Here is a 64,080-nt window from a genome sequence, read left to right as displayed (position 1 = left end):
AACCTGATACTAAGAGAACGAACGTAACTTAACCTAATAGATTAATCTACGTAACACACTACCCTAACCTAATACTAAGAAAACAAACCTAGCCTTACCTAGACTTTCTTGGGTAAAAAGTACAAAAATGGTACACAGAAGAAAAATCTCAACCCGGTTTCCTGCAGGCTGAAGTTGTCGACTAAAGTGAAGCATTTTTAAGTCCCGGATAAGGATGGTGGCGAGGGATAGAGAACTCATGTAATCTCTCCAGCGACCTAAAACAGCTGTCTCTCCATCTTGAATATTGAGATACGGAGGGTTTGGTTAGTCTTTTCAGTTAGTTGTTTTCCTGGGAGGGGCACTAACCCTCCTCCAACCCACGTGGTGACACGTAGGGAATACGTATTGGTTGGTTACAAGGTCTAAAGAATGGGTTGGTTATAAGGTTACCAACCAGCGTATGAAAATGATTTGCTGGCTTACAGAAAATTATTTGCAATGTCACTAAATGTAGAGTCATCCTGGAGTAGAATAGCACTACACTGAGTGAGTGGATGATGACAACCCCCACTGAATGACTGTGGGAGAATATGTAAGAAATGGAATCTAAAAGTGGATGTAGGGGAGAGCAAAGTTGTGGTATTCCAGAGGAATGAAGTCACTGAATGTACAGTGATGCTGGATGAGGAGAAAATGGAATGTGAGTGCATTTAAGTCCTTGGGTAGTGTGATGAGGAAAGATGGAGGTTTAGAGGATGAAGTGCTTGACAGTGTACAACAAGGAAGTTAGGTTGCTGGCTTTTTGAAAGCAGTGACAAGAAACAGGGAACTGAGCATAGAAGTAAAAGAAGCTGCTACATGACAGTATTGTTACCAACTCTAACGTATGGAAGTGAAGCATCAACCTTGTTGGAAGGACACATGTCAAGAATGAGAACAGTGGAAATGAGTTATTTGAGAGGAGCATCTGGAGTCACAGGGAGAGAGACTGACAAATGAGGAAGTGAAGGAGTGTTGTGATGTGGATATGGTTGTGATAAGAAAGCATTGGGAGAAATGCACTGGGTTGGTTTGGCCATGTGGAGAGGAAGAAATGTGAGAGACTGACAAGGAGAATGAATGTGAGTGAGGTGTAGGGGGGGGGGAAGGAGACACAGAGGGAGACAGAGGATGAGGTGGTGGGATGGAGTGAAGAGGCATATGAGAGAAGGAGCGTGAGTTAGCAGGGAGGGCAGCGAAATGGTAGGGGATACAAAGACGTGGAGGCGATTTGTTTGTGGTCACCCCAAACGGGACTAATGCTTCTGGATATATAATGATAGATGAAGGCTTTATTGATCGAATTCAATGCTAGTCACGAAAAAGTGCTATGGAATAGATGTAGAGCTCTAGCACTGCCTTTGAAACTGGAGCCATATAACCGCTATTTACTCTAACTTGGCCTAAAACTGCCATCTCTCCATCTTCACTCTTCAGCAGCAACAAAAGATTATTGCTCGAATTTGGTGCTAGTCACGAAGAAGTGCAAAGGAAAAGATGAAGAGCCGTGGCCTTGTCTTTTTCTGCCACTGAGTCAGCCATTTTCACCATTGGAAAGGCCGAACCAAACTTAATAAATTAATCACCGTCCAAGCCGGGATACGATTCTGAGCCAGGGGTGAAATTCTCGACCATACTTACGATCGATTCTTTGTCGTAACTTGGGTTTGTTTTTACAGGAAGAACGAGAGACACGGGGGGGGGGGGGCTGGTAGTATGGTGTTGTGATTGAGGTGGTATATAATGTGAAGTGAGTATGTAGGTGTTTTTTCATTGCAAGTGTTAGAATATCTGGAGGTGGGATATTGTTATAGAAGGGTTGATAATGTTTGTATGGTGATTGTTTTATGTGCCTAGGTGTGTTGTGTGTGTCATATATCAGCAGAGGAGTTGTGTACTGGAACAGGCTAATGCAGAGAATTGTGTGCCCCTCATATGAAGGTAGTCTCTCACTGGGAGGGCTTTAATATCAGAAGGTAAGTGACCTAAGGAAGTGGATTTGGTGCAGTCAGTGGTGATGCGTAGGGCGTTGTTCTGTACGATTTGCAAAGGTGTTGTGGGTGTTAGATAGGATGGGAGCATATGCTGGCGAGGGGGGGGGGAAAGAAGTATAGATCATCACTGATATAAATACTGTCTTTTGGAGTAAAGAGAGTGTTTCTTTTTGTTGCCCAAAGCCTGGGCCTGTAGTTGGCCTGAGTGCATTGAGTCTGGGGGTGCACCGCCTCTTGTCTAGTACATGGTCCTTGAAGGTGAGTCTGATGTTGTGTGTCTCTAAGAATGTTAGACTCATACACGTAGCCACTGGGGGGGCAGGGGGGGAATAACCCCCCCCCCTGGGAAAATTTGGGGGAAATGCTGAAAGGGATTTTTGGCATAGTTCTTGTATGACAATACAGTTTTCCTAATTTTGCCACTAGTATATTAAACAACTATCAAATTCCAAAAATATTTACGTGGGAACAATAGCGTCCTTTGAAATTGAAAGCTAGACTAAATATTATAACATCCTTAAGAAAAAATTACCAGTTATAACTTAAGAGGTTCCCCTGTCACCTTATATTATGTGGTTAATATTAGAACTCTAATGATGTTTTGCACCTGAATCCTGATGAGGTGTAAAAATGGCCTTCCTGTCCCCTCAGCCACATCCTCTCACCCTGCAGCCATATCCTCTCACCCTGTAGCCAGTTGCAAACAAACACTGCACAATTATTGTTACAAACAGCTGAAACAATCAGAATTTTTGAAGGCTGCACGAAACCATTACAATCACCTCAGACTACATTTTAGAAGGTAAGCAGATATAAATATGTGTGCCAGGGGCCTCGTTTGGGTGTGGGACAGAGGGACGTGTCCCTCCCCCCCCCCACACACTTTTGGGAGCTTAGGGGATAGAGTATCTTTTGTCCCTCCAATTAGTTGAGAATTTTCAGGATGAATAGCTTTACGCCGTTTTTCTTTTTTTTCCTTAATGGGAAAATCATTTCTATACAGCGCAGTACAGTACTGGTGATGTGAAAATCATTCCCTGCTGAGCGGGGAAGCTCGAGTGGTCACTGAGTCAAGGATTAAGAGAGGAGTCAAGGATTAAGAGAGGTTAATCCCACCAGATGTATTTACTTAGGTCAGTCTTGACGTATGCAACACCCCTGATGTTGGAGCCAATGAGAATCAAACTAGAAGAATAAGTAGTGGAAAACAGAATTTCTCTTGGCTACCACCAAAACAGTAGAACAAAACAGAATACCAGACTGGGGGAGGCTGCGGCAACTAATTTTAATTTACACATAATGTGCTAAGTGGAGAGAGAGAGAGAGAGAGAGAGAGAGAGAGAGAGAGAGAGAGAGAGAGAGAATCGCAAAGGAAAATAGAAAAATAGCGATAGTATCACGAATGTGGGAAAGTGTGTGTTCGGAACACTCACGCCAGATCTCGAGTTTTCATTGACCTATCCATTCCGCCATTTTTATTCCAGCAGCCAATCAAAATACAGGGTTTATTTCCGAACAAAAACAGATTTTTTGGACGCCATTGCCTCTCGTATTGTACGTGCTATGCCGATGTGTGATGTACTGTATTTCATCAAAATATCGTAGGTTATTACGCAAAATAGCAATACTTCCTTATATGTACAGAAAGGTAAAGACAGCAGATAAATGATGCGTTAAGAGTGTAGTGTGACTGCTTTTTTCAGTACTAAAAGTAAAAAGAAATTTGTGGTACCGAAAACAAAAAAACATTGTTTTGAGGTAGAACGCACAAAACTAAGCATGCATATATTGGTAATAATACCATCTACGAGAGTGACCATGATGACCAATGATACTAGTGACAAGGAGATGTCTTTGCTGTGAAAAATCCAGTGTATTCTGATTTATTGTTGGTGTTTCCTTTTGCTCTCTAATGAAATAGGAGACCTATCTATCTGTATGTCTATTGCCAGACGCCTTAATCCCATACGGGGTGACCACAAACAAATCGCCTCCAAGTCACCCTGTCTGCCGCCATTTCACTGGCTTTCCCCCAATTCACACACCCCTCTCTCATATACCTCTCCACTCCATCCCTCCATCTCAACCTTGGCCTTCCCCTCCCTCTCTCCCCCTCCACCTCACTCACATACACTCTCCTCGTCAGTCTCTCACTCTCCATCCTCTCCACATGGCCAAACCACCTCAGTGAGTTTCTCCTAACGCTTCCTATCACATCAACATCCACACCACAAACCTCCTTCACTTCCTCATTTGTCAGTCTGTCTCTCCATGTGACTCCACAGGCTCCTCTCAAATAACTCATTTCCACTGCTCTCACTCTTGACTTCTGTCCCTCCAACAATGTCCAAGCTGCACTTCCATACGTTAGAGTTGGTATCACAATACTCTCATGTAATAACTTTTTCACTTCCATGCTCACTTCCCTGTTTCTTATCACCGCCTTCAAGGAAGCAGCAACCTTCCTTGCTGTACCCTTTCAAACACTTCATCCTCCAAACTTCCATCATTACTCATCACACTACCCAAGTACTTAAACGTACTCACATTTTCCATTTCCTCATCGTCCAAGCTCACTGTACATTCACTGACTTCGCCTCTCTCGAAAACCATAATTTTACTCTTCCCTACATTCACCTTTAGTTTTCGTTTCTTACATATTCTCCCAAACTCATCCACCAAGCCTGGCAGCTTCCCTTCGTCTTCGCTTAACAACAGAATATCTTATGCAAACAGCAGAACAGGGAGTTTCCAAACACTACCCTCTCTCATTAGGGCCAATCGAACATCCACTGCCCTACCTTGTATCTCTTTTATAACCCCATCCATATACAGATTAAACAACCATGGAGACATGATATCCCTGTTTCAACCCAACCCCCAAAGAGAAAAACTCACTCAGTTCACTCTCCACACGCACTGCAGCCTTAGCACCCTCATACATACTCTTCACGGCATTCAACAACTTCCCATCTACTCCATATATTCTTAATACTTTCCACAATCCTTGTCTATCCACCCTGTCATATGCTTTCTCCAAATCCATGAAGGCCGCATACAACTTCCTTCCCTTCTCTAGAAACTTTTCCACTTAAGATCTAAGGATGAATTTCTGATCTACACAACCTCTTCACTTCCTAAAGCCTCCCTGTTCTTTTCCAACTCCAACTCAGTACATAATGTTACCAGAGGAGACCTCTGGTAACATTATGTACTGAGTTTTTTTACATACTCTCCTCTGAAAGGATTATTAGCTAATTACTTAAAGTTACTCCAAGAAAGCTGTGAATATATGGGGAAAAGATAGTTTTTCTTTAAGACATTGGAGCAAATGCGCCAGTAGTGATGTAAATTTCTTTCTGATGACATAAAGCATCAAATCTAAGAAAAATTGTGGTGACAGATATTTTGGGGAAATATTCCAATTCTTTACCCCCACTGGCAAAAATTCTGGATACGCCACTGATATTGCTGTACTGTGTGTGGCACACGAACATTATTAAATACTGTGATGTTGGGGGGAGTACCTGTGTTCATGCTTACAGCTGGTGGCGAGCGTGCTGGTGGATTTGGCTGGGGTGATTTTCAACCTGTTGTCCTTAACCCAAGTCTGCAGTGTGTTGAGGTAGTCCTGTTGCAGTGTACAGGCTGTGTCTGCAGTGTGTAGAGGTAGTCCTGTTGCAGTGTACAGGCTGTGTCTGCAGTGTGCTGAGGTAGTCCTGTTGCAGTGTACAGGCTGTGTCTGCAGTGTATTGAGGTAGTCCTGTTGCAGTGTACAGGCTGTGTCTGCAGTGTGTTGAGGTAGTCCTGTTGCAGTGTACAGGCTGTGTCTGCAGTGTGTTGAGGTGGTCCTGTTGCAGTGTACAGGCTGTGTCTGCAGTGTGTTGAGGTAGTCCTGTTGCAGTGTACAGGCTGTGTCTGCAGTGTGTTGAGGTAGTCCTGTTGCAGTGTACAGGCTGTGTCTGCAGTGTGTTGAGGTAGTCCTGTTGCAGTGTACAGGCTGTGTCTGCAGTGTGTTGAGGTAGTCCTGTTGCAGTGTACAGGCTGTGTCTGCAGTGTGTTGAGGTAGTCCTGTTGCAGTGTACAGGCTGTGTCTGCAGTGTGTTGAGGTAGTCCTGTTGCAGTGTACAGGCTGTGTCTGCAGTGTGTTGAGGTAGTCCTGTTGCAGCGTACAGGCTGTGTCTGCAGTGTGTTGAGGTAGTCCTGTTGCAGTATACAGGCTGTGTCTGCAGTGTGTTGAGGTAGTCCTGTTGCAGTGTACAGGCTGTGTCTGCAGTGTGTTGAGGTACTCCTGTTGCAGTGTACAGGCTGTGGCTACAGGGTGGTTTGTGCTTGTTGTGGTGATGTCATCTGCATATGAGACAATATATGTGGGTGGTTGGGGTGGGGGAATATTATATATGTATAGGTTGAAAAGTGTGGGTGGGAGATCTGAGCGCTGTGCAACTCTGATGGGGAAATTTCGTGTTGGTGATGGGTTGGCCGAGAATGTAACATGTGCTTGTCTACCAGGCAAGTAAAAGGCAAGCCAGCGCTTGGTGTTCTCCATGTTTGCGTTGTGTATTTAGATGATTAGTTTGCGTTGGGGGACGGCATCAAAGGCTTTACTAATATTTGTTGTGAGTAGTGTGCGCTGTGCGGGTAGAACGATAGCGTTGGGGGACAGCATCAAAGGCTTTACTAATATTTGTTGTGAGTAGTGTGCGCTGTGCGGGTAGAACGATAAGGTGTACCGTGCAACTTATTAGGTAAAAAAAATCCGTGTTACTTGTGTTGTGGCCAGTTTGTAATACATATAACGTACCACAGAACGATGAACAATAAAAAGAAAGAAAGCCGTTTTAATAAATAAAAATGCTGATATTATCCAAAAATAGAGAAAACGTAGAAACCTACAGTCGCTTCATCCGGAACTATGCGATACGACTTGGGTGGTGGTGGTGGTGGTGGGATATTCGCCCCGGCCCAGAGGCCGAGGCACGGGCAAACTGGAGCCCGTTAGGGGTCATGCCAAAAATGGCATAGACAGACTAACGAGGAGGCGGGTATCGGGTTACCACCCGTATCAAAGTGGGGAGAGGGACCCCCGCAATCAGAGCGGGGGCGTCCCGCAGGTCCTCCCCGGACCAAACAAAAGTGCGGGCCAAGCAGGATCGGAAGGCATGCGTCACCGGACACCGCAGGACATAATGTAGGAGAGGCTCCTCCTCCAACTCCAGACAAAAGTTGCATGGGTCCGGCCGGGCTAGAGCTGTCTGCCTGTAGCACAGGAAGCCCAGACGCAACCGACGAATGTGGACCAGGACAGCATTGGGAACATCAGGCAGTGGTGGCAGAGGCTCACAGCGGGTAGCCGCCGCGTACCAAGTAGCAGAACGAGAGCCTTCTGCCACACAAACCTGATGCTCCTCCCGGGCCCACCGCATGACAGTGGACCTGAGCGGCTGAAGGATCTGATGCGTCCCGCTCGGGAGGACAAATGACACCTCCCGGAGCGAGCACGCCAGCCGCGCCGCCTGATCCGCATGCTCATTACCTTCGAGTCCTACATGGCCTGGTACCCAGTGGAGGGTCACCGACCCCCCGGCACTGACAACTCTGGCCGCACATACATGAATTGAGGATAGGAGGAGGGGGTTGTCCCCCAGGGATCCGGAATGGACAGCCTGAATCGCTGAAAGTGAGTCAGAATGTACCACCACGTGGATGGAGGCATGCTGGCTTGCATGCCGCAGTGCCCCCAATATTGCCACAAGCTCCGTCTGAAAGACAGACACACCCTGTGTGACGCGCCATGATACCACCACAACCCCGCATACGAAGGCTGCCCCTGCAGCCCCGTCGGCAGAGACCGAGCCATCGGTATAGTAGTCTGCGGATGCTGGGCGCCGCAGAGCCTCAATCCGCGCCAAGGCCTCCTGCCGAAGGAGAGCAGGGACAGCATTACGACTTGGGAGATGAAAGCAAATATATTTCAGGAAAAATTCGCAAATAGACTGTGTTCTGGATATGTATGCAAATATTTAAACAAAGCTTAAAGGTTTTTGTAAAACTTTGATTCATCTGACGTAGTAATATTTAGTACATTATAAAGGACTGGAGTACTGGGCAGGTGTACGGTATATATTGTGCTACTTTTTGTTAGTACATAAACAAATGCTGTACTGCTGAGCTGTGAAGGCCAGTTTAAGGACTGGATTAGAAGTCATTTTGGGAATGTTGCAGTATCTCTTGCCTAGCGATTTATCTTTCACACTGCACCTCATTATCCTTTTGTTATTGATGCAACTATATCAGGTCTATAAATAGCATACAAGATACATAAATGTATTCAGCCAATTAAATCGCGAAGAAAGACGTGCAAGGAAGCCTGCTATAGAACCAAAATATTAGGTATAGTAGTAAAGTGGTTAATGAAGGCTATATCTAACCCCTCCAGTTTAAAAAGTCTCATTTAAGGTGAATATAATCGTCTGGAGATGACCGAAATTATATATAAAGAACGTCACTGGATTATATGATTTTTTTAAAGAAAATGGGAGTAGGTGTTTATGACAGAAAACCAAATATCTTAAGGGGTAACTAAGCTAACGATGGACTTTGTTTTCTCCTTAGTGGCAAGGTCGTGTTACCGTTTCATTAGCAATTTATTTTGCATAACTAAACTCATCATTCATTAACATATACTTATCGCCTTATTATCGACACAATCTACATCAGATACATACAGGATGAAAGATTACTGGTGTGTAGAGCGCAGAATAAATCGCTGAGAAAGATGCGTTACGAAATCTGTGAGACCACCTAGAATTTGACAAGAAATCCGAAATCTCTGGTCAACGATGTCAATGAAAGTCACATATGAATGAGTACAATATACAGAATATGAGAGAGAGAGAGAGAGAGAGAGAGAGAGAGAGAGAGAGAGAGAGAGAGAGAGAGAGAGAGAGAGAGAGAGAGAGGGGGGGGTGGAAATGTGAGTTGATACCTGCTTATACTAAGAAAACGAACCTAATTGATTGAAATATTTATTGTTCTAAAGGTTACTTAACCTTACAGACTAACATAAATGACCACCAAACTAAACTTACCTCATACTAAGAAAACAAACCTAACCTAACCTAACCTAACAGATTAACCGAACTGACTAACATACTGCCTGCTGAGATACATGAGAATGGGAGTGCGTTAGTGGACATTGTGCTGGGAGGGGGTTGGTGATAGCCAATACCCTCTTCAGGCATAAAATGATCCACAGGTATACATGGCGAGTGATGAGAAGCGTGGGTGGTGAACTGAATGAAAGGAAGGGAATGATTGATTATGTGTGTGTGGATGAAAGGCGAAGATGTGTAATGGATGCAAGAGCTTATAGAGGTTGGGGGAGTGGACTTTCTGACCACTACTTGGTGGTGGCCAGAATTAGGATTCAAGTAAGATGGAGGAATAGAAGAAGGGAAAGACGAGAGGAAGGAGTAGTTGCAAGGAGAGTGGAAAGATTACAAGAGGATGAGAAAAAGACAGAGTATAAGAGAGAAGTGGAGGAACGATTGGGCAAATATGAATTGGAGCAGATGGGAGACGTGGAAGGTGTGTGTAGGATATTTACAGAAGAAATATGTGCAGCATGTGATGTGGTGTGTGGAAGGAAGAAAAGATGGAGGGGGGGATGCAAGGAACAGCGTGGTGGACTGAAGAGGTGAGACAGGCTGTGGCACAAAAGAAGAAAGCATACGATGAATGGATGAGAAATAGGGGCGTGGAAGAAATTGAGAGGTGGAAGAGAGAGTTATATGTAGAAAGAAAGAGAGAGGTGAAAAGATTAGTAAGAGAGAGTAAGAAGAGAGTGGATGAGGAATTTGGAAGGAATTTGAGTGTAAAGTGGAGGGACTGTAAGAAAATGTTCTGGAAAGAGGTGAAAAGAGTAAGCCAGGGTGGAAGTGATGTTAGCAGGGGAGTGAAAGATAAAAATGGTAGATTTCTAGTGGAGAATGGAGAAAAAGTGAGCTGATGGAGAGAACACTTTAAGGAATTGTTGAACATAGGGCATGGAAGTAATGCGAGTATAAGTGGCTGGGGAATGGCTGGGAGAAGGAGGGAGGTGAGAAGACAGGAAGAAATCAGTAGGATAGAAGTTGTGGAAGCAATGAAGAGTGTTAATTCGGGGAAAGTCCCAGGAATTGATGGAGTGTGTGGTGAAATGCTGAAGCATGGGGGAGAGATAGTAGTAGAATGGATGCAGAAGATGTGCAGATTGGCCTGGGAGGAAGGAAGAGTCCCAGAGGATTGGAAGTCAGGTATAATTATTCCCTTATACAAAGGAAAAGGGGAAAAAGAAGTGTGTGCTAATCATAGGGGCATTTGTCTTCTTAGTATAATAGGAAACGTGTATGGTAGGATACTTATTGACAGAGTTAAAGAACAGAGAAATTAGTTGGAAAAGAACAAGGAGGCTTTAGGAAGGGAAGAGGTTGTGTGGATCAGATATTCATTCTTAGATCTTTAGTGGAAAAGTTTCTAGAGAAGGGAAAGAAGTTGTATGCGGCTTTCATGGATATGGAGAAAACATATGAGAGGGTGGATAGACAAAGATTGTGGAAAGTGTTAAGAATATATGGAGTAGATGGGAAGTTGTTGAATGCTGTGAAGAGTATGTACGATGGTGAGAAGGCTGCAGTGCGTGTGGATGGTGAACTAAGTGAATTTTTCTCTTTGAAAGCTGGGTTGAAACAGGGATGTGTCATGTCTCCATGGTTGTTCAATCTGTACATGGATGGGGTAATAAAAGAGGTACAAGGTAGGGTAGTGGATGTTGGAGTGGCCCTGGTGAGAGAGGATAGTGTTTTGAAACTCCCTGTACTGTTGTTTGCAGATGATACTGTGTTGTTGAGTGAAGACGAAGGGGAGCTGCAAGGCTTGGTGGATGAGTTTGGGAGAGTGTGTAAGAAACGGAATCTAAAGGTGAATGTAGGGATGAGTAAAGTGATGGTCTTTGAGAGAAGTGAAGTCAGTGAATGTACAGCGAGGTTGGATGGTGAGGAATTGGAAAATGTGAGTACGTTTAAGTACTTGGGTAGTGTGACGAGTAAGGATGGAGGTTTGGAGGGCGAAGTGCTTGAAAGGGTACAGCAGGGAAGAAAGGTTGTTGGTTCTTTGAAAGCAGTTATAAGAAACAGGGAAGTGAGCATGGAAGTGAAAAAGTTACTACATGACAGTATTGTGATACCAACTCTAACGTATGGAAGTGAAGCTTGGACGTTGTTGGAAGGACACAAGTCAAGAGTGAGAGCAGTGGAAATGAGTTATTTAAGAGGAGCCTGTGGAGTCACATGGAGAGACAGGCTGACGAATGAGGATATAAAGGAGCGTTGTGGTGTGGATGTGGATGTGATAGGCAGCGTTATGAGGAACACACTGAGGTGGTTTGGTCATGTGGAGAGGATGGAGGGTGAAAGACTGACGAAGAGAGTGTATGTGAGTGAGGTGGAGGGGGGAAGAGGGAGGGGGAGGCCGAGGATGAGATGGAGGGATGGGGTGGAGAGGTATATTAGAGAGGGGGGTGTGAGTTGGGAGCAGGGCAGCGAAATGGCGGGGGACAGGGCGACTTGGAGGCGATTTGTTTGTGGCCACCCCAAACGGGATTGAGGCGTCTGGCAATAGATAGATAGACTAACATACTAACCTAACCTGATACTAAGAGAACGAACGGAACTTAACCTAATAGATTAATCTGCGTAACACACTAACCTAACCTGATACTAAGAGAACGAACGTAACTTAACCTAATAGATTAATCTACGTAACACACTAACCTAACCTGATACTAAGACAACGAACGTAACTTAACCTAATAAATTAATCTACGTAACACACTAACCTAATCCGGAAGCGAAGCTTGGACCTTGCTGGAAGGACGCAACAATGAGAGGACCATGTGGAGGTACCATACAAGACTGACAAATGAGGAAGTGAAGGAGTGTTGTTGTGTGGATGAGGATGTGACAGAAAGCGTTAGGAGAAATACAATGTGTTAATTTGGCCATCTGGAGAGGAAGGAGCGCGAGAGACTGAAAAGGAAAGTGTATATGAGTGAAGTGGAGAAAGGGAAGAGGTAAGGGAAGACCAAAGAGGCGGTGGAGGAATGGAGTGGAGAGGTATATGAGAGAGGGGGCGTGAGTTGGTAGCGAGGACAGCGAAATGGCAGGGGATAGGGAGACGTGGAGGCGATTTGTTTGTGGACACCTCTGACGGATGAAGGCGTCTGGATATGGATAAATATAGATAAGAGAAGGGTTTATTGATCGAATCCAATGCTAGTCACGAGGAAGTGCTATGGAATACGTGTAGACCCCTCGAACTGCCTTTGAGAGTGGAGCCAGATAACCGCTATTTACTCTAACTTGGCCTAAAAGTGCCATCTCTCCATCTTGAAAATTGAGCAGCTAGAAAAGATTATTACTCGAATTTGGTGCTACAAGAAGAAGTGCGAAGGAAAAGATGAAGAGCCGTGGCCTTGTCTTTTTCTGCCACTGAGTCAGCCATTTTCACCATTGGAAAGGCAGTACCAAACTTAATAAATTAATCACCGTCCAAGCCGGGATACGATTCCGAGCCAGGGGTGAAATTCTCGACCATACTTACGATCGATTCTTTGTCGTAACTTGGGTTTGTTTTTACAGGAAGAACGAGAGACACTGGGGGGCGGGGGGCCTGGTAGTATGGTTTTGAGATTGAGTTGGTATATTATTGTGAAGTGAGAGTGTATGTGAGTGGGCTGGACGGGGGGAGAGGGAAGGGGAGGCTAAGGATGAGATGGAGGGATGGAGTGGAGAGGTATATGAGAGAGGGGGGTATGAGCTGGAAGGAGGGCAGTGAAATGGCGGGGGCAGAGCGACATGGAGGCGATTTGTGTGTGGCCTCCCTTACGAGATTAAAGCGTCTGGGATTAGATACATAGATAGATAGAGTATGGAGGTGTTTTTTCATTGTCGGTGTTAGAATATCTGGAGGTGGGATATTGTTATAGAAGGTTTGATAATGTTTGTATGGTGATTGTTTTATGTGCCTAGGTGTGTTGCGTGTGTCATATAACAGTATAGATGCTGTGTCTTGGAACAGGCTAATATGTACCGTGTAGAATTATGTGCCCCTTATATGAAGGTAGTCTCTCACTGGGAGGGCTTTAATATCAGATGGAAAGTGACCTAATGAAGTCGATTTGGTGTAGTCAGTGATGATGCGTAGGGCGTTGTTCTGTACGACTTGCAAAGGTGTTGTTGGTGTTAGATAGGATGGAAGCCTATGCTGAGGAGGGGGGGGGGGAAGGAGTATTGATCATCACTGATATTAATATTGTTTTTTAGAAAAAGGAGAATGCTTCTTTTTGTCGCCCAAAGTCTGGCAGTGTAGTTGGGCTGAGTGCATTGAGTCTGGGGGTGCACCGCCTCTTGTCTAGTACATGGTCCTTGAAGGTGAGTCCGATGTTATTTCTCTCCAAGAATGTTAGTGAACGGTGTGTGGCACACGTACATTGTTAAATAATATGATGTTGGGGGAAGTACCTGTGTTCATGCTTACAGCTGGTGGCGAGTGTGCTGGTGGATTTGGCTGGGGTGATTTTCAACCTGTTGTCCTTAACCCAAGTCTGCAGTGTGTTGGGGTAGTCCTGTTGCAGTGTACAGGCTGTCTGCATTATGTTGAGGTAGTCCTGTTGCAGTGTACAGGCTGTGTCTGCAGTGTGTTGAGTTAGTCCTGGTACAGGCTGTGTCTACAGGGTGGTTTGTGCTTGTTGTGGTGATGTCATCTTCATATGAGACAATATATGTGGGTGGTTGGGGTGGGGGAATATTATATATGTATAGGTTGAAGAGTGTGGGTGGGAGATCTGAGCGCTGTGCAACTCTGATGGGGAAATTTCGTGTTGGTGATGGGTTGGCCGAGAATGTAACATGTGTTTGTCTACCAAGCAAGTAAAAGGCAAGTCAGCGCTTGGTGTTCTCCATGTTTGTGTTGTGTTTTTGGTGATTAGTTTGCGTTGGGGGACGGCATCAAAGGCATTACTATTATTTATTGTTGTGAGTAATGTGTGCTGTGCGGGTAGAATGATAAGGTTTAACGTGGAAACTTAGTAGCTAAAGAAAACGTGTTACTAGTATTGTTGACCAGCTTAAAGCATAGGTTCGAACACACAACGAGTGATTAAAAAATAAAAAAACAACAGCTACTTTAATGCACATAAATATTCTGATATTATCCAAAAAATTAACCACTTTAAATAGGAACATATATGTAATGCTGTGTTTTTAAGGCGACTTCTCGTAGTTAAAACACTAGCTACTGAAGCGGGGTCCTCTTTCTAGACCGGAAGTAAAGCACTAACAAAGGAACAGGACATAAAAACCAGGCAGTATACCTTAACACATCTATTACCTAGATCCTACCCGTAACAATACACATAGAATGATATTTAAGATACAGGGACACAGAGATACAGAGTTAACACTTGGCTTCACAGAGTAATCGTACATACTACAATAATCACACAGGGAGATTGTGAGTGTTCTTTAATAGGGTTCTTATTTCACTTGGAGGTAATATATAAATGGGATTGTTCACTTTAAGAATACACAAGGTTGGGAGTCTGGTTTGGGGATATTACTATAAAAGAGGTAGGGTGCGGATAGCGACACTCGACACTGTCACCTTGTCACGGGGACAAGTACACTTAGCTTTTGACTCGCCCGCGCCCTTACCTCGAGATTCACAGAAAACTCCCTGGTTCCTTAGTATGGGGAGGGACTAAGATAATTCACAAAGTTCACTTTCTGCCCTGGTAGCACTTAGTTCTGATGGGCCACTGTTTACTATGGTTTCTTGCGGAGTCACTGTCACTGTTTTCTCTGTTTCCTGGGTATAGTCACTGTTAGTTACACTTTAGAGTACAGGGAGGCTCTCCCGTCTGGGGGCCTCAACCTGAGAGGTGGCCCTCGTCTTAGGGCCGCGCCGGTGGGGTGCAGGGAGGCCCTTTGGTCTGGGGGCCTCGACCTGATAGGTGGCCCTCAGGACTGGGGCCGAACAGCCAGAGCAATCGGGCCTGCTTCTTCTGACTCCGGGGAGTGAGGGAGCCCGAATCGCCTTTGTCGTGGGTTGTGGAGTCGAGCCTGGGCGTCCTGGGGCTGCGGGCACCAAGAGGGAGAGGCGCCGTCAGGACTGGACTGCGGCAGCGTCTCCTACGGGGCTCCGGCAAGAACAAGGAACTCCCGGGTGTGGGTGGTAAGCCCGATATCGGGCCTTGCCACCACTCTAGTGTCTCCTCCAGGGCTATATCCCTGGATGGTGACGAAGGGCTCCCCGAAGGGAAAGAGGCTGGAGGAGGACTCACGTTGCCCATGGTCTCTCGGGTGTGTCTGGAGGCCGGAGCCGGGGGTCTCTTTCCCCTATCACACACTTTGGCTGTAGCTGTGAACTTGCCCGGCATACGGGGGACACCTATAGGGTGATCGGGGTCACCCTTTCGCCCCGGCTTGGGACCGCCGGCATGGTGTTGCTCCCGTAGTAGGAGACAAGCCGGAGGGAGGGGCGCAGAGGCCACACTTTCTCCAATACGGATTGAATCTACCTTCAGGGAATTCTCTACCCTGGTACGTGCCCCGGCCGGAGCCGAGTGTCTACCCGTACGAAAGACAACTACCGGGCGAACTAGGTCGCCCGCACGCTGCGGCTTGGGACCGTCCACGGGGTGTTGCTTCCGTAATAGGGAAGTGCTACACGTACGGTAGCAGGGGCTCTTTACCCTGATCCGTATTCTGGCCGTAGCCGAGAGCCGATCACCTCCAACAGGAACATCTGCCGGGCAACCGGGGTCGCCCGCACGCTGCGGCTTGGGACCGTCCACGGGATGTTGCTCCTGAAGGGGAGAACAGCAGGAGAGGGCTGCACTGGGGCAACTCTCTCTCCCTGGTGTGTTAAGACCGGGGCCTGGGGTCGCCTTCCCCTTTACACACTCTATTAGGCCGTAGCCTAGGGTCGTCTTTCCCTTTTTACTTCTTATTAGGCCGTAGCCTTGGGCCTCTTGCCCTTGGGCCTCCTGCGCTAGAGGGTGTAACAAAGCCGTCAATATGGTGTTACCTGGGACTGAATTTATTTCAGTCCCACCCCTATTCTGTCGATCACTGCTCCGCCCGCGCAGTAGTTCACTTCCCCTGATCACCTGGGGTTGAGGCACTTGCGGGGAATAGGGACCTAGGACCGTGATGCCCTGATGACCCTCTGGACTGAGGTCACTAATCCCACCGTTGTGTCCTCCTGGGGTGGTGGTGCGGTGGCGGCCCGGTGGTGGGGTGGGGGGTGGTGAGGTGGGAGGTCCGGCGGCGGGCACGGTGGGCATTTTAATATATAATATAGCGTAATAGCCACGTTCGTTCGTTGAAAGATTCCCTGCACATATAGTGCAGGCCGGGCCATACATCAGCCCGGTCAGTGGTGTATGGGCTGATTGAAAAAAAGACAGTAAGTGGGGAGGACAGGACCTGGGGATTGCCCAGCACACACGTCCTGTCTCCTGACTGGCTTTGTGGTGTGTGTGTGTAATAGCCTTTTTTTTTTTTTTTTTTTCTGGCCTATCAAGCATTGGGGCCGAAGCCCCTGGTTATTAAGGCCATGTATATATATATATATATATATATATATATATATATATATATATATATATATATATATATATATATATATATATATGTATATAAATTTAAACATATATACATATATATACAAACATATATATATATATATATATACATACACACACACACACACACACACACACACACACACACACTTCCATGCATACATACAGACACACTTTCATGCAAACGTACATATATGTATAATAATTTTAATCTTATTCATTTTTTTTTTGGTATTTTTATTTTTTTAATTTTTTCTTGGTTTTATATTTTCTATACCTTATATTATAAAGAAAAACTAATCTAAAGACCCTAAAACTAATCACCAAACAGACAAATCGCTAACCTATACTAAATCCTACAGAGACAAATAGCTAGACCTACACTAATGGTAAAAATACCTCGACTAACAGAACACCATCGACTGCAGATATGTAATTCCTTTCTACATTACATACCTGCACTCATCACCTGGTGACTGTCAGTCGAGGCACAACTTATTATAGGGGACATCAGTATATGAAAGGGAACCAGACGAGTCAGGAACATTTCCATATACGTCACCTGTCGTCCCTAATTAGAATAACTTAAGCAAGATAATATAATGTATTTACATAATTTGTACAAAAAGTGAAGAACCTCGCCCAGCAGACCACCATCGACTGCAAGTGCCCAATACCTTCCTATATTGCACACTTGCACTCATCAGCTGGTGAGTGTCAGGCGAGGAACTTGGCTTAATGTAGGGGACATCTATATTAGAAATAGATCGGTGGGAGGAGGAACTATTTAAAATATGTCAACTGTCAACCCTAATTAATATTACAATATATACATATTTACTGTTCATAAAAACCATAACCACGCTGTAAAAAAGTCACATCACTCTGATCAGTCCGGTCTCTCTCAAGAAAGCCATCAATTTATCAGTCATAACAATGTCCCCATCACCCAGGATGGTGGAAAGGGTGAAGGGGACGTCTACTGCGCCGCAGTAATTTATAAGTGAAGCACGTTCACGAATAAATCGCCGACAGCGCAGGATGATATGACTAATAGATAACACCGCATTACAGATGTCACAGTGCGGTGGGAAGCGTCTTTCCATACATGGTTTTATGTGGGTTAAAATGGTGGCATTAAGCCGTAACCGTGCCAACACTTTTTCTTCTAGGCGACTGGAAAGGTTGGCAGTGTCCCAGTCGCCCAGGTACGGCTTACAAATTGGAATATTTAGTCTGGTCCACTGACCTTGCCACAGAAGATTTATTGATTTCTTTCCGAGAGATAGATTCGACCGTAGATCACGAGGAACGTCCCAAGTCTCCTCGAGCTCTACAGCCGACTTTGCAAGTAAGTCAGCCTGCTCATTGCCGTAGATACGACAATGACCAGGCACCCAGATCAGCGTGAATGACTTGTTGCATGAATGAAACTTATTAACGATGCGGCCCTGGATCTCATGAGAGTCCGTAGTGCAAGATGCAATTGCCTGAAGGGCTGATTTTGAATCTGAAAATATGACAAATGAGTCATGCCTAGAATTGAGAGCATAGTCTATGGCTTTGTCAATAGCAAAAAGTTCTGAAGTAAACACAGATGTATGAGTCGGCAACCGATACCTGAGGGCACATTCAGTCGACCACACACTTGCACCCACACATTCACTCGACTTGGAGCCGTCGGTGTACAATTGATGGGACCCCCAGTGACGAACAATGATGTTACGAAACAAGTGGTGGACCTCCGCCTCCGGCGCCTTGGCCTTTGGTGCTGGGAGCCATGTAACATCGACTGTAAAGCCAGGTGGCTCCCAAGGCGCTATATTTTTAAGCACTAACTTGTCACAGTCACTGGGGTCCACATCAAGCTCCTGAGTCAGTAAGTGGAGGCGAGCGGCAAGTGACCGACGCACCCCCCGCAGAAGGTGGTGGTATTGACGTAGGGGGGTACAGGCCACATTGCCGATATTACTTTTCCTTAACGTCCTTATGCCGTAGGACAAGGCCAGGTGGTCAAGGCGAATACGGAGGGGAGGCACATTCGCCTCCACTTCCATACGAGTCACACGGGTACACCGGACGGCTCCAAGACACATTCGCAAACATTTATTCTGTAACACATCCAATCCTTTCAGAGTGGCATCGGATGCCGAGCCATACACCTGTGTGCCATAGTCTAGCTTCGATCGAATAAGGGACTTATACACCATTAATAAAGATTTTCTGTCGGCACCCCAGGTAGTACCCGCTAGGTACTTGAGGACATTTAACGGTTTATCACAACGAGTAAGCAAAGTATTAACGTGAAGTTTGAAATTCATTCTACGATCAAAATGTATTCCTAAAAATTTTACAGAATTTTGAAAAGGTACCGCCTGATTATCCAAAGTTAAGCACAAATTAGGTACGTTACGATTAGTGAAAACTATAGCGGCACACTTACGTACGGAAAACTTAAATCCCCACTGCAAGGCCCATTGGTGGACGGAGTCAAGGGCTGCTTGAATCCGTCCAGCCGAAAATTGTGCATTACGGGAAGAGTGCCATATTGCACAATCGTCAGCGTAGAGCGAGTATTTAAGATTCCTCGGGATGGGAGCTGATGACAGAATATCATTGATCATAATACTAAATAAAGTAGGACTAAGCACACTTCCCTGTGGCACCCCGTTTTCCTGGATAAATATATCTGATGTTACGTTACAGGGCAATTTGACAGAGAAAGTTCTGTCCCTTAAGAAATTTGAAATAAAAACAGGTAAATTTCCTCTTAAACCATAAGAATAGAGCTTCATTAGTATACCGTGTCGCCAGGTCATGTCATAGGCTTTATGGATGTCCAAGAACACCCCTATCATGAATTCTTTATTGGCAAATGCCTCTTCAACACAATGCTCCAAATTCATTAAATGATCTAGTGAACTTCTGTATTTACGGAAGCCACATTGTTGGTCATTTAACAAATTCTTTGACTCTAAAACAAAAAGAAGCCTATTGTTAACCATACGTTCCATGACCTTACATAGACAAGAAGTCAACACAATAGGACGAAATGAAGTGGGATTCATAAGACGACCAGCCTCTTTGGGTATTGGTATGACGTGCGCAAAGTGCCATGAGTTTGGGAACGTTCGAGACGCCCAAATCTCATTGTACAATGCTAACATCTTAATCAGGTTGTCCTGATTAATATGCTGGATCATACCGTACGTGATGGTGTCTGGTCTAGGGCTGGTGTCTTTACAGGATTTAAGGGCAAGGAGCAGTTCATCTAGCGTAAACTCTTGGTTGTACGGGGAGTTTACGTCTTCTGTGGCAAAGTCTAATATCTGTAGCTCAGTCGTGCGTTTATGATGTTGGAAACGCGGGTCATAATTGGCTGAGCTACTTACGTGAGAAAAACTCCTGGCGAGGATGTTAGCAACGTCCACGGGCTCGTCATAGATGTTATTATTTACTTGCAAGGTGGTGATTGGGAAATATGGGCCTTTATTATTCAATATTCTTATGGTGGGCCAGACTTTACATAATGGTGTTGTACAAGTCACCGTGGACACAAAGGACCGCCAGGAGTCACGTTTGGCCCTTCTTATTATTCTCCTTGCCTCAGCCCGTGCCTGTTTGTATGCAATAAAATTTTCCTCAGTGGGCTGACTATCAAAAATCCTTTATCTCCTATTGCGTTTTCTTAATGCTTGTCGGCAATCCAGCGTCCACCAATGTGCTCTATGCTTCGCATTAACTGTAGAAGTCTTGGGAATAGCAGCCTCAGCTGCGTGTAATATGGATTGGGTTATATTTTCGACCTTAACATCTATGGTCTCCCCAGATATATCTAAATTGGCGATCCTTGAGAAGGATCCCCAATCTGCTTTCTTATACTTAAATTTTGGAGGTGGAGGGTCCGAAATGATGTTGCGTGTATAAGAAAGACAGATGGGTAAATGATCACTTCCCAAGGAGTCGTCGTAAGGGTCCCATGAGAGATCTTGATGTATACCAGGGGAGGCCAAAGATAAGTCAATGGCCGAAAAGTTACCAGTACGATCATCTACACGAGTCGCTCTACCATCGTTCAGAAGACAAAGGTTGGACTATAGTATTAGGTCGGCTACTTGCTCCCCACGAACATCAATCCTTAAGCTACCCCATTGATAGTGATGGGCGTTAAAATCGCCCAACACTAACTTATTTCCAGGCAGATGTTCAAATAGTGAATTTAAAGAATCACTATCAATGGAGCCATGTGGACGACAGTACAGAGAGCAAATAGACAGAGACGTGTTATTAAATTTTACTCTGCACGCAACAGCTTCCAGAGTAGAATTTAGAATCACTTCCGTTTGTGGGTGTGATTTGTGTGTGTAAATGGCAACTCCGTGACCTTCATATCTTCTGTACGAGTGGTAGTGTTTGAACTGTGGAGGATCAGGATGATCCTTCAGGTGCGTCTCCTGTAAACAAACAACGTCTGGCCTGTGTATTGACAGCAAGATTGCTATATCTTGTAACTTATTCCCAATACCTCTACAATTCCACTGTAATAGAGTGAATGCGGCGGTTTAAGATTTCTGCTGGGGGCCAGTGTGCTTCGTCTTTTTTTGTCGCCCGCCAGTAGGCGAGCGACTACCAGGGGACCTATCCCGGTGCTTGTTGATGGAAACCTCCATATTTTCATCAATAACTAGGTTCCCAGCCTCCCCCGAGGAAGAGCTAACCTTTCTCTCCCTCGCTGGAGTAGGAACCGGAAGGACATGAGGACGTGACTGTTTCGTGAGGGTGGTCATGTTATTTTTAGTAGGCTTGTCAGGCTTCGCTTTAGGCCGTACTGATGGAGAGGCAGCAGCAGCCTGAGAGTAAGCTGAAGCTTTAGGGATGTCAGTGAGAGAGTTGGAACGGACAGGAGGTCGAAATGGAGATGTACTGTGAGTGGCAGGAGGGAGAAAGACAGGGTCAGTCTGCATCTCGACAGAGCACATCACAGGACGGGATATTACCGCCGAAGCATAGGACCTATTCGGTGTGGGAGTTGCATGCAACTCCTTCACCTTTTTCCTAGCTTCGTAGTAGGAAATACCCTCAGTTGCCTTCACTGTGCAGACTTCCTTCTCCTCCTTCCACTTGGGACAATCCCTAGAGGAAGTGGAGTGAGTACCCTTGCAGTGAAAGCAACGTACTGTCTCTGATGTGCAACTTTCCGCATCACGACCCTGGCTTGCACACTTGCCTCACGCTGGCTGGGAAGCCCGACAAGTCTTTGTACCATGCCCATACAGCTGGCATTTCAGGCAATGCAAAGCGTTAGGGATGTACGGCCGAACGTGAATAAGTTCATAACCAACTTTGATATCACTAGGAAGAGAAGATTTGGCAAATGTCAAGATGATAGTTGCTGTCTTCGTCCTTATGCCTTCCGAGTAGCGAGTTATGAATTTAGCCTCAATGACATCTTGCTGCGCCAATTCACTTACGATCTCGTCCTCGCTCATCACCATGAGATCCCTGCAAGTGACAACACCCTTGCAAGAATTCATGGAGACTGGAATTTTGGCTTTGACATCTTAACAATGGAATTTGCGCAGTTTCAACAAATCCTTTACCTGTGCCGAGTTTACAGTTTTGACCAGGAGATCTCCATTAGCAAGTTTTTTAACTTGTTCGACTTCTCCCGCACAGTGGTCAATCACCTTCTTGATAAGGAAGGGATTGAGACTGGACAGGGGAGTGGAACCTAGCGCATGAATGATAACGTAGGTCGCATTAGCTACAGGGATGTCAAGTGGAGCTCAAGTCTGGCGTCCGTCAGTCTGGGGGTGGTCAGTCCTGTCATGCCTAATATCGTCAGGACCACCTCCCCCCCTGAAGGGGGGGGGAGGCAGTAGGGGCGTCCTCCATAGGTACCACTTCCCCTTCGCGGGGGAAGTGGGAAGAAAGAGAAAAACGAGCAAGGGACAGAGCACCTGGGGAAGACCCACCTAGTCTGAGATTACCCTCTCAAACCACTCTCGGGAGGACGCGCCTGTGTGTCACTCACACCCCAGAGCGATCAGTGGACGGTACACTCCAGAGGTGAGTAAGCAAAGGCAATCTCAGGAAACAGATATAGACACTCACTATATCTACTAAGGCCAGGGAGGAAAATGAGGTCTAGCTAACCTAACTTTTACTCCCCTATTTACCAAACTATTGCCGGTGAGGCAGCCCTAGATCACTAGAAGAGAGAGCAACGAAAACACGACTGCACTCTCCACAACCATTCATCAAAGTCCCATAATAGCCATTTTTTTTTTTTTTTTTTTTTTTTTTTTTTGCCTATCGACCATTGAGGCCGGAGCCTCTGGTCATTAAGGCAAATATATATATATGTATATATATTGACACATATATACATATATATACAAACATATATATATACATACATACATACATACACACATCCATGCAGATGAACATACACACTTTCATGCACACGTACATATATATATAATAATTTTTATTTTATTATTTTTTTGTAGTTTTATTTTTATTATTTTTATTTATTTTTTATATTTTTAACCTTATTTTACTTATAAAAAAAAAATACCTAATTTAAAGACCCTAAAACTAACCACCTAACAGACAAATCGCTAACCTATACTAAATCCTAAGAGACAAATAACTAGGCCTACACTAATATTCAAAAAGCCTCGACCAAGAGAACACCATCGACTGCAGATATGTAATGCTTTTCTACATTACATACCTGCACTCATCACCTGATGACTGTCAGTCGAGGCACAACCTAATATAGGGGACATCAATATATGAAAGGGAACCAGACGAGTCAGGAACATTTCCATATACGTCACCTGTCGTCCCTAATTAGAATAACTTAAGCAAGATAATATAATGTATTTACATAATTTATACAAAAATTGAAGAACCTCGCCCAGCAGACTACCATCGACTGCAAGTGCCCAATACCTTCCTATATTGCACACTTGCACTCATCAGCTGGTGACTGTCAGGCAAGGAACTTGGCCTAATGTAGGGGACATCTATATTAGAAATAGATCGGTGGGAGGAGGAACTATTTAAAATATGTCAACTGTCAACCCTAATTAATATTACAATATATACATATTTACTTTTCATAAAAACCATAACCACACAGTAAAAAAGTCACATCACTCTGATCAGTCCGGTCTCTCTCAAGAAAGCCATCAATTTATCAGTCATAACAATGTCCCCATCACCCAGGATGGTGGAAAGGGTGAAGGGGACGTCTACTGCGCCGCAGTAATTTATAAGTGAAGCGCGTTCACGAATAAATCGCCGACAGCGCAGGATGATATGACTGATAGATAACACCGCATTACAGATGTCACAGTGCGGTGGGAAGCGTCTTTCCATATATGGTTTTATGTGGGTTACAATGGTGGCATTCAGCCGTAGCCGTGCCAACACTTTTTCTTCTAGGCGACTTGGACGGTTGGCAGTGTCCCAGTCGCCCAGGTACGGCTTACAAGTTGGAATATTTAGTCTGGTCCACTGACCTTGCCACAGAAGATTTATTGATTTCTTTCCGAGAGATAGACTCGACCGTAGATCACGAGGAACGTCCCAAGTCTCCTCGAGCTCTACAGCCGACTTTGCAAGTAAGTCAGCCTGCTCATTGCCATAGATACGACAATGACCAGGCACCCAGATCAGCGTGAATGACTTGTTGCATGAATGCAACTTATTAACGATGCGGCCCTGGATCTCGTGAGAGTCCGTAGTGCAAGATGCAATTGCCTGAAGGGCTGATTTTGAATCTGAAAATATGACAAATGAGTCGTGTCTAGAATTGAGAGCATAGTCTATGGCTTTGTCAATAGCAAAAAGTTCTGAAGTAAACACAGATGTATGAGTCGGCAACCGATACCTGAGGGCACATTCAGTCGACCACACACTTGCACCCACACATTCACTCGACTTGGAGCCGTCGGTGTACAATTGATGGGACCCCAAGTGACGAACAATGATGTTACGAAACAAGTGGTGGACCTCCGCCTCCGGCGCCTTGGCCTTTGGTGCTGGGAGCCATGTAACATCGACTGTAAAGCCGGGTGGCTCCCAAGGCGCTATATTTTTAAGCACCAACTTGTCACAGTCACTGGGGTCCACATCAAGCTCCTCAGTCAGTAAGTGGAGGCGAGTGGCAAGTGGCCGACGCACCCCCCGCAGAAGGTGGTGGTATTGACGCAGGGGGGTACAGGCCACATTGCCGATATTACTTTTTCTTAATGTCCTTATGCCGTAGGACAACGCCAGGTGGTCACGGCGAATACGGAGGGGAGGCACATTCGCCTCCACTTCCATACGAGCTACAAGGGTACACCGGACAGCTCCAAGACACATTCGCAAACATTTATTCTGTAACACATCCAATCCTTTCAGAGTGGCATCGGATGCCGAGCCATACACCTGTGCGCCATAGTCTAGCTTCGATCGAATAAGGGACTTATACACCATTAATAAAGATTTTCTGTCGGCACCCCAGGTAGTACCCGCTAGGTACTTGAGGACATTTAACGGTTTATCACAACGAGTAAGCAAAGTATTAACGTGAAGTTTGAAATTCATTCTACGATCAAAATGTATTCCTAAAAATTTTACAGAATTTTGAAAAGGTACCGCCTGATTATCCAAAGTTAAACACAAATTAGGTACGTTACGATTAGTGAAAACTATAGCGGCACACTTACGTACGGAAAACTTAAATCCCCACTGCAAGGCCCATTGGTGGACGGAGTCAAGGGCTGCTTGAATCCGTCCAGCCGAAAATTGTGCATTACGGGAAGAGTGCCATATTGCACAATCGTCAGCGTAGAGCGAGTATTTAAGATTCCTCGGGATGGGAGCTGATGACAGAATATCATTGATCATAATACTAAATAAAGTAGGACTAAGCACACTTCCCTGTGGCACCCCGTTTTCCTGGATAAATATATCCGATGTTACGTTACGGGGCAATTTGACAGAGAAAGTTCTGTCCCTTAAGAAATTTGAAATAAAAACAGGTAAATTTCCTCTTAAACCATAAGAATAGAGCTTCATTAGTATACCGTGTCGCCAGGTCATGTCATAGGCTTTATGGATGTCCAAGAACACCCCTATCATGAATTCTTTATTGGCAAATGCCTCTTCAACACAATGCTCCAAATTCATTAAATGATCTAGTGAACTTCTGTATTTACGGAAGCCACATTGTTGGTCATTTAACAAATTCTTTGACTCTAAAACAAAAAGAAGCCTATTGTTAACCATACGTTCCATGACCTTACATAGACAAGAAGTCAACACAATAGGACGAAATGAAGTGGGATTCATAAGACGACCAGCCTCTTTGGGTATTGGTATGACGTGCGCAAAGTGCCATGAGTTTGGGAACGTTCGAGATGCCCAAATCTCATTGTACAATGCTAACATCTTAATCAGGTTGTCCTGATTAATATGCTGGATCATACCGTACGTGATGGTGTCTGGTCTAGGGCTGGTGTCTTTACAGGATTTAAGGGCAAGGAGCAGTTCATCTAGCGTAAACTCTTGGTTGTACGGGGAGTTTACGTCTTCTGTGGCAAAGTCTAATATCTGTAGCTCAGTCGTGCGTTTATGATGTTGGAAACGCGGGTCATAATTGGCTGAGCTACTTACGTGAGAAAAACTCCTGGCGAGGATGTTAGCAACGTCCACGGGCTCGTCATAGATGTTATTATTTACTTGCAAGGTCGTGATTGGGAAATATGGGCCTTTATTATTTAATATTCTTATGGTGGGCCAGACTTTACATAATGGTGTTGTACGAGTCACCGTGGACACAAAGGACCGCCAGGAGTCACGTTTGGCCCTTCTTATTATTCTCCTTGCCTCAGCCCGTGCCTGTTTGTATGCAATAAAATTTTCCTCAGTGGGCTGACTATCAAAAATCCTTTATCTCCTATTGCGTTTTCTTAATGCTTGTCGGCAATCCAGCGTCCACCAATGTGCTCTATGCTTCGCATTAACTGTAGAAGTCTTGGGAATAGCAGCCTCAGCTGCGTGTAATATGGATTGGGTTATATTTTCGACCTTAACATCTATGGTCTCCCCAGATATATCTAAATTGGCGATCCTTGAGAAGGATCCCCAATCTGCTTTCTTATACTTAAATTTTGGAGGTGGAGGGTCCGAAATGATGTTGCGTGTATAAGAAAGACAGATGGGTAAATGATCACTTCCCAAGGAGTCGTCGTAAGGGTCCCATGAGAGATCTTGATGTATACCAGGGGAGGCCAAAGATAAATCAATGGCCGAAAAGTTACCAGTACGATCATCTACACGAGTCGCTCTACCATCGTTCAGAAGACAGAGGTTGGACTGTAGTATTAGGTCGGCTACTTGCTCCCCACGACCATCAATCCTTAAGCTACCCCATTGATAGTGATGGGCGTTAAAATCGCCCAACACTAACTTATTTCCAGGCAGATGTTCAAATAGTGAATTTAAAGAATCACTATCAATGGAGCCATGTGGACGACAGTACAGAGAGCAAATAGACAGAGACGTGTTATTAAATTTTACTCTGCACGCAACAGCTTCCAGAGTAGAATTTAGAATCACTTCCGTTTGTGGGTGTGATTTGTGTGTGTAAATGGCAACTCCGTGACCTTCATATCTTCTGTACGAGTGGTAGTGTTTGAACTGTGGAGGATCAGGATGATCCTTCAGGTGCGTCTCCTGTAAACAAACAACGTCTGGCCTGTGTATTGACAGCAAGATTGCTATATCTTGTAACTTATTCCCAATACCTCTACAATTCCACTGTAATAGAGTGAATGCGGCGGTTTAAGATTTCTGCTGGGGGCCAGTGTGCTTCGTCTTTTTTTGTCGCCCGCCAGTAGGCGAGCGACTACCAGGGGACCTATCCCGGTGCTTGTTGATGGAAACCTCCATATTTTCATCAATAACTAGGTTCCCAGCCTCCCCCGAGGAAGAGCTAACCTTTCTCTCCCTCGCTGGAGTAGGAACCGGAAGGACATGAGGACGTGACTGTTTCGTGAGGGTGGTCATGTTATTTTTAGTAGGCTTGTCAGGCTTCGCTTTAGGCCGTACTGATGGAGAGGCAGCAGCAGCCTGAGAGTAAGCTGAAGCTTTAGGGATGTCAGTGAGAGAGTTGGAACGGACAGGAGGTCGAAATGGAGATGTACTGTGAGTGGCAGGAGGGCGAAAGACAGGGTCAGTCTGCATCTCGACAGAGCACATCACAGGACGGGATATTACCGCCGAAGCATAGGACCTATTCGGTGTGGGAGTTGCATGCAACTCCTTCACCTTTTTCCTAGCTTCGTAGTAGGAAATACCCTCAGTTGCCTTCACTGTGCGGACTTCCTTCTCCTCCTTCCACTTGGGACAATCCCTAGAGGAAGTGGAGTGAGTACCCTTGCAGTGAAAGCAACGTACTGTCTCTGATGTGCAACTTTCCGCATCATGACCCTGGCTTGCACACTTGCCTCACGCTGGCTGGGAAGCCCGACAAGTCTTTGTACCATGCCCATACAGCTGGCATTTCAGGCAATGCAAAGCGTTAGGGATGTACGGCCGAACGTGAATAAGTTCATAACCAACTTTGATATCACTAGGAAGAGAAGATTTGGCAAATGTCAAGATGATAGTTGCTGTCTTCGTCCTTATGCCTTCCGAGTAGCGAGTTATGAATTTAGCCTCAATGACATCTTGCTGCGCCAATTCACTTACGATCTCGTCCTCGCTCATCACCATGAGATCCCTGCAAGTGACAACACCCTTGCAAGAATTCATGGAGACTGGAATTTTGGCTTTGACATCTTAACAATGGAATTTGCGCAGTTTCAACAAATCCTTTACCTGTGCCGAGTTTACAGTTTTGACCAGGAGATCTCCATTAGCAAGTTTTTTAACTTGTTCGACTTCTCCCGCACAGTGGTCAATCACCTTCTTTATAAGGAAGGGATTGAGACTGGACAGGGGAGTGGAACCTAGCGCATGAATGATAACATAGGTCGCATTAGCTACAGGGATGTCAAGTGGAGCTCAAGTCTGGCGTCCGTCAGTCTGGGGGTGGTCAGTCCTGTCATGCCTAATATCGTCAGGACCACCTCCCCCCCTGAAGGGGGGGGGAGGCAGTAGGGGCGTCCTCCATAGGTACCACTTCCCCTTCGCGGGGGAAGTGGGAAGAAAGAGAAAAACGAGCAAGGGACAGAGCACCTGGGGAAGACCCACCTAGTCTGAGATTACCCTCTCAAACCACTCTCGGGAGGACGCGCCTGTGTGTCACTCACACCCCAGAGCGATCAGTGGACGGTACACTCCAGAGGTGAGTAAGCAAAGGCAATCTCAGGAAACAGATATAGACACTCACTATATCTACTAAGGCCAGGGAGGAAAATGAGGTCTAGCTAACCTAACTTTTACTCCCCTATTTACCAAACTATTGCCGGTGAGGCAGCCCTAGATCACTAGAAGAGAGAGCAACGAAAACACGACTGCACTCTCCACAACCATTCATCAAAGTCCCATAATAGCCATGAGATGAAAACATTAATATTTCAAGAGAAAATCGCAAATTGACTGTTTTCTGGAAGTGTATACAAATATTTAAACAAAGCATAAAGATTTTTGTAAAACTTATATTCGCCTGACGTAGTAATATTTAATACATTATAATAGACTAGAGTACAGGGCAGTTGTACAGTATATATTGTGCTACTTTTTGTTATTAACTAAACAAATGCTGTATTTCTGAGCTGTGAAGGCGAGTTTAAGGACTGGATTAGAAGTGATTTTGGGAATGTTGCAGTATCTCTTGCAAAGCGATTTATCTTTCACACTGCACCTCATTATCCTTTTGTTATTGATGCAACTACATAAGCATTAAAGGTCTATGAATAACATACAAGAGACTTAAATGTATTCTGTCAAATAAATCGCTAAGAAAGACGTGCAAGGAAGCCTGCTATAGAACCAAAATATTAGGTATAGTAGTAAAGTGGTTAATGAAGGCTATATCTAACCCCTCCAGTTTAAAAAGTCTCATTTAAGGTGAATATAATCGTCTGGAGATGGAAGAAGTTATATATAAAGTACGTCACTAGATTATATGAATTTTTTAAAGAAAATGGGATTACGTGTTTGTAACAGAAAACGAAATATTTTAAGCGGTAACTAAGCTAACGATGGAATTTTTTTTTTTTTTCTTAGTGGCATGGTCGTGTTACCTCTTCATTAGCAAATTATTTAACACAATTTAAAATACCCGCCGCCGGACCACCCACCCCGCCACCCCCCACCCCACCACCACCCCAGGAGGACACAACGGTGGGGTTAGTGACCCAGGTCAAGAGGGTCACCGGGACACTACTGTCCTGAGTCCCTTTTCCCTGCAACTACCCCAACACCAGGTGACCGGAAAAAGCCAACGACCTTGCGGGCGGGACAGCCATCGCCAGAATTGGGGTGGGACTGAACAAGATTCAGTCCCAGGTAACACCGTGTCGACTGCTATTGTTACACCCTCAAGGGCAGGAGGCCCAAGGCTAAGGCCAGAAATGTGCACCAGGGTAAGGAGACCCTTGGCTATGGCCTTAGTGCACACCGGAGAGAGAGTTGCCTCTGTGCATCCCTCTCCCGCTGTTCTATCCTACGGGAGCAACACCTCGCTGACGGCCACTGTACGTGGTGGGGAAGGAGCGGCCACTGTACACCCTTCGATTGCTTCTCTACGGGAAGATCAGCTCCTGGCTACGGCCAAAGCACGTACCAGGGTAGAGAGGCCCTTGGCTACGGCCTCAGTATGTACCGGAGAGAGCGCGGCCCCTGTGCACCCCTCTCCTGCTTTTCCCTACTGCAGTAGCAACACCGCCCCGACGGCCACTGTACGTGGCGGGGAAGGAGCGGCCACTGTATACCCTTCAGTTGCTCCTCGTACAACGGGTAGGCTTATGGCCACAGCCACAGTACATACCAGGGTAAGGCGACCCGAGGCTCCGGCTTCAGTACGTACCGGAGAGGACACGGACTCCGTGAATCCTTCTCCTGCCTCTTCCACTTGTGGGAGCCCTTCGTCACCATCCGGGAGTGTTGCCCCAGAGGTGTCGCCAGAGTGGTGGCAAGTCCCGATACCGGACCTACCTCCTACGCCTGGGAGATCTCTGTTCCTGCCAGACACCAGATGGAGACGGTGCCGCAGCCCAACCCTGTCGGTGCCTCTCCCTATAGGCGACCGCAGTCCCAGGACCCCCAGGCCCGACCAGCAGACTCCAGACAAGGGCAACCCAGGCTCCCTTACCACACGGAGCCAGAGACGACAAGCCCGCCTCCTCCAGCTGTTTGGCCCCAGTCCCGAGGGCCACCTCTCAGGTCGAGGCCCCCAGACAGGAGGGCCTCCCTACACCCCACCAACGAGGCTCCAATATGAGGGCCACCTCTCAGGTCAAGGCCCCCAGACAGGAGGGCCTACCTGCACCTCACCAACGAACAGGACCCGGGCAGTGACTCCCCTGCGGGTAGTGTATTGCCCCTTGCAGGCCGGGTCCCCCTAGGGTTCTCCCCTCACGCCCATACTACGGAGTGAACTCTACCCAGGAAGTACAGGTAAATAGTGATGCCCCTTGTACCGAGAACAAACCAGGGGAATAACAGTGAACAGTGACCAAGTGAAGACCAGTGTAAAGTCAGTGACAGCTACTATTAGTCCATAAGAACTCGATACCCAGCAGAACAGAAAATAACTTCAGAGAACTTATAGTAATTGTGTGAGTCCCCAAGTAAAAGAACTTTCAGTACCTGTGAATGGAGACTAGGGTGCGCGGGCGAGTAAAAAATCTGTGTGTAAGTGCCGCCACTAGCGTGTCGCAATCCGCACCCTGTCTTATTTATAGTAGCATTTCCCCCACGGACTCTTAATCTTGTTTATTCCCCTTGCTTCCAACTAAAGATATATTCTGCCTAAAGATGAAATACGGGTATCAATACATATAGTTCATGACATTAGTGTACATGTATTATACCGTGTGTTAAGTGTGGCTGTGCATTGTGGTGTCAAAGGCTAACTCTGTGTCCCTGTCTCCTGTATATCAAATATCACTTTCTGTTGTATTGTAACGGTGTAGAATTAAGGCAATAGATGTGTTAAGGTATACTGCCTGGTTTTTATGTCCTGTTCCTTTGTGGGTGCTTTACTTCCAGTCCGGAAAGAGGACCCTGCTCAGTAGCTAGTGCTTTTAGGACGAGAAGTCGACCTAAAAACACTCAGCATAACACAATTAAACTTAGCATTCTCTAACATACTACTTATCATTTTAATATCGACACAGTCTGCATCAGATATATACAGGATAAAAGGTTACTGGTGTGTAGAGCAAAGAATAAATCGTTGAGAAAGAGGCGTTAGGAAATCTGTAGGGCCAGTAAGAATTTGATCAAAAATCCGTAAACTGCGGCCAACAATGTCACTGAAGGTCACATAGGAATGAGTGAGATATACAGAATATGAGAGAGAGAGAGAGAGAGGTGGCTACGTGAGTTGATACATACTTATACTAAGAAAACAAACCTAATTGACTGAAATATTTATTGTTGTAAAGGTTACTTAACCTTACAGACTAACCTAAATGACCACCAAACTAAACTTACCTCATACTAAGAAAACAAACCTAACTTAACTAAAATGCCCACCGTGCCCGCCTTCGGACATCCCACCTCACCACCCCCCACCCCACCACCGGGCCGCCACCGCACCACCACCCCAGGAGGACACAACGGTGGGGTTAGTGACCCCGATCAAGAGGGTCACCAGGATATCACGATCCTAGGCCATTGTTCCCCGCAATTGCCCCAACCCCAGGTGACCAGGGAAAGGGAACTACATTGCAGGCGGAGCAATGGTCGTTAGAATAGGGGTGGGACTGAACAAGTTTCAGTTCCAGGTAACACCGTATTGACGGCTTTGTTACACCCTCTAGGGCAGGAGGCCCAAGGGCAGGAGGCCCAAGGCTACGGTCTAACAAAGTGTACAAAGGGTAAGGCGACCCAAGGCTACGGCCTAACAAAGTGTATAAAGGGTAAGGCGACCCAAGGCTCCGGCCTTAGTACACCAGAGAGAGAGAGTTACCCCAGTGCATCCCTCTCTTGCTGTTCTCCCCTTCAGGAGCAACACCGCGCCGACGGCCTATATACGTGGCAGGGAAGGGACGGCCTAGTACTCCCTTCAATTGTTCCTGATCGGACAGATCAGCTTCCGGCTATGGCCAGAGTACGGACCAGGGTAAAGAGCCCCTGCTACCGTACGTATAGCCCTTCCCTATTACGGGAGCAACACTGCGCCGACGGTCTATATACATGGCGGGGAGGGGACGGCCTAGTACGCCCTTCAGTTGTTCTCAGTAAAACGGGTAGGCACTTGGCTCCGGCTGGGGCACATACCAGGGTAGAGAAGCCCCTGAAGGTAGTTTCAGTTCGTACTGGAGAGAGTGTGGCCTCTGTGCCCCTCACTCTGGCTTGTTTTCTACTACGGGAGCAACACCGCGCTGACGGTCTATACACGTAGCAGGGAAGGGACGGCCTAGTACGCCCTTCAGTTGTTCCTCGTACGCCGGGCAAGTCCACAGCTACAGTCAGAGTACGTACCAGGGTAAGGGGACCCAAGGCTCCGGCCTCAGGACGTACTAGAGAGGACACGAATGACGTGAGTCCTTCTCCAGCCTCTTTCCCTTGTGGAAGCCTTTCATCACCACCCGGGAATATAGCCCCGGAGGAGACGCTAGAGTGGTGGCAAGGTCCGATATCGGACTTACTGCCTACGCCCGGGAGTTCCTTGTTCCTGCCTGAGCCCCGAAGGAGACGCTGCCGCAGCCCAGTCCTGACAGCGCCTCTACCCCTTGGTGCCCGCAGTCCCAGGACACCCAGGCCAGACTCTCCAGCTCCTGACGAAGGCGATCCTGGCTCCCTCACTCCACGGAGCCAAAGACGACAGGCCCGACTACTACGGCTGTTTGGTCCCAGTCCCGAGGGCCACCTATCAGGTCGAGGCCCCCAGACCAGAGGGCCTCCCTGCACCACACCAATGCGGCCCCAGCACGAGGGCCGCCTATCAGGTCGAGGATCCCAGACAGGAGAGCCTCCCTACACCCCACCTACGAGTGTGACCCAGAGTGAACGTTACCTAGGAGATATAGGAAAACAGTGACTTTCCCCCCCCTGTGTCAAGAACAAGTCGGGAAAAAGAACAGTGAACAGTGACTAAGTGAAGCACAGTGTAATTGATAGTAGCCCACAAGAACTCAGTGTTGGCAGGGCAGAGAATGAACTTTATTGTAATTATCCCAGTCCCCTCATATAAGAGAACTTTCTGTGAACACCTGAGGTGAGGGTGCGCGGGCCTGTCAAAAGCCTGAGTGTGAGTGTCGCCGTGACAAGGTGACGATGTTGAGTGTCGTTATCCGCACCCTACCTCATTTATAGTAATAGTTCCCATACAGACTCCCAATCTTTTTTATTCCGTATGTGAACCATTCTATTTATATCCTGCCTAAAAGTGACACATAAACAATACTAGAGATAATTCACGATCTCCCTGTATGAACATTGTAATGTGTAAGTGTAACTCTATTTTGTGGTGCTGAATATTAACTCTGTGTCTCTGTTCCCCTGTATCTCAAATATCACTCTACGTGTATTGTTACGGTTAGAATTAAGGTAATAGATGTGTTAAGGTATACTGCCTGGTTTTTATGTCCTGTTCCTTTGTTGGTGCTTTACTTCTGGTCTAGAAAGAGGACCCTGCTTCAGTAGCTAGTGTTTCTACGACGAGAAGTCGCCTTAAAAACACCAGCATAACACTGGTGGCAAGCGGTGGTTCTGGATCCGAGTAAAAGCACGGAGGAACGATAAAAAGGAAACTTGCACAATGGCAGCCAAACCGTACATCCAATTACCAAGATTCAACCCGGACCAATGCGACATAGAAGTATATTTAGATATGGTCAGACCCCTCCTAGACATAGGGTTCGACTCAGACAGAGAAAAAATTGCAGTCACATTACCTAACCTGGGAAAAATAATTGCCACTGTCGCACCAAAAATCGTCCCAGAACTGTCATGGGATCAATTCTCACAAATAGTGAGACAGGCTTTCACGCAATCAATAGGCAGAGTTGTTGCCCTCTCTCAACTCGACGCTCTCACCTATGACGGGAACCTGGACGACACATTCGTCCAGGCTCAGCGCCTCATCAGCACCGCTTATCCCAAGGCACGTACAAATGCCCGAGATATACATACATTTAATGCCCTGCTGAGGATTCTCCCTAGCACAGTCAGGGAGCACTTCTCAATCTATGATCCCTCAGGGGACATGGAAAACGACCTGCAACTCGTCAGACGTCTCCTCGCCGCCCGTCCCATACCACAACCACTCCACGCGGTGACAAGATTCCCGACGAAACACAACCCTCCACCCAAACCTAAGCTGCCGCCTCACCAGCCAACTACAGAGCCAACTCCTACTGTGCCCAGGGCTTACCCGCAGAAAAAGCGCCCCAACCCCAAGGAACAAGGCAATCTCATCACTATTAATCCTTGGGAGTTCACGGCCTGCAGTCGCACCTGCCCCCTGCACGACATAAGAGAACAGCTAAAGGCTAGCAGGCGCAGAAACTTTCACCAAGGGCACAAGAAAGTCTCCTCCCTAGATGATGATGCCCCGGAAGACGTCGCACCACCAACACTTTACTCGGGAATGGACGACGACGACCAAGACGACCCCACTCCTCAGCAGATGGATTTTTAGGCCCGCCCCCGCACCTCCCCACGGTAGCGGGGGCCACCTCACATAGCTACAGACCCCCAGTCTACAACAAGATTTGGCTGAACGGGGTCAAGGCACAATTACTGCTAGATACGGGAGCTGCCAGATCGTGCCTCTACTCCCACCTCTACTCCCGCCACACCTCTGCATTCGGCCCCCTTCTCCCCACTTCAGCCAACCTCGTTGACGCGGTGGATGGCCCCCTGCCTATCCATGGGGAAACACGGGCCCTTCAAACCAACACCCACCAACGAGTATCCACTAACCACCCATTCATCATTTTCGACTCGACATGCGATCAATATGATGGATATCGTGGGCTGGACCTTTTCCAAAAACTCCACGCCACCATTGACTGCCATCAGCGCCGAAACTTCAGTCCAGCCCGCCCCAACCAAGCATCAATCAACAAGAAAAAAAAATCTCATCGAAGAAAAAGCAAGAACACCCCCCCCCACCACGCAAACACACACAACCCCCGAACACTCACCTGCCCCAACCCACCTGTACATCTGACCCCAACCCAACCTCACACAATGCCTCACTTCATCCCCCTCCATCACCACCCCCCACCACACATCATCTGGACCCCTTCCCATCTTTTCCTGCCTCTGTCGCCTCCTCATTCACCATTCCACCCCACCATGAAGCTTGGGTAAAACTGAACAGACCTTCAGGTACCTCCGTCCTCTTCTCACCATCCATCCCCACCGGACCACTCTCCTCCTGTTTAGTAATTCCCACCTTCCTTCCCCCACATGCCCATGAAACATATCACCAACCTCGCCACAACCCCACTAACCCTACCAAGAGGACTCATCATCAGCGACACAGAAGAAGCCGAACCATGCCAAGCACCACCCCCTGACCATCCCATTCTCCCCGACCTACCATCACACCTATCCCCTTCCCAAACCAACAGCCTCCGACAACTCCTCCTGGACTTTCAGGACCTGTTCTCCTCCGGCCCAACTGACCTTGGTCACACTACCTATCTCAGCCATGAGATACACACGACCGGACCTCCAATTCGCCAACCATCACAACGAAAAAATCCAAAACAACGGGCAGAAGAAGACCGGCAGTTCCAGGATATGCTCGATGCCGGCATTATCTCCAACTCCACTAGCCCATGGTCCTCACCTGTTGTGCTCGTACGGAAGAAAGATGGGACTATGCGCTTTTGCGTAGACTACCGCCGAGTCAACAACGTCACTATCAAAGACTCTATGCCCCTACCCCGAATCGACGACTCGCTTGACTCCCTACATGGGTCGACCTGGTTCTCGACCCTAGACCTGCAATCGGGTTATTGGCAAGTCCCTGTACACCCCGACGACAAACACAAAACCGCCTTCTCAACATCAAACGGGAAGCATTATGAATTCAACGTTCTTCCCTTCTGGCTCTGCAACGCCCCTGCCACATTCTCCCGCCTGATGGAGTCAGTTCTCAGCGGACTAACCTGGGAGACTTGTTTGGCGTATCTGGACGACGTCATTGTTTTCAGTCATACCTGGGCCGACCACCTCCACCGCCTCAAACAAGTGTTCCACCGTATATGCCAGGCAGGACTAAAACTAAAACCAACAATGGGCGTTTTGGCCATGAGATCAGTCTCTTTCCTTGGACATCTAATTAACGCTGCAGGCATCTCCCCGGACCCAGAAAAACTACGTGCAATCGCCGACATTCCTCTACCTCGTGACGTGCACGAAACTAGTGCCTTCCTAGGCCTAACATCATACTACAGGCGGTTCGTCAAAGGATTTGCGGATATCGCCAAACCCCTACACGACCTAACAAAAAAAGGCGAGCCGTTTGTATGGACCGAACCAAGAAAAACTGCATTCACCACCCTCAAGTCCAAGTTAACCTCTGCCCCAGTAGTCGCTTTCCCAGATTACAACCTCCCATTCCGCCTGTATACCAACGTATCACTCATTGCCATAGGGGCTGTCCTTGCACAAGTACAAGATGGCCGTCAACATATCATTGCCTGTGCCAGCCGCACCCTAAATCCTGCAGAGAGAAACTACGCGGCCACCAAACGCGAGTGCCTGGGAATCATCTGGTCCCTCAAATACTTCCGTTCCTACATCTCAGGCACCCATGTGATAGTCATTACAGACCACCAATCCCTACAATGGTTACGTCAGTCAAACACCACCAACACACAACTTATACGATGGCGAGAAACACTCGAGGAGTATGATTTCGAGATCTCATACCGACCAGGCAAACTCCACACAAACGCTGACGCCCTGTCCCGTCTACCAATCAATGCAATCTCGACAGAGCCAGACCTAGTCCAAATGAGGTACAATAAACAATGCCCTACCTGGATCCAACCGAACACATTTGCTAAACTCTACCCACATGGCGAACACCTGTTCTATCCAAACGGACACATCGTCCCAAGCCCCACCACTGCCCACGACACCATGCTCCACCTCCTTGCCCATAACGGCATCCACCTGGGAACTAAAAAACTCCTACAAGTCTTTACTGACATGTACTGGACCCCTAACCCATCCACCATCGCCAAGAACATTATACAATCCTGCCGAGCCTGTGCTTTAGGAAAGGACATCACCCGTACACCAGGCCCTTCAGGAAAATTAACAGCACAGAAACCGTGGCAACTACTTTCCTTAGACGTCGTCGGCCCCCTCACACCCAAAGCAGGGAACAAATACATAATCACATTCGTGGATGTATATTCAAAGTTTATCATCGCATGCCCCGCCAAAGATCACAGTGCAGTATCAGTTGCCGATGCCCTCACCCGCCATGTCTTCCCATATTTTGGTATTCCCCAAGCACTGCACTCAGATAATGCCCCAGAATTTACTGGAAAAGTCTGGGAAGAACTGGCGAACTTATGCGGATACCACATCTCCCACTTATCACCCTACTGGCCCCAAGGTAACAGCATCTGCGAGAGAAGCCATCGCTCCCTCATGAACCAGGTCCGCACACGCATTATGCAGACAGGGAACGAAGACTGGCCTGCCCATGTCAAGATTATCCATTGGGGTTTAAACACATGCCCACAAGAAAACGGGATAACTCCACATAAAAGAGTTTAGGGGGAATCGCCACTACTACTGCCACTCTGCCACCACCTACAGCCACCCACCCCACCCTCCACTACAGACCGTCTCCACAACCTCAAACGCCGCCTCCACCACCTACCACCTCCAGTCATGGGGTCATGACTTCTACAATGCGGAGGGTGGTAAAATGCCCGCCGTGCATGCCGCCGGACCTCCCACCTCACCACCCCCCACCCCACCACCGGGCCACCACCGCACCACCATCCCAGGAGGACACAACGGTGGGGTTAGTGACCCCAATCAAGAGGGTCACCAGGACATCACGATCCTGGGCCCTTGTTCCCCACAATTGCCCCAACCCCAGGTGACCAGGGAAAGGGAACTACATTGCAGGCGGAGCAATGGTCGTCAGAATAGGGGTGGGACTGAACAAGTTTCAGTCCTAGGTAACACCGTATTGACGGCTTTGTTACACCCTCTAAGGCAGGAGACCCAAGGGCAGGAGGCCCAAGGCTACGGCCTAACAAAGTGTACAAAGGGTAAGGAGACCCAAGGCTCCAGCCTTAGTACACCGGAGAGAGAGAGTTGCACCAGTGCATCCCTCTCTTGCTGTTCTCCCCTTCAGGAGCAACACCGCGCCGACGGTCTATATACGTGGCGGGGAAGGAACGACCTAGTACGCCCTTCAGTTGTTCCTGATCGGACAGATCAACTTCCGGCTACGGCCAGAATACGGAACAGGGTAAAGAGCCCCTGCTACCGTATGTGTAGACCTTCCCTATTACGGGAGCAACACCGCGCCGACGGTCTATATACGTGGCGGGGAGGGGACGGCCTAGTACGCCCTTCAGTTGTTCTCAGTAAAACGGGTAGGCACTCGGCTCCGGCCGGGGCACATACCAGGGTAGAGAAGCCCCAGAAGGTAGTTTCATTTCGTACTGGAGAGAGTGTGGCCTCTGTGCCCCTCACTCCGGCTTGTCCCCTACTATGGGAGCAACACCATGTCGAAGGTCTATACACGTGGCGGGGAAGGGACGGCCTAGTACGCCCTTCAGTTGTTCCTCGTACGCTGGGCAAGTCCACGGCTACAGCCAGAGTATGTACCAGGGTAAGGCGACCCAAGGCTCCGGCCTCAGGACGTACTAGAGAGGACACGAGTGACGTGAGTCCTTCTCCAGCCTCTTTCCCTTGTTGAAGTCCTTCGTCACCACCTGGGAATATAGCCGCAGAGGAGACGCTAGAGTGGTGGCAAGGCCCGATATCGGACTTACCGCCTACGCCCGGGAGTTCCTTGTTCCTGCCTGAGCCCCGAAGGAGACGCTGCCGCAGCCCAGTCCTGACGGCGCCTCTCCGCCTTGGTGCCTGCAGTCCCAGGACACCCAGGCCAGACTCTCCAGCTCCTGACGAAGGCAATCCGGGCTCCCTCACTCCATGGAGCCAAAGACGACAGGCCCGACTACTCCGGCTGTTTGGTCTCAGTCCCAAGGGCCACCTATCAGGTCGAGGCCCCCAGACCAGAGGGCCTCCCTGCACCACACCGATGCGGCCCCAGCACGAGGGCCGCCTATCAGGTCGAGGCCCCCCAGACGGGAGAGCCTCCCTACACCCCACCTACGAGTGTGACCCAGAGTGAACGTTACCTAGGAGATATAGGAAAATAGTGACTTTCCCCCCCTTGTGTCAAGAACAAGTCGGTAAAAGGAACAGTGAACAGTGACTAAGTGAAGCACAGTGTAATTGATAGTAGCCCACAAGAGCTCAGTGTTGGCAGGGCAGAGAATGAACTTTATTGTAATTATCCCAGTCCCCCCATATAAGGGAACTTTCTGTGAACACTTGAGGTGAGGGTGCGCGGGCCCGTCAAAAGCGTGGGTATGAGTGTCGCCGTGACAAGGTGACGATGTCGAGTGTCGCTATCCGCACCCTACCTCATTTATAGTAATATTTCCCATACAGACTCCCAATCTTGTTTATTCCCTATGTGAACCATTCTATTTATATCCTGCCTAAAAGTGACACATAAACAATACTATAGATAATTCACGATCTCCCTGTATGAACACTGTAGTGTGTGCTAAGTGTAACTCTATTTTGTGGTGCTGAATATTAACTCTGTGTCTCTGTTCCCCTGTATCTCAAGTATCACTCTACGTGTATTGTTACGGTTAGAATTACGAGTAAGGTAATAGATGTGTTAAGGTATACTGCCTGGTTTTTATGTCCTGTTCCTTTGTTGGTGCTTTACTTCCGGTCTAGAAAGAGGCCCCCGCTTCAGTCGCTAGTGTTTTTACGACGAGAAGTCGCCTTAAAAACACCAGCATAACACTAACCTAACAGATTAACCGAACTGACTAACATACTAACCTAACCTGATACTAAGAGAACGAACGTAACTTAACCTAATAGATTAATCTACGTAACACACTAACCTTACCTGATACTAAGAGAACGAACTTAACCTAATAGATTAATATACGTAACACATTAACCTAACCTGATACTAAGAGAACGAACGTAACTTAACCTAATAGATTAATCTACGTAACACAGTACCCTAACCTGATATTAAGAGAACGAACGTAACTTATCCTAATAGATTAATCTAAGTAACACGCTAACCTAACCTGGAAACGTGGACCTTGTTGGAAGGACACAACAATGGAAATGAGTTATTTGATAGGAGTATGTGAAGGTGCAAGGAGAGACAGACTGACAAATGAGGAGGTGAAGGAGTGTTGTGATGTGGATAAGGATGTGATAGAAAGCGTTAGGAGAAATACACTAAGTTGGTTTGGCCACGTGTAGAGGAAGTAGCGCGAGACACTGACAAGGAGAGTGTATATGAGTGAAGTGGAGAAAGAGAAAAGGTAGGGGAAGACCAAAGAGGAGGTGGAGGGACGGAGTGTAGAGGTATATAAGGGGGGGGGAGTTTGCAGGGAGGGCAGCGATATGGTAGGGGACAGGGAGACGTGGAGGCGATTTGCTTGTGGCCACCCTTTACCGGATTAAGACGTCTGGATATATATGAATAGCGATAGATGAAGGGTTTACTGATCGAATTCAACCCTAGTCACGAAAAGATGCTATGGAACACATGTAGAGCCCTAGCACTGCCTTTGAAAGTGGAGCCATATAACCGCTATTTACTCTAAATTGCCCTATAAATGCTATCTCTCCATCTTGACTATTGAACAGCAAGAAGAGATTATTGCACGAATTGGGTGCTAGTCACGAAGAAGTGCAAAGGAAAAGATGAAGAGCCGTGGCCTTGTCTTTTTCTGCCACTGAGTCAGCCATTTTCACCATTGGAAAGGCCGAACCAAACTTAATAAATTAATCACCGTCCAAGCCGGGATACGATTCCTAGCCAGGGGTGAAATTCTCGACCATACTTACGATCCATTCTTTGTCGTAACATGGGTTTATTTTTACAGGAAGAACGAGAGACACGGGGGGGGGGGGGTGTAGTATGGTGTTGTGATCGAGGTGGTATATTATTATGAAGTGAGTATGTAGGAGGTTTAACACTGAAACCTCCTGGGATGACAAGCAGATCTCTGATGTTGTACTGTACTTCTTTCACCTTGGCACAGATTTTCGTCCATTTGCAGCTTGTTTCATGTAAGTCAGTGGTAGAAAGAGACAATACTAAGGCTCTTTTCCATGGTACATCGTGGTGACTAGCTTCATATTCTAGTGTTAATCTGTTGTTACAACTCAGTTTTCAGAATGGAGACAGCAATTTTAGGCCAAGTTGGGGTGAGGGGAGTGTAATGTCCAGGTCTGAGGGTAATGTGTAGAATAATATGGCTGAAGACATGGCAAGTGTTCACAGTGTTCCTAGTGTAATAATAATCAGCCAAATAAGTTCCTTACTGGAGTAAAGTGTAAAGTTCTTTTATTAAGCTAGATAATATCTTAAGGGCTCTGCCAGAACTATAAGATGTAAGTCAGTGATAATTCATATTAGAAAAATTCAAGCGCAGATATATGCAGAAGTGGGTATACCATATAACCAACCAATTCGTGCTCCCTACGTGTCAGCAAGTGGGTTGGTTGAGGGTTAGTGTCCCTTCCCATAAAACAAATAACTCGAGGTCAAATGGCCACCCCTTACGGGATTATGGCGTCTGGCAATAGATAGACAAATACATAGATAATGTAGGTGTTTTATCATTGTCGGTGCTTGAGTATCTGGAGGTGGGATATTGCTATAGAAGGTTTGATAATGTTTGTATGATGATTGTTTTATGTGTTTAGATGTGTTTTGTGTGTCATATAACAGCAGAGGTGTTGTGTACTGGAATAGGCTAATGCATAGAATTACAGTATGTGCCGCTCATAGGCGTCTAGTCTCTCACTGAGAGGGCTTTAATATCAAATGGTAAGTGCGCTGTGGGGGTGAGTTAGATGTAGATATTGGTGATGTTTAGGGTGTTGTTCTGTACGACTTGCAAAGGTGTTGTGGGTAAGAGATAGGATGGGAGCTAATACTAGGGATGGGGGGGAGGGAGGAGTATAGATCATCACTGACCAAAATATTATTATTTACAGTAAGGAGAATGTTTCTTTTTGTGGCCCAAAATCTGGCCGTGTAGTTGGCCTGAGTACATTGAGTCAGGGGGTGCACCGCCTCTTGTCTAGTACATGGTCCTTGAAGGTGAGTCCGATGTTCTCTCTAAGAATGTTAGTGTACGTTGTGTGGCACACGTACATTTTTAAATAATGTGATGTTGGGGGGAGTACCTGTGTTCATGCTTACAGCTGGTAGCGAGTGTGCTGGTGGATTTGGCTGGGGTGATTTTCAACCTGTTGTCCTTAACCCAAGTCTGCAGTGTGTTGAGGTAGTCCTGTTGCAGTGTACAGGCTGTGTCTGCAGTGTGTTGAGGTAGTCTTGTTCCAGTGTACAGGCTGTGTCTGCAGTGTGTTGAGGTACTCCTCTTGCAGTGTACAGGCAGTGTCTGCAGTGTGTTGAGGTAGTCCTCTTGCAGTGTGTTAAGACAGTCCTGTTGCAGTGTACAGGCTGTGTCTGCAGTGTGTTAAGACAGTCCTGTTGCAGTGTACAGGCTGTGTCTGCAGTGTGTTGAGGTAGTCCTGTTGCAGTGTACAGGCTGTGTCTGCAGTGTGTTGAGGTAGTCCTGTTGCAGTGTACAGGCTGTGTCTGCAGTGTGTTGAGGTAGTCCTGTTGCAGTGTACAGGCTGTGTCTGCAGTGTGTTGAGGTAGTCCTGTTGCAGTGTACAGGCTAAGTCTGCAGTGTGTTGAAGTAGTCTTGTTGCAGTGTACAGGCTGTGTCTGCAGTGTGTTGAGGTAGTCCTGTTGCAGTGTATAGGCTGTGTCTGCAGTGTATTGAGGTAGTCCTGTTGCAGTGTACAAGCTGTGTCTGCAGTGTGTTGAGGTAGTCCTGTTGCAGTGTACAGGCTGTGTCGCAGTGTGTTGAGATAGTCCTGTTGCAGTGTACAGGCTGTGTCTACAGGGTGGTTTGTGCTTGTTGTGTTGATGTCATCTGTATATGAGACAATATATTTGGGTGGTTGCGGTGGGGGAATATTATATATGTATAGGTTGAAGAGTTTGGGCGGGAGATCTGAGCGCTGTGCAACTCTGATGGGGAAATTTCGTGTTGGTGATGGGTTGGCCGAGAAGTAACATGTGCTTGTCTACCAGGCAAGTAAAAGGCAAGCCAGCGCTTGGTGTTCTCCATGTTTGTGTTGTGTTTTTTGGTGATTAGTTTGCGTTGGGGGACGGCATCAAAGGCTTTAATAATATTTGTTGTTGTGAGTAGTGTGTGCTGTGCGGGTAGAATGATAAGGTGTAACGTGCAAACTTAGTAGCTAAAGAAAACGTGTTACTAGTAATGTTGGCCAGCTTGTAATATTGTACATACGATGTACAACATAATGATTTATTACAAAAGAAAAAAAAATGCTGTCTTAAATAATAAAAATATTGAAGTTCAAGAAAAAAAAAAAAAAGAAAAAAAAAAGAGTAGGTTCACTGTTACAGGTAACTAAACTAAAACTCATGAGGAACAGCCAAAGGCATATATATTTCACGAATAATTGGCAAATTTACTATTTTCTGAAAGTGTATGCAAATTTTTAAACAGGGAGTAAAGGTTTTTATTAATCATGCATTCCCCTGACGTAGCAATATTTAATACATTATAAAAGACCGGAGTACATGGCAGTTGTACAGTATAGGCTATATTGTGCTACTTTTTGTTATTACATAAAAAGATGCTGTACTGCTGACTGCTGAGCTGTGAAGGCGAGTTTATTGACTGGATTATAAGTGATTTTGAGAATGTTGCAGTATCTCTTGCCTAGCGATTTATCTTTCACACTGCACCTCATTATCCTTTTGTTATTGATGCAACTATATCAGCACTAAAGGTCTATAAATAATATACAAGAGACTTAAATGTATTCTGCCAAATAAATCGCTAAGAAAGACGTGCGAGGAAGCCTGCTATATAAGCAAAATATTAGGTATAGTAGTAAAGTGGTTAATGAAGGCTATATCTAACCTCTCTAGTTTAAAAAGTCTCATTTAATTGAATGTAATCGTCTGGAGATGAACGAAATTATATATCAAGTACGTCACTGGAGTATATCAATTTTTTAAAGAAAATGGGATTACGTGTTTATAACAGAAAACCAAATGTTTTAAGGGTTGACTAAGCTAACGGTGGACAATTTTTTTTCTTAGTGGCATGGTCGTGTTACCTTTTCAATAGCAATTTATTTAGCATAATTAAACTTAGGTTTCAGTAACATACGATGAATATTCTTAAGGAAACAGGACCATCTTATTTTTATTTTTTTTTTTTTCCAAGCTTTTCTTCGGAATTTTAAGTATTTTCTCATGACGAGTTTAAGATTCAATATTTTGTACGTCTCTTATAAATGGTGGAAAGCGTTTTAAAAGCTTCCTTTGTTGTAAAAGTTCTAGGTAACTTTCTTAGCAACAAATATTATAAGACACTTCCTGACGACCTTTCACAACAGTGCTGGTTCTCCTCCAAACACATACCTCGGCTGTATGTACAAACTCTTGAACAACTTCAGTGTCATAACTCCTTGCATTAATTCAATACAAGCACAAGGTCGGGCCACCTGGAGTCCTAATAGAGTGACTGTGGACATAGAGAAATTCCACAAGCCCAAGGATCATTGGCTGCCTTGTGAACTTAAATCTCACTTCATGACAAAGTTGGAGACAACAGATCGTCACCAGACCACACATTGTGACGGGTCTGTAGAGGACAGCAAGTCTGGGTGTGGGCTGTTCATTAAGGAGTATGAGTAACCCACTCAGTATGTGGACACTGTCATTAAAAAAAAAAAAAATCTCCCTATCTCTCTTTCTTCCACAAGGACAAAACTATATTCGATAGAAGAGGGACTAGGATGTGTTGTGTCTTTATCTAAGGATGTTTACTTCTTTGTGGACAGTCATGGAGCTCTGTATGAATTACTGTCTACTACTCCTACAGACTGTGATATTGTCAGTAGATGTCCATCAACCATCTGCTGTACTGAAAACATGGGTCATAAAGTCCACTTCACAAGGATTCCTTTCCATATAGGGATACCCTTCAACGAAAAGGCTGTCGACCTAGCTCGTAAGGCTCTGCTTTCGGCCTACGACTCTCCTTATATATCTGCTGAATATAGTTATACTACTGTCAAAAGCATGATTAGCTCTTTTGTTAGTCAAGCTATTACTAGACAGCTTAATGATAGCACAGCAAGTGGCAGCACTAGCTCTATTCACTATGTAAATGTGGCTCAAAACACAGATGTAACATATGGTCAAAGAGGTGGACTTCATGACGCTGTTGTCGTGAGAGACGGATGCCATCTTAGAACATTTTTTTTTTCTCTAAATTACCCTTGTCAGTGCCAATTTTTCTAAACCTAACCTAAATTGTCGAAACGTAAGTGTCTGTCATTTCCATGTTCATAGTTTCCTCCATACTTTCCTCTTCTTCAACTGACACCCTTAATTTACTTTGAGAATTGTGGCAGTCAGTTCCATGGCAAGCACAAAACAGCAAGAAAGTTGCGCTGCAGCACAACTGCAACGGGCAGTTGAACATGGGGTGCGGGACTGACACCCACACTTGATTAGTTTTACAGTAGGATATCAAGTGGTGCAGGAGAAACATCAGGTGGCAAGCCAAATGGAACCTACATGTTTGAATCAGGATCCTTGGTCCACCCATAATGAAGAGGGTTCATTTTTGGTGGCTCTGGGTTAAGGGAGCTTCTCTAAATTCTATCTATCTATCTACCTATTGCCAGACGCCTCAATCCCGTTTCGGGTGGCCACAAATAAATCGCCTCCAAGTCGCCCTGTCCCCCGCCATTTCACTGCCCTGCTCCCAACTCACACCCCCCTCTCTCATATACCTCTCCACTCCATCCCTCCATCTCATCCTCGGCCTCCCCCTCCCTCTTCCCCCCTCCACCTCACTCACATACACTCTCTTCGTCAGTCTTTCACCCTCCATCCTCTCCACATGGCCAAACCACCTCAGTGTGTTCCTCACAACGCTCCCTATCACATCCACATCAACACCACAACGTTCCTTTATATCCTCATTCGTCAGCCTATCTCTCCATGTGACTCCACAGGCTCCTCTTAAATAACTCATTTCCACTGCTCTCACTCTTGACTTGTGTCCTTCCAACAACGTCCAAGCTTCACTTCCGTACGTTAGAGTTGGTATCACAATACCGTCATGTAGTAACTTTTTCACTTCCATGCTCACTTCCCTGTTTCTTATCACTGCTTTCAAAGAACCAGCAACCTTTCTTCCCTGCTGTACCCTTTCAAGCACTTCATCCTCCAAACCTCCATCCTTACTCATCACACTACCCAAGTACTTAAACGTACTCACATTTTCCAATTCCTCACCATCCAACCTCGCTGTACATTCACTGACTTCACCTCTCTCAAAGACCATCACTTTACTCTTCCCTACATTCACCTTCAAATTCCGTTTCTTACACACTCTCCCAAACTCATCCACCAAGCCTTGCAGCTCCCCTTCGTCTTCACTCAACAACACAGTATCATCTGCAAATAACAGTACAGGGAGTTTCCAAACACTATCCTCTCTCACCAGGGCCACTCCAACATCCACTACCCTACCTTGTACCTCTTTTATTACCCCATCCATGTACAGATTGAACAACCATGGAGACATGACACATCCCTGTTTCAACCCAGCTTTCAAAGAGAAAAATTCACTTAGTTCACCATCCACACGCACTGCAGCCTTCGCACCATCGTACATACTCTTCACAGCATGCAGCAACTTCCCATCTACTCCATATATTCTTAACACTTTCCACAATCCTTGTCTATCCACCCTGTCATATGCTGTCTCCAAATCCATGAAAGCTGCATACAACTTCTTTCCCTTCTCTAGAAACTTTTCCACTAAAGATCTGAGAATGAATATCTGATCTACACAACCTCTTCCCTTCCTAAAGCCTCCCTGTTCTTCTCCAACTAATTTCTCTGTTCTTTCTCTAACTCTGTCAATAAGTATCGTACCATACACTTTTCCTATGATACTAAGAAGACAAATGCCCCTATGATTACTACACACTTCTTTTTCCCCTTTTCCTTTGTACAAGGGAATAATTATACCTGACTTCCAATCCTCCGGGACTCTACCTTCCTCCCAGGCTAATCTGCACATCGTCCACATCCATTCTACTACTATCTTTCCCCCATGCTTCAGCATTTCACCACACACTCTATCAATTCCTGGGGCTTTCCCAGATTTAACTTTCTTCATTGCTTCCACAACTTCTATCCTACTGATTTCTTCCTGTCTTCTCACCTCCCTCCTTCTCCCAGCCATTCCCCAGCCACTTATACTCGCATTACTTCCATCCTCTACGTTCAACAATTCCTTAAAGTGTTCCCTCCATCTGCTCACTTTTTCTCCCTTCTCCACTAGTAATCTACTATTTTTATCTTTCACTTCCCTGCTAACTTCACTTCCACCCTGTCTTACTCTTTTCACCTCTTTCCAGAACATTTTCTTATAGTCCCTCCACTTTACACTCAAATTCCTTCCAAATTCCTCATCCACTCTTTTCTTACTCTCTCTTACTAATCTTTTCACCTCTCTCTTTCTTTCTACATATAACTCTCTCTTCCGCCTCTCAACTTCTTCAACGCCCCTATTTCTCATCCATTCATTGTATGCTTTCTTCTTTTGTGCCACAGCCTGTTTCACCTCTTCAATCCACCACGCTGTTCCTTGCACCCCCCTCCGTCTTCTCTTCCTTCCACACACCACATCACATGCTGCACATATTTCTTCTGTAAATATGCTACACACACCTTCCACGTCTCCCATCTGCTCCAATTCATATTTGCCCAATCGTTCCTCCACTTCTCTCTTATACTCTGCCTTTTTCTCATCCTCTTGTAACCTTTCCACTCTCCTTGCAACTACTCCTTCCCCTCGTCTTTCCCTTCTTCTATTTCTCCATTCTAATTGGACCTTGATTCTGGCCACCACCAAGTAGTGGTCAGAAAGTTCACTCCCCCAACCTCTATAAACTCTTGCATCCATTACACATCTTCGCATCCTTTCATCCACACACACATAATCAATCTTTGCCTTCCTTTCATTCAGTTCACCACCCACCCTTCTCATCACTCGCCATGTATACCTGTGGATCATTTTATGCCTGAAGAGGGTATTGGCTACCACCAAGCCCCTCCCAGCACAAATGTCCACTAACGCACTCCCATTCTCATGTATCTCAGCAGGCACACCCCACTCACCAACTATTCCATCCACCTTCGCATTCCCAACTTTACCATTCATATCACCAATCAAAAACACTCTCTCATTCCTTCCAAACTTTTCCATGCACACTTCTAGATTTGTCCAGAACTCTTCTCTCACTCTTCTAGCACGATCTTGCGTTGGCGCATACATACACACAATCGTCCACATTTGTATTCCAACTTTCTCTAAATTGCTGCCTGTAAATGGCTCTGCAAACATGTTCTTCAAATGCTTCTGTTGTTGGTGGCAAAGTTTTTAGCTCTGGTGCTGTGGTGAGCCGAAGATTGCCCATCTCTGACTGCCACACAATATATGTTAAAGATGTAATGTTGTTTTCATTTGGAAAGCCATAACATGCTGCAATGAATTTTGTGGCTTCAGCAGTAACATCAGTCAGCTCTTCTTGTTGCCACCCTAATCCAGTAAGTGTCTTCCCACCCTTTATTGCCTATAACATTGCTCTTTTACCAATACCCTATAAATATGAAACACTGTCACATCCTGTAAGAACATGGGCAGGTAACAGACTGTTGAGAACATCTTGATTTTGCTCAACTCTTGCTTTGATGTCTGCACTTGATAGTGAAGGGCTTGTTCCAACCAATACCATATTGCAGGCAAGATTTTCTTGCTTATAGAAGTGGCATGGCAGGACAAATATGTCTGTGTCATCAGCAACAATTCTAATTCTGTGTCTTCCTGACCTTGCCAAATGGACAACTTGCTGCACCACAATAACATCAGCTTCCTCATGTATAGTGCGCAGGTCAGGCCTGCCTCTTCTGAATCCATTACAAAGCTCTACTGGTATTGGTTCCTCACCTGTAATCACAAGGTATTTGTCATTGTGTGGCAGTAGATAACTTTGCTCACAAAGATACGCACAAATGAGATTAATTACCTTGGATTTACTGTGTTTAACAGACACACAGACCTTCTGTGGTGACAGAGGTGTTGCCAATGACAGTCTGTGGCATCTACTTGCTTCCTTCCCAGCTGTAGCTGTTCGTGTTCCCTCTTTTATGCTTCCACTGTGATATCTGTCAAAGACCAGATGTGTGTTTGCTGCTAAAAGGCAAAGACATACGTACTGCACAAACTTTAGTACATAATCTTCTATGACACCTTTGCTTGGCCATTTGACAACCCAGAGAATTGCACACTCAAGTATTACAGCATCAGCTGGGACCGTTCTGCGATCAGATACTTCCACTTGGATTTTGGCTTTCAGGGTGGCTTTAGAAGGTGACAGCCTCATATCACCTGTCTTTTCCTGGAATATTGAGGGTGGAAATGCAGCCAACTCATAGGAGAGAACATCTCTCAAGTTGATGTCCCTAGAGGTTTGAAGACAAAGCACTCTTGAATAGATCAATAGTGTTCATTTTATTTTTTTTTCTTGAAGTACTGGTCAGACCAGATGCCATTCCAGATTTTTTTTTTTATGCGAGGAAGAAGGAACCAAAGGCCATGAGCCCGCAGTAACAGTTCCCTCCAAGAGAAAAACAAAATACAATAGAGAGCCAAATTCAAGATCCGATCATTTTGAGATGCCTGAACACACTGCGTTTGAAAGACTGGAGATCATAGGCAGCAGGAAATACAGACAGAGGGAGACAGTTCCAGAGTTGACCTGTTGCATAAATGAAAGACTGGGAGTAACGGTTAACTCTTGCATTAGAGAGCTGGACAGAAAAGAGATGAGAGTTTGCTGCCAGACGGGTGCTACGTGCCCGTCGTAGAGGTGGAGGAATGCAAGCAGACAGTTCAGAGGAGCAGTGACCATTAAAGTAGCGATAGAAAAGAGATAAAGATGCAACAGTGCGGCGAAGAGACAGAGGTTGAAGGGAGTCAGTAAGAGGAGGAGAGTTAATGAGACGAAAAGCCTTTGACTCCACCCTATTGAGAAGAGCTGTATGTGGGGAGCCTCCCCACACATGAGAGTTGTACTCCACACACGGGCGGATAAAACCCCTGTATAGAGTCAACAATTGTGCAGGGGTAAAGAAAGAGCGGAGCCGGCTTAGCACACCCAATCTCTTGGAAGCAGATTTTACAAGAGATGTAATATGATCTTTCCAAGATAAGTCCCGAGTAAATGAAACCCCAAGCATGTTCAAGGATGGTGCAGGATTAAGCTGAATATTATTAAACATTAGTGGGAATATATACCTGTGGAAGATTTTGTCGGGTTGATAGGTGTAAGAACTGAGTCTTTGATGCATTAAAAACAACCATATTATTTTTACCTCAGTCAGAGATACGAGCTAAGTCAGACATTAGGTGTGCCATAGCCTCATCCCTTGTTTGTTGAAGTAACTGTTGAGATGGGCGTTGCGAGAACCGAATGGAAAGGTGAAAGGTAGAGTCATCAGCGTATGAGTGGATAGGGTTAGATGTACAGCTTAGAAGATCATTGATGAATAAAAGGAAGAGAGTTGGTGATAGGACAGAACCCTGAGGAACACCACTGTTGATAGATCTAGGAGAAAAACGATGACCGTCTACAACAGCGGCCATAGAACGACCAGAAAGGCAGCTAGCAATGAAGGCACAGATAGAAGGATAGAAACCGTAGGAGGGTAGTTTGGAAATTAAAGATTTATGCCAGATTCGATCGAAAGCCTTTGAGATGTCAAGTGCAATGGGAAAGCTTTCGCCAAAGTCCCGAAAGGAGGATGACCAGGAGTCTGAAAGGTAGGTGAGAAGATCGCCATTGGAGCGTCCCTGACGGAACCCGCACTGACGATCGGAAAGAAGGTTCTGATAGGAAAGATGCCTTAAAATTTTTCTATTGAGAATTGACTCGAAAACTTTTGAAATACAGGACGTTAAAGCAATTGGACGATAGTTGGAGGGTTGGGAGTGGTCACCCTTCTTTGGGACTGGCTGAATGAGAGCAAGAAGGAGGGGTACAAGTTGACAGACACAGGCGAAAGAGTTTGCCTAGGCAGGGAGTAAGCACAGAGGCACAGTTCTTGAGAACAACAGGAGGGACCCCATCAGGCCCATATGCCTTGTTAGTACTGAGGCCAGTGATGGCAGAAAATACATCAGCTGAAGAAATTTTAATGTCAGCCATGAGGAAGTCAGAGGGGGGAAGTGATGGAGAAACAGCACCGGAATCGTCTAAGGTGGAATTGGAGGAGAAAGTCTGTGCGAAGAGATCTGCTTTATCAGTAGAAGAAATAGCTACAGAACCATCAGAGAAGAAAAGAGGAGGGAAAGATGATGAGGTAAAGTTGTTAGAAAGATTTTTGGCAAGGTGCCAGAAGGAGCGGGAAGAATTCGAGTTGGAGAGTTGAGAGCATTTAGTATGGATGAAATTATTTTTAGTAGAGCAAAGAACAGACTTAGCACAATTCCGGGCAGAAACGTAAAGATGATGTGATTCAGGGGTAGGTTGGCTCCGGTACCTTTTGTAGGCCCTCTCCTTGTTGCGGACAGCATTAGAACAAGCGTGATTAAACCAAGGCTTTCTTGCTTTAGTCAAAGGATATGAGAAAGGAATGTATGCTTCCATGCCCGAGAGAATAACCTCCGTAATGTGCAAGACACACTCAGATGGCTCCCGGCCATGGAAGCAATAATCATTCCAGGGAAAATCAAAGAAGTACTGCCTGAAGGCCTCCCAGTCCGCAGCTCCAAAATGTCAGAGACGACGTTTCCCTTGGGGGTCCACAGGCCTTACCGGAGTGATAGGACAGGTTAAGGTAATAAGGTTGTGATCGGAGGAGCCCAACGGAGAGAAAAGATTAACAGAGTAAGCAGAAGGATTAGTTGTGAGGAAGAGGTCAAGTATGTTGGAGCTCTCTCCAAGGCAGTCAGGGATACGGGTAGAGTGCTGTACAAGCTGCTCTAGGTCATTAAGGATAGACAAGATGTAGGCTTGTTCACCAGGTGGATCAGTGAAAGGAGAGGAGAGCCAAAGGTGGTGGTGAACATTGAAATCTCCTAGAATGGAGATTTCAGAGAAAGTAGAAATGGATAGAATGTGTTCCATCATTGAAGTAAGATAGTCGAAGAATTTTTGATAGTCAGTAGAATTAGGGGATAAGTAAACAGCACAGATATATTTAGTTAGAGAATGACAGGAAAGCCGAAGCCAGAGTGTAGAGAATTCAGAAGAATCGAGTTCAGGAACACGAGAGCAAGATAAGTCGTTGCGTTTATGTACACAACAGCCACCTTTGGCTTTGAAATGAGTATAGAGAAAGTAGGAGGATACAGAAAAGGGTTTGCTGTCAGTTGCCTCAGACAGCTGAGTCTCAGTTAGAAAGAGAAGGTGAGGTTTAGAGGAGGAGAGGTTGTGCTCAACAGAGCGAAAGTTAGAGGAAAGGCCGCGAATGTTGCAGAAATGAAGAAGAAGAGAGTCAGACAGTGGTTCCAGGCACCTCGAGTCGTCAACTGGTTGATGTCGCAATACATGACCTTCGTCCATGAAGTCTTGAAGCACTTCATCAGGCAGTTTGCTCATAGAATGGAAGTAATACAAGGCATACCTTGCATAATTGGCATGACCACAAGCAAAGAAATAAGGAAGCATCTCTTTGATGACAAGCAAATGGAATGGCCAATCACCTTCTCGTTCAGCACGAACAAACTGCATGGTGATAGCAATTTAGTAACATTCAAAATTTCTTCTATCGGCACCTGAAACTGATCATAAAAACTTAAAAATCGTTAAAATAAAATGTTACAATGTGTAGTTTACAGGAGATCATTTTGTTTAGTGCATGCTCTGATGGGAAAAGTTAATATTATTATTGTATGAAGAAAATTAAAAACTGAAAAAGATAGCTAAACATATTTTATTAGCATCATCATTCATGCAGGCGGCCATATTGGATTTGTGCCTCCATTTTGAAACGCTCAAGTGTGCCGGCTGGGTGTACTGTTTTATTTTGATGGTTACATCCCAAAGTATCAGGAAATGCAATAAAACTTTGTATATATATATATATATATATATATATATATATATATATATATATATATATATATATATGACAGAGTCCCTAGAGAGGTGGTGAAATGGCCAATGCGAAAGCTTGGCTTGGAGGAGTGGCTGGTTAGGGTGGTTATGGCCATGTATGTGGGTGTTCACACCCAGGTGAGAGTGAATGGAGATTTGAGTGATGAGTGATGAGTTTTCCGTGAATGTTGGTGTGCATCAGGGGTCAGTCTTGCATCCCATGTTGTTTATCATGGTACTTGAAGCCCTTTCACGTGACTTTAGAAACGGACGCCCGTGGGAGCTGTTGTATGCTGATGATTTGGTGTTGACTGCAGAGAATGAAAGGGAGGCGGAGGAAAGGTTTAGGAAGTGGAGAGATGGTATGGGGCAAAAGGGTTTAAGGGTAAATGCAGATAAAACAAAAGTGATGATATCTAGGGTTGGTGGCGGTATTGTCAAAGACGAGGGAGAGTGGCCATGTGCAGTTTGCCACAAGGGCGTGGGAAGTAATTCCATCTTGTGCGGTGTGTGTGATAAGTGGATGCATAAGAGATCTAGTGGTGTCAGGGGTAGACAGTGAGATAATGCTGATTTTATGTGTACGGCGTGCCGGGGTGAGCAGGTGAGATTGTCAGACGTGAAAGGATTGAACTCTTGAGTGTGTGGAAGAGTTTTGTTATTTGGGAGACATGTTGTGTGCTGGAGGTGGGGCTGGAGCTAGCTCTGTGGCTAGGGTGAGAAGTGGTTGGAAGAAGTTCAGGGATCTCTTGCCTCTCCTGACATTGAGAGGGCTCTCCCTACGTGCTAAGGGGTCTTTGTATGCAGCATGTGTTAGGAGTGTAATGCTGTATGGCAGTGAGACCTGGGCAGTGAAGAAGGAAGATATTCGCCGGCTCAGTCATACAGAAATGACAATGATTAGGTGGATGTGCAGTGCATCCCTGCGTCCAAGGCCTGGAGGGGCTGGGTTTCCAATGGAAGAGTTGAGAGGTAGGATGGGACTGGAGTGTATTGGTGTTGTGATGAGGAGAGGTAGATTGAGGTGGTTTGGACATGTGGAGAGGATGGGGGATGATAATTGGGTGAGGAAGGTGAGAAGTGTTAATATTGGGGGTGGGGTTATGAGGGGTAGACCGAGAAAGACATGGGACGAGGTCATTAAGTGTGACCTTAGGGTTAAGGGACTGAACAGGTAGGCTGCAATGGATCGTGCAGCGTGGAGAGCCGCCATTAGGTGACCAAGGCCGACACATGCAAGCATGTTGGAGCCTTTAAAAACGAACGAACGATGTCTCGGAACGAGATTCACCCAAAATTTATCGTTCTGCCACTAGACTATATGGAATACATATAGAGCCCTAGCAGTGCCTTTGGGAGTGGAGCCATATAACCGCTATTTTCTTCAACTTGGCATAAAACTGCCATCTCTCCATCTTGACTATTGAGCAGCAAGAATAGATTATTGCTAGAATTTGGTGCTAGTCACGAAGAAATGCGAAGGAAATGATGAAGAGCCGAGGCCTTGTCTTTTTCTGCCACTGAGTCAGCCATTTTCACCATTGGAAAGGCCGAACCAAACTTAATAAATTAATCACCGTCCAAGCCGGGATACGATTCCGACCCAGGAGTGAAATTCTCGACCATACTAACAATCGATTCTTTGTCGTAACTTGGGTTTGTTTTTACAGGAAGAACGAGAGACACAGGGTTCGGTTTGAGGAGGGGGGACTGGTAGTATGGTGTTTTGATCGTGGTCGTACTGTATATTATTATGAAGAGAGTATTTATTTGTTTTATTCATTGCAGGTGTTAGAATATCTGAAGGTTGGATATTGTTATACAGGGTTTGATAACGTTTGTATTGTGCTTGTTTTACGTGCCTAGGTGTTCTGTGTGTCATAAACTCAGAGATTTTGTGTACTTGAACAGGCTAATGCATAGAACTATGTGCCTCTCATACGAGGGTAGTCTTTCACTGGGAGGGCGTTAGTATCAGATGGTAAGTGAGCTGAGGAAGTGGATTAGGTGCAGTCAGTGGTGATGTGTAGGGTGTTGTTTTGTACGAATTGCAGAGGTGTTGTGGGTGTTAGATAGGATGGTAGCCTATGCTGTGGAGGGGGGGGGGAGGAGTATAGATCATCACTGATATAAATATTGTCTTTTAGAGTATGAAGAATGTTTCCTTTTGTGGCCCAAAGTCTGGCCGTGTACTTGGCCTGAGCGCATTGAGTATGGGGGTGCACTGCCTATTATCTAGTACATGGTCCTTGAAGGTGAGTCCGATGTTGTGTCTCTCTAAGAATGTTAGTGTACGGTGTGTGGCACACATACATTGTTAAATAATGTGATGTTGGGGGAAGTACCTGTGTTCATGCTTACAGCTGGTGGCGAGTGTGCTGGTGGATTTGGCTGGGGTGATTTTCAACCTGTTGTCCTTAACCCAAGTCTGCAGTGTGTTGAGGTAGTCCTGTTGCAGTGTACAGGCTGTGTCTGCAGTGTGTTGAGGTAGTCCTGTTGCGGTGTACAGGCTGTGTCTGCAGTGTGTTGAGGTAGTCCTGTTGCAGTGTACATGCTGTGTCTGCAGTGTGTTGAGGTAGTCCTGTTGCAGTGTACAGGCTGTGTCTGCAGTGTGTTGAGGTAGTCCTGTTGCGGTGTACAGGCTGTCTGCAGTGTGTTGAGGTAGTCCTGTTGCAGTGTACAGGCTGTGTCTGCAATATGATGTGTGTTGTTATGGTGATGTCATCTGTATAGGAGACAATATTTGTGGATGGTTCGGGTGTGGGAATATGATGCATTGATGGGTTGAAGAGTGTGGGTGGAACTCCGTTCAGGAAATTTCGAGTTGGTCATTGCTTGTCCTAAAATATAACATCTGCTTAACGGGTGAGACGAAATACCGATTCGGTGGTCATTTACCGAATCGGCACTTTTGAATGAGAAATATTGTAATATTTATCACCATATTGGTTCATACACACCTATCTGTCTGAAATCCAATCAAAAATTTGTTTTATTTAATTATGAAATAAAGATCATGATTCAGAGCAAAAAATTGCTAAAGGTAGCGTCAATGTTTTGCCTCTAGCTAGGTATCTCATCTTGACAGACTTCTGCTTTGTATAAATATTGATTTACAATGCACATACATTTATTTGTGCTTTAAATCAATATTTATACAAGACAGAAGTCTGCCAATGCGTCTTGACGATCTGATGTGTAATTATCCGCTAAGTTTAGCACGTTTAAGCTCTGAAACCTGATTTTTTATTAATAGTTATATTGAACAAAATTTTGGACTGTATTTCAGATAATTAGGTGTGCATGAACCCATATTGTAATAAAAACTATAATATTTTCCATTTAAAAGTGCCGATTCGGTAACTGACCGCCGATTCGGTATTTCGTCGCCCCGGTGCTTGACTACCAGACAATTAATTTGGAAGCCAGCGTTTGGTGTTGTCCATGTTTGTGTTGTATATTTTGGTGATTAGTTTGTTTTGGCGGACAGCATCACAGGTTTTACTAACATCTAGTCTTGTGAGTAGTGTGCTCTGTGCGTGTACTATGATAAGGAATGACATGCAAGCTAAGTAGCTAAAGAAAACGGGTTACGAATATTTTTGGCCTGATGAGAATACCTCACGTGCAACAATCAATTAAATGTTATCTATCTATCTATCTATTGCCAGACGCCTTAATCCCGTAAGGGGTGGCCACAAACAAATCGCCTAGCCCCCTGTCCTCTGCTATTTCACTGCCCTACTCCAAGCTCACCTCCCTCCCCCCCACTCATATTCCTCTCCACTCCATCTCTCCATCTCATCCTTGGCCTCCCCCTCCCTCTACTCTTCCTCCACCTCACTCACACTCTCCTCGTCAGTCTCTCACTCTCCATCCTCTCCACATGGCCAAACCACCTCAGTATATTGCTCTTTAACGCTTCGTATCACACCACATCCACACTACAATGCTCCTTCACTTCCTCATTTGTCAGTCTGTCTCTCCATGTGACTCCACATGCTCCTTTCAAATAACTCATTTCCACTGCTCTCACTCTTGACTTCTGTCCCTCCAACAAGGTCCAAGCTTCACTTCCATACGTTAGAGTTGGTATCATAATACTGTCATGTAGTGACTTTTTCATTTCCATGCGTACTTCCCTGTTTCTTATCACTGCTTTCAAGGAATCACTAACCTTTCTTCCTTTTTGTACTCTTTCAGGCACTTCACCCTCTAAACTTCCGTCTTTACTCATCACACTATCCAAGTAATTAAACGCACTCACATATTCCATTTCCTCCCCATCCAGTCTCACTGTACATTCACTGACTTCACTTCTCTCGAATATCATAACTTTACTCTTCCCTACATTCACCTTTAGATTCCGTTTCTTACACACTCTCCCAGACTCATCCTCCATGCCTTCCAGCTCCCCTTCGTCTTCACTTAACAACAAAGTATCATCTGCAAACAACAGTACAGGGAGTCACCAAACACTGCCCTCTCTCATTAGGGCCGCTACAACATCCATGATCCACTATACTACCTTGTATCTCTTTTATAACCCCATCCGTATACAGACCGAACAACTGAAATATGGCTTCCTCGGAGGAATGATGAATGTTAATATATTAAAAAATCCAAAGATATTCATAAACATCCACAAATTATGAAATATAAATTAGATGTTGGCCTAGGATATGATAATGTTTACTGTAATGCTGGGTAGAATTAGGCTCGACTTCTCGTTCCTATTTCACCCAACGTGGAGCGGGGTCCTCTTTCGAGACCGGAGCTAGTGCAATAAAGAGAGGCAGGACATAAAAACTCTCGGCAACACCATACACATATATTACCACAGTCAGACACAAGACAATTCAGCAGATATTACAACACAATATAGAGCAATATAAAACCTTATCTAAGATATGTGTATCTCGCAGGATAACTGCTTTCTAGATACTAATGACAACACAACAATCCTAGTGTATTAGGAGTGCAGTAAATGCAGGTGCGCGCAGAGCGCGGAGGGGGGGGAGGAGGGGGGGTTGTGATTCACTAGGAGGAGATAGGCGAGGCGCGGAGAGTGACTTAAAACGGCAAGGAGAAAGTTATGGTAATATTGGAAGATGCCCGATATTAGCAGGGGAGTTTATACGGTTTCTGCTAGTGAAGGTACTTTGGCAAATAACTCTGATTCTTGATTTACACTTACTTTAGCTTTAAGAGCGTGAGCGAGTAATAGAGAGGGTTTTTAGGGGTAGCGTGAAGAGGGATGGAATATTATTAATACTTTCTTGATATTTTCTCGTTAGAATGGGAACATGTCTCTTTAGGCACAGGCTTATTAATTACACATCTGTCAGAGAGGTCTTCCAGGTATGGTCCATAGAATCTCGCTTCACAACGCGGAACAAGGGCGAAATACTCTTAATACTACTTTCACAATATTACTTCGCGGCTAGCCAATAGATCTTGCTTCAGCGTGGGGAGAGATAGAGCACTAATGACATTTCTTCCTCACGGTCTTTCTTTCAGCAATGGGGGTATGTCTTTATAGATATCCGGGGTGACACTCGCACATATATTCACTCAGATCTTAGTCCACATTCTCGACCTCTAACTTCTCATTGTGATCTGTTTTACCCCGATATGCATCACATAGATTCACTGCACAATACTGGTTCTAGGAGAGAGAGAGTCACACTTAACCTACATCACTATTATTACATTATCACCCGTATTCTCTTAGGGAAGAAGACGGGGGCACGACATTGGTGATCCGGCTGAGCTAGGGGCACCGTCAAGACAGGGCGAGCTGAGAGGGCACGGGGCGGCTCGCAAGGGCGTCCTCTCGTGTCCGGGACTCCCGGTGGCTTCCGGACTGTGCTCCGGCGTAAGGCCCTTGGGACTGGGGCTAAATAGGTCCCGGAACCTCTGTGTCAGGTCCCGGCGTCGTGGGGGCGTGGAGAGGTCTCGCCCGGGTGTCCTGGGGAGGGCCGAGAGAGACGACGGGCTACCGTCTCCAACGTCTAGAGGCGCTGTCAGGGGAGGACTGCGGCAGCGAATGTCACTGGGGCCCGACAGGTGTGTCTGCTCTAGGGCCAGGCGTAAAGAACAGAGACCGGGGGAGGCAGGGAGGTCTGTCCGGGATGTTCTGGGACAGGACACCTGGGGTTCAATCTCCGGTTGTGGAGACGTCCCTCTCCTAGATACGTCCTGGGAGCGACCATAGATCGTCTCTACCTGGACACTGGGGGAGCGACCATTGATCGTCTCTACCCGAACACTGTGGGAGCGACCATTGATCGTCTCTACCGGGACACAAAGGGAGCGACCATTGATCGTCTCTACCTGGACACTGTGGGAGCGACCATTGATCGTCTCTACCGGAGCACTAAGGGAGCGACCATTGATCGTCTCTACCTGGACACTGTGGGAGCGACCATTGATCGTCTCTACTGGAACCCTAAGGGAACGACCATTGATCGTCTCTACCTGGACACTGTGGGAGCGACCATTGATCGTCTCTACCGGAACACTAAGGGAGCGACCATTGATCGTCTCTACCTGGACACTGTGGGAGCGACCATTGATCGTCTCTACCGGAACACTAAGGGAGCGACCATTGATCGTCTCTACCTGAACACTGCAGGAGCGACCATTGATCGTCTCTACCGAAACACTTTGGGAGCGACCATAGATCGTCTCTACCAGAGGGGCGCTGTCTGGAGTATTAGTTCTAACTCCACCCCTAGCTAACTCAGTGATTCCGCCACGCGAAGGTAGTGTCCTTCGCCTACGGTGGCGGCAGCGTGGTGGCTGCATGTCACAGGGGCGCACGGCCCGGGCTGACATGCGTCGCTGTTGCCCGGAGTGGTGGTGGCTGGTGGTGGCTACCCCATGGGGCCCGTGTGGGGGTGTCGGCATGTTTGTGGGCAAACTCTGTTGTTCCTGGTTCGCCCTGTCGTCGGGGATACTATGGTATTCTTCGGGAGCACTGTTAAAGCCACGCATTTCATTTACTATTCTACTTCTTCTGGACTTATATGCAAATATTTGACCAGGTCATAAGTGTTTTTGTAAACCATGGATTCCCCTGATGCAGTCAATATTTTTCACATTATCCGTACCAGAAATAATGGTAAATATTTCTGTACATTTTGTTATTATTAAAACAAATAATAAAATGTGTGATGTGGCGGTGAGTTTAAGGACTTTATTAAAAGTTATTTCGAAAATATCGCAGCAACTCTTCCTTGGATATTAATCTTTCACACTGCACCTCATTATCCTTTTGTTATTGATGGAACTACATCAGTACTAAAGGTCTATAAAAATTAAATAAGATACAAAAGAAATGTATTCTGTCAAATAAATCACTAAGAAAGACGTGCAAGGAAGCCTGCTATAGAACCAAAATATTAGGTATAGTAGTAAAGTGGTTAATGAAGGCTATATCTAACCCCTCCAGTTTAAAAGTCTCATTTAAGGTGCATATAATCGTCTGGAGATGGACGAAATTATATATAAAGTACGTCACTGGATTAACTGATTATAGAAAACGGGATTACCTGTGTATAATAAAAAAAAAAAAAACATTTTTAAGGGTTAAATAAGCTAACATTTTTTTTTTTTTTCACGTCATCAGCCCTTGTGCTATCGCTGTTATGAGTCTGGCCATATCTCACGCTACTGCCGGTCTGCAGAACGGTGTGGTCTGTGCAGTGGCCTCCATTCAACCACAACCTGCCCTGTCAGGCACTCCGCCACCGTTCACTCTCCCAGTCACCGTGCACCTGACCCCCACTCATCTGAGTTCCCGGAACTGCCCCTACCACCCACGCCACCAGCCCCCACTGACCCCAAGGCTGCCCACCCTCATCTCCTACATTCACCGCAGTTCCAGTGACCCCGGTGTGGGCGTGTGGGCGTCACTGCTTGGCACCTGGACTGCCCAAGTCGTTACTCAGCCAGCCCTGCCCCTGCTCCTGCCCCCACCGCCACCCCTGCTCCTGATCATTAGCCGATACACCCTCTTGCCGCTGGTTCAAGATCATGTCCCCCTCCTTCCTCCCCCTCGGCCCCTTCCCCTCCAAGTGCCCCACAACAATCTGATCACCCCTCCCCCCCTCACCCCCTTCCTCACCCCACTAGATCAACTGGAACCCCTGCAACACCAGTACGAGGAGCTACGCAGTCTTCTTTTGTATGTACTCTCTCACCTTATTATTCCTTCGCTGTCTGATGACGTATATGGAAATGTTACTGACTCGCTTGGTTCTCGTTCATATATTGATGTTCCCTGTATTAGTTTTCCTCGACTATCAGTGCCCAGGTGATAAGTGCAGGTATGTAATGTAGAAAGCCATTACATATCTGCAGTCGATGGTGTTCTCTTGGTCGGGGTATTTTTACCATTAGAATAGGTTTAGCCATTTGTATCTTTGGGCTTTAGCATAGGTTAGTGATTTGTCTGTTAGGTTTTTAGTTCTGGGGTCTTTAGTTTTTTTTTCTTTTTTTCCCTGATCAGTAATGTATAATAATGATTATATGAAACAAAATCAACCCCCCAAAAATTACATATATATATATATATATATATATATATACTGGTGTATGTACAATATGTGTGTATGAAAGTGAAATGCGTGAGTTAGAGTTTAGTGCCCCCGAGAAACCACCGACACCCCCACATGGACCCGACGGAGTACCTCCAGCCGAACACCGAACGTCCAGGCAACAGCGACACAAGTCAGCCTGGGCCATGCGCCCCTATAACACCCAGTCGCCCCACCGCTATCCCAGCAGGAAAAAGACACGACTTTCGAGGAGTGGGGTAGCCAAGTCAGCCCGGGGTGGAGCTGAGATTTCAGCTTCTGACAGCGCCCCTCTGGAGACGGCCGATTGCCGCTCCCGCCTTCATCAGTCAGCCCAGCATTGTACTGAAGGTGCTTTTTCTGAGACGGTCTACTGCCGCTCTACTCTTCTGCAGGAGACAGCCTACTGCCACTCCTCCCCCCTGCCGAAGGAGACGGTCGACTGCTGCTCTGAAGGCACCGCCCCTAAGACGGCTGATTGCCGTTCCTCCCTCCTGCCGAAGAAGACGGCCTACTGCCACTCTAGAGGCACTGCCCCAGAGACGGCCTACTGCTGCTCTTCCCTCCTGCTGAAGGAGATGGCCTACTGCTACTCTTCCCTCCTGCTGAAGGAGATGGCCTACTGCTGCTCTTCCCTCCTGCTGAAGGAGATGGCCTACTGCCGCTCTAGAGGCACTGCCCCCGAGATGGCCGGTTGCTGCTCCTCCCTCCTGTCGAAGGAGATGGCCTACTGCTGCTCTAGAGGCACCGCCCCAGAGATGGCCTACTGCCGCTCTGCCCTCCTGCTGAAGGAGATGGCCTACTGCTGCTCTAGAGGCACTGCCCCAGAGACGGCCTACTGCCGCTCCTCCCTCCTGCAGAAGACGGTTCACTGCTGCTCAGGAAGTGACCAGAGGCGTCCTGACCCCCTTGCGCAGGCCACAGCCAGTTGCTGGGCCTTGACGCAGACTATGGTCAGGCTCAAATATGAAGTCCGTTTGGGTGGGGCCCGAGAGGGGATTTCCCTCTCTACAGCTCTGCCGCATCAACCCCAGTACCTATCTCTCTCTCTGTCATATGTCAACTATTTACAATTTGAAATTGTATATTAAAT

The 64,080-nt window shown here is 46.2% G+C and overlaps 1 protein-coding gene across 1 annotated transcript; it reads right to left on the bottom strand.

The window, feature by feature from the left end:
- Positions 1-7,045: 7,045 nt before the first annotated feature.
- LOC145411921 (uncharacterized) lies at positions 7,046-36,549 on the bottom strand. Its single transcript, XM_080281890.1, has 2 exons — positions 36,523-36,549; positions 7,046-7,933 (listed from the first exon to the last, which is right to left on the bottom strand). Exons 1-2 carry the CDS (start codon positions 36,547-36,549, stop codon positions 7,046-7,048), a joined length of 915 nt encoding a protein of 304 aa, XP_080138016.1.
- Between the last annotated feature and the right edge of the window lie 27,531 nt (positions 36,550-64,080).

The sequence above is a fragment of the Coenobita brevimanus genome, chromosome 91 (assembly GCF_032717465.1).
Source record: "Coenobita brevimanus isolate Jiangsu-jjx chromosome 91, ASM3271746v2, whole genome shotgun sequence".
Lineage (NCBI taxonomy): Eukaryota > Metazoa > Arthropoda > Malacostraca > Decapoda > Coenobitidae > Coenobita > Coenobita brevimanus.
This window is presented reverse-complemented; position numbering and strand designations above follow the sequence as displayed.

Excerpts from the sequence above, each read along its gene's own strand:
- LOC145411921 (XM_080281890.1), bottom strand. The coding sequence starts at position 36,549 with ATGGCTGAGATAGGTAGTGTGACCAAG. Across the intron at positions 7,934-36,522 it reads AGATAGGTAGTGTGACCAAG|GAGGCCTTGGCGCGGATTGA; the intron begins GTCAGTTGGGCC and ends CTCCTTCGGCAG.